General features: G+C 35.2%; 5 protein-coding genes across 7 annotated transcripts in view; 4 read left to right on the plus strand and 1 right to left on the minus strand.

The window, feature by feature from the left end:
* Positions 1–294, plus strand: part of LOC108988811 (ADP-ribosylation factor GTPase-activating protein AGD12-like) — an 8,253-nt gene extending 7,959 nt beyond the window's left edge. For both annotated transcript variants that reach the window (XM_018962179.2, XM_018962178.2), the window contains exon 9: positions 1–294. This exon is cut by the window's left edge and continues 99 nt beyond it. In XM_018962179.2, coding sequence (XP_018817724.1) covers positions 1–183 — 183 coding nt within the window. In that variant the 3' untranslated portion in view covers positions 184–294.
* Positions 295–2,394: 2,100 nt separating this feature from the next.
* Positions 2,395–3,151, minus strand: LOC109013441. The gene has a single exon (XM_018995526.2). The coding sequence runs from the start codon at positions 2,999–3,001 to the stop codon at positions 2,522–2,524; it is 480 nt and encodes a 159-aa protein (XP_018851071.1). The 5' UTR covers positions 3,002–3,151; the 3' UTR covers positions 2,395–2,521.
* A 14,263-nt stretch (positions 3,152–17,414) lies between these two features.
* LOC109013440 (2-succinylbenzoate--CoA ligase, chloroplastic/peroxisomal-like) lies at positions 17,415–26,271 on the plus strand. The gene is made up of 10 exons (XM_035688143.1): positions 17,415–17,944; positions 18,112–18,184; positions 21,030–21,210; positions 21,598–21,702; positions 23,376–23,473; positions 23,757–23,950; positions 24,481–24,608; positions 24,819–25,225; positions 25,343–25,557; positions 25,802–26,271. Exons 1-10 carry the CDS (start codon positions 17,745–17,747, stop codon positions 25,932–25,934), a joined length of 1,734 nt encoding a protein of 577 aa, XP_035544036.1. The 5' UTR covers positions 17,415–17,744; the 3' UTR covers positions 25,935–26,271.
* A 10,631-nt stretch (positions 26,272–36,902) lies between these two features.
* LOC109013438 (WPP domain-associated protein) lies at positions 36,903–43,300 on the plus strand. 2 transcript variants are annotated; one of them, XM_018995522.2, is made up of 6 exons: positions 36,903–37,136; positions 37,611–39,862; positions 41,194–41,320; positions 41,801–41,902; positions 42,562–42,640; positions 42,772–43,300. In XM_018995522.2, exons 2-5 carry the CDS (start codon positions 37,656–37,658, stop codon positions 42,622–42,624), a joined length of 2,499 nt encoding a protein of 832 aa, XP_018851067.2. In that variant the 5' UTR covers positions 36,903–37,136; positions 37,611–37,655; the 3' UTR covers positions 42,625–42,640; positions 42,772–43,300. The 2 variants fall into 2 exon arrangements, with proteins under 2 accessions (XP_018851067.2, XP_035544037.1); XM_035688144.1 differs by having other exon boundaries at positions 36,903–37,037.
* Positions 43,301–55,196: 11,896 nt separating this feature from the next.
* Positions 55,197–58,631, plus strand: LOC109013437 (probable receptor-like protein kinase At1g30570). The gene has a single exon (XM_018995521.2). The coding sequence runs from the start codon at positions 55,779–55,781 to the stop codon at positions 58,293–58,295; it is 2,517 nt and encodes an 838-aa protein (XP_018851066.1). The 5' UTR covers positions 55,197–55,778; the 3' UTR covers positions 58,296–58,631.
* The last annotated feature ends 7,816 nt before the right edge of the window (positions 58,632–66,447 follow it).

A 66,447-nucleotide genomic window follows, 5' to 3' on the forward strand; every position in this document is an offset into this window, starting at 1 on the left:
GCAGGGATGTTTGGGAATATGCAGATTGGTAAATGGCTGAAATCACATGACAATGCCCTGGTAAATGATAGCACCGTTAACATTGTTGATGGTAAGGTGAAACAGGAGGTATCCCTCAAACTACAGAATGTGGAATCTGGAGAACTAGAGCTAGAACTAGAGTGGATGCCACTTGACCAATAGGTACATATTTATTTATTTATTTATTTATTTTTCTTCCCATTGCTTCTAATAAAATCCTGTAATTCTTATGTACTCGTTCAAAACAATTCAGTACACGTCTTCTTTCAAATGTATATGTTAATTTTTGGTTTCTTTTGTCATCACTATCAAAATTGAGTGAATTATGTTGGCCTTGTCCCACATCGGTTGGTTATGGAAGGAGCTGGTAGTCAGTTTATAAGTGTGAGGGAAAGTTTCAACTCTTAAGCTAGCTTTTGAGGTTGAGAGAGGCCCAAGACCACCCAACACTGATATCAGAGCCTAGGTTCATCAACAGTCAAGCCCAATAGTCCTGCAGGAGAAACGGGTTTTTGCTGCCTCCAACCTAGGCCCAATGTGTGAGGATGAGATTGTTGGGTTGTCCCACATTGGTTGTAGAATGGGCTGGTGGTCAGTTTATAAGTGTGAGGGAAAACCTCACCTCTTGAGTTAGTTTTTGAGGTTGAGAAATGCCCAACACCACCCAACAAATTACAGAAATCAATACCAACTTGTTATACACTGCTTTAGATTTTGACCAGTGTTACACACACTGCTGTAGATTTCATTAAGAGTGAATGTTAAGTTCATGCCGGATGGTACATTCACAACCGGGCCCCCCCCCCCCTCTTGCTTTTTTGTTTGGATGGGGGAGTAACTCAAATTCCCCCATCCAAATTCTCTGTATTTTTTTTTTTTTTTTTAATCCTTTGGTTCTTTTCTTTTCTTTTCTTTTTGACTCGTTTGATATAACTTTGTTCGACACAGATGTACAACAATTTGGAAAAGAACCTCTGAAAGCTGTCTAAAACACATTCACAAATGCTAAAAATCTTGTAATAAAATTCAAGTGATGCTGGGAGATTGATTCGGTTTTCTAGGATATATTGGGCCCAAAAAATCTAAATAATGGAAGAATGGAGGGTGTAGTACTTGTTATCATGAGCTCTCCATATCTCCACTAATGAAATGGAAACGTCTTTATGATAATGATAGCTACAACTGCATACGTAAACCATGTGTTATCTGCTTGTCCAGAAAGGTACAAGATTTACCTTACATGGCTCCTGCTTGCATTGTTGCCAGCTGTTTCAGAGCTTTCGGCTCTTACATCTTGCATTCTAAAGTTGTGAAAATGACCCTCAAGTGAAAACCAACAGAGATATGTCTCTTATGAATAATTCTACAATGTCGCTCTATCATTTTGACCGTTTATATATTTAATTTAATTTTTATATATTTTTTTCTTTTACTTACTAATTAAGTAAGTGACTATTAGTATATTGCAATTTTTTTATATTTTTAAAAAATAATGTTAAGTTGATCCTAATCATTCAAATAAACTAAAAGTGGTGAAATTTAGTAATTTTTTAGAAGGGTAGATTTCTAATTACATCTCGAAGATTACAATGTCTTTAATCGGATTAAACTTCGTATCCACGTAAAACATCGACTTTTTACTGGTAGAGCGAGCATGGCTCCTTAAAAATTGTTTGTACCAAAAATTTGAATCTTAGATCTGGAGGGAGCATACCACTAGGATATAGTTCTTGCCACCCAAGCCAAGCCCTGATCCCCACTTTTAAACATTAATTCATATATTATGCATATACAGTTTTATTATATATCCAAGTCAAGCAATTGAGCTGGATCAAACCACAGCAACCGACAATGTGTACTGTTATCTGCATGAAAATTTCTTGGTGGGAAGGAGATACCGAGCCTAACCGAAAATTAAGGGTGTTAGATTGGAACATGATATGATATGATGTTTTGCTGAATTACAAAAAGTATTACCCATTATGGACGGACCATTAATTTAGTATTATCATTATCTTCTGTCATCTTTTGACTATTTGGCAAAAGATTCTCAAATCCTACTGTCTATCCACATGTTCAAATAAATACCCCATCCTTGTTGCTACCTGTCTAGCTATTAGGTAATTAAGCGTATTGTACGTTTTGATATTGAGTAGATCTCAGATTATTTATAAATAATAATAAATAATTTACGAATAATAATAAGATTACTTCACTTATTAAATACAGTTTAAATTTTATTATTTATAATTATATTAATAAATAAATATGATAAAAATACAATGTGTGATGATATAATAGTTAAAATCTTGTGGATTGTAATATTAGGAGAAAAAAATAAAAATTAATAAGTAAAAGAGGGAAAATAAAGAAGAGGCTAATAAAAATATATTCTTGTATGGTAGACAACGTGGAACGTACAACAAAACCTAACATGCAATGCAAAAGAAAAAGAAAGCAATAGTCTTTTTTGTGATCAAAAAACAATTAAAATAAAAGGTCATGCACGAACCACTATTTGCAGCTTGTTTTCATCATCATTACATGATAATGCAGGCGACAACGGTTGTGGGACCGCCGGTGATCTTTGTCGTCGGAACTTAAAGATATAAAGTAGAGCGGAGGCCACAAACAAGGCGACACCTGTTACCCCACAGGCTACGCTCGCCACCAGCAACACCTGCCTCACGTGATCACCTCCATGACTACCGCGGCCAGACCACCAGGACGTGTCGTTGTCGGTTGAGTTGGAATCCATGGCGTTCGGCATCGCCACGTTGGAAGAGGTAGACGTGGGCGAAGATCCGCCAAAGAACGACCTCATTTCCTGCGCCGACTTTTCTCCCGCCGCCGAGCTCTGGTAGTCCAGTCCGTGATACGACGGGCGCAGTTCGTGGGACTGGGATTCTCCGGTGAGGGCGATGGAGATCAACGTCGCGTAGATGGCGATCGCCGTAGCTATTCCTCTAAACGACACCATTTTTACTCTCTCTCTGTCTCTCTCTCGTTTTTGCGTTCTTCAGAAAAGAACCAGGGAGAATGCCATTATATACGAGAGTAAAAGAAGAACCAAACGATGTCGTATTGATATAGTTACAGGGAGCGAGTGGATAAATGGATACGAAAACAGAGTGTGTCGGAGAGTCTCTCGTTGGGTAGGTAAAGAACCCAAAAAAGAGTCCAAATGCTCGCCGTTTGTTGCTTTGTCTTTTACCGCTTTAATAAAATAAAACCCCATCGTACATTTTATTTTTCTTTGTCGGGAATTTCATCAAATGATTAAAATTTCCACTTCCACATAAGTTAAGTTTTACTTAAATATAAAGGTAATTTTACATATAATCATAAAAAATATTATATAATTATTTTAAAAAATAATGAAATTTATTATTAAAAAATTAATTTATTTTATATGAATCTTATATTTTATTTATTTTTTTAAAAATAATTACACGATTGTTGCACAATTCACAATTATAAATATCTTTTTTCTAAATATAATTACCATCTTAACATGATTAATCCACTTTACACAAAACGGTGGCATTTCATATCATATGATACGCAATAATATAATCATCATTAATATCTTTTAAAAAATCATCTTCATTTCAAGAAATTTAAATGATGCATGCTTCGATGCGACTCTAAGGAGAATGTGTTTCTTTTCTATCAAGCAACACTACTCCTTTTGAACTATATATTTATGTGTGGAGTGATTGGATATTGTAATTACCGGCCATGCAGTTGCTTAAATGTTAATATTTTTCAAGTTGCTTAGCTGTTAAGTTTATTTTTGAGAGGGTGGCCACACAACATCTAGTCCACCTAGATCAGTGAATAGTAAAATAAAGCCTACAACTCTAATTAAAAGGGTTGGAGGCATGCATATATTGATGGAATTAAACAACTCGCGAGAGTGACCTGACCGGAGCTGAAACTGAGGGTCCACATGCACAGATCCGGCTAACCATGCCATCACTCCGACTAACATCATGCCCATCATGTACATTAATATGCCATCTATCATATGCATTGTCTCTAATATACATTCACTCATGCCCCTACGAACAACTAACAATAGGACCATTAGAAACAGTCTAAACAAGCAAAGTTACTCAGCTTGCAATTGGACCTTGACTGGCTTAGGTTATTATTAGGAAGTAATTAGTTCACAGACATAAAAGTAAGGTCAACTGTAAAATGATACAAACTCGTTTAAACCTTGCTTAACTTTGTATTGTTTTTAAACTTACTCATTAGAACTTAGTTCATTTGTATATCTTAATAAATATATTTTATCACTAATGCTTATATATGCAGGTACCACTACAAGAAATCCGATTTTCAGGAACAAAATAATTTAGGGACGAATTAAATTTCATCCTTTAAAGTAGTTATTTGAGACAAAATTAAAATTTCGTCCCAAAATACGGAAGCGATTTTTTACGCGTTTGAGCAAGCAAATATTTATTCGAACAAGAGTTTCTGGGACAAAATATACATCCCAAAAGAGAAAACCATTTGAACGTCTTGTAATCATTCCAAACGGTATGACATTTCTATTCAAATGTAGAGGTAGTTATTCGAACGACTCTTTTTGTGGAGCCCTCGACTCTCACGTGTTATTTTTTGTAGAATTCGTGACACCAGGATGATAACTACACGGATCACGCACCCCAACGACCAGTATTCAAAGTGTGTACAACATATAATAAGTATACAATATAATATTCACAGCAGATAAATAAAAAGGTATTTCTTTATTAAGTATCATAATTGTTCAAAAACAGTAAAATATATTTATAAGATTTATACAGTCATTCGACAGATAATTTAAAGAAAAGAAATAATATAAGGGAAACAAGTCTCATAATGCTAATCAACATATCAGCAAGTCATGCCTCAGGCGGAGCCGGTCCCTTAGGCTCTACATCAGACTCTATGGTACCATAAGACAAAACCGTAGGGTAAAACACCACAATTAAATTATGGCATCTCAGCAAGTAATTAAGCAAAACAACACATCTAAGAGATTTAAAACACATTCATACAACCAACACATCCATATACGGTCAAATATGAAGGAAACAAACCCACGTTTCCTTTTTCCCAAAATTACATTTTTAATCACTCACGCCAAAAGTCCCATTTGGCCCAATCATAACCATTATTCTAATATGCATGCACCACGGTCTCCTCTATAGACCATTCGCACACCCTAGCTCTCATCGTCACAACATGGTTAACGTTCGTGCATGAAACTTCGTAACGAGCGATGCCCAGTTCTGCGCCCAACGCGTACATGGTCAAGCATCCTCTAACCCCGCCAGCCAAAAGGTCATGAAATTAGTACGAGAGCGTTACAGTCTCGTCTATTCCCGTCATAGCCCTGCAACAACTCAGTCTGTTACTCTCCCTAGTGACTAGAAGAGCTCTACCAAGATAATGCCCCATCTTGACTTGAGGTTGTGATATGCACACACCAATAGTCCCAATTTCCAAACATACAGCGCAACTTCATAGCACAATTTATTAAAAACGATAAATATGCATACCAACAAATATTGGATGACATATTAACTTGCTCATTTATAATTCACAACAATTACAATTACACAATTTACAACCAACTACTCGCATAATCCCTTTCTCCAATCCAGCCCAAGGCTCAACACCAACATCAACTGCAATTAATTTCCCAACACTTTAATGGCCCAAGGCCCAATTCCCACAAATCAACAATTTATAATAAAACACCAATTATAATAACACTATTTTAAAACTCATGGGTTGGGTTGGAAAATTACATACAAAAATATGAAAATTTTCTGGAAGATAGCGCGAAAGGAGGTGTTGCCAAAGGTGGCGGCACACGGTGGTTCAAGAATAAAAAAAATGGCTTTTTGGTGAGTTTCTCTCAAGGAAAAATTTGATCTAAGAAAAATGGATGGAAAACTCAACTCACAGCAAGCCAATAATTAGGAGTGGCAATATGTGACACGATCCGTTAACCCAATACGAACACGACACGATAAAGCGGATTAGGGTTTAGCCTTAACGGGTTCGGATCAAAACGGGTTGACCCGTTAAGACACGATTGCTTAACGGGTCACTAACGGGTCAACCCATTAAGAAAATTAAATTTACCTTTATATCCTTAGACCTAAAGGATAAGGAGGACGCTCCACTTCCTTCTTCAAGTTCTAAATTTGTTTAAATCTGTATTTTTAATTTTTTATTATATTTGGGATTGTAACATTAATATATTTACATTGTATGTTTTGTTTATTATATTTGAAATGTAATTTTAATAATGAATATTATTATAAATTGTGTGGATCATAATTTTTTGGATTGTAATTTTAGACTTGTAGTTAATTTTTTATAGATATTATTTATATTTAAATATTTATATAAAATCAATTAAGTCAAACGGGTCGTGTCGTGTCGTATCGTGTATGTTCAACCCATTAACGTAAACAGGTTGGAAAGGAACGGGTCGCGTCGTGTCATGTCGTGTCAATTTATTTCTTATTCATTAACGAGTCATAAAGGGTCGTGTTGTGTCAACCCGTTATCTTACCGTGTCCTGTTCGGGTTTGAAATTTTGACACGAAATCCTTAACGGGTCGTGTTCGTGTTGACCCATTAAGTGTAATGTACATACCTTGACACGACACGAACACAACCCGTTAACACGATTTGACACCCCTACCAATAATTCACCAAGAAACCGAGAAAATTCGCAACTTTAGAACAAAACAGAGCACGGCAAAACTTCTCAAGCTCTCGGATTAACAACTAAAATTCTTAAAACAACACATTAAACACTTAGAGATGTAAAAGACTTATAAGAGAGAGAGAGAGAGAGAGAGAGAGAGAGGAACTAAGAGGATTTAATTGAGAAACCTATGGCCTATTTATAGGTTGAGCATGGCGGTTTGTGAGACTGCGTGTCTCACGGGTAGAAGAAGTGAAAACCTGCAGGGTAAGCCGTGGAGGAGATGCGCGGCAGTATGGGTTGTGTGGTGAAGTGGTGGGTTGACAGCAATAGAGGGAGGGCGTTGCCGAACGACACGGAGGCAAGCAAGGGAGCTTGAGGTGAAAAGTGGTCGCCGCATGGAGCTGCAGTTGGATAGCAACCTTTCGGAGCCACTACCGAACGACACGATGCTGCCATGAGGTGGAGGAAAGGAGGTGGTGGCAACGGCAGCAGGTGGAACAAGTAGAAGCTGGAAAATGGAAGAAGAAAAAAGAAGAAAAGAAGAAGAAGTCGCACGGCGCAAAGGAGAAAATGGCAAAACCATAAGGGATTCACACCAAAACAGCGCCGTTTAGACCATTAAGGGGCTGGGTTCATACAAAACAAACGGGCTGGGCCCTTTGCACATAGGTTGAGCCAATTCAAAACACATGGGCTGTGTTATAACAAAACACACACACGGCCCAAACAAAATAAAAACACTACAAATCAAAAGCCCAAACCGAAAATACACCAAAATAAATTAACATAACATAAATAAAATAAAATAACACATTTAAATAAAATATAATAGGAATTAAAACACATGAAATATAGGGATCTCACACTTTTCGTGAAAAGTTATATATAAATCTAGCGAGTGTGTTTGCTATCTTGTTCGAATGGTAATTTTTTGTTCGAAAGGATTTATAGACCATTTGAATGCTCAAAAGATTGGTTCAAACAGTGATGTACAAAATCGAAATAAGTTTAGTTATAAAGATTATTTTAAAAATAATCACTACTCGAGTCTTTTAATTTTCATTTTTAAAATATGAAAAATATATCTATACAGATCTATTAATTATGGTAAATTAAAATGTATCATATATGTTGTCCTAGAAAATTAATATAATTAATTGAGAATTTAATTAATAGTTTTTTTTATGGTAAATAACAATTTGAAAATACAAAAAGTTTTTCTCTTAGGAAAACTCTTTTTTTTTTTTTTTTATAGAAAAATGATGAATGTAATCGACTGGGGGAATCGGCAGGTAACCGCCACTCAGATCAATACGTATGTTTTATTAAAGATCAAAACACACCTTCTTCATCCTGGCATCTCCCCTTCGTGTGTCCCCTTCTCAGCTCTCCCTTCTCTTTCTTCTACTCTTTCCTTCCCCTTCTCAGATCAATTTTTTCGTACGTGATGAATTGAACCTTGAGGTTAATGATAAAGCACAAGTACTCAAGCTTTTCAATTTTTCAATACGATGCAATTTTTGTAAAAAGAAAAAAATAAAACCCAAAATGAAAAAAATTAGAACTCAATTCTTGCATGAATGCAAAACTAAGGAAATGGAAAAAATAAAACCCAGACGAAACGCTCCAGCCAAATGCTTTAGTTCCAGTCAAAATGCTGGTCAGATGGTTTCAAAATGGGTTTATCTCTTCTTAGATCTCTCTTCTCCCACTCATATCTCCTCTTCAACATTTTCTTGTTCAATACAATGCAATTTTTGCAAAAAGAAAAAAATAAAACCCAGAATGAAAAAAATAAAATAAAATAGAACTCTAATCTCGCATGGATGCAAAACTAAGGGAATGGAAAATTAAAACCTAGGTGAAACGCTCTAGCTGAATGCTCCAGTTCCAGTCGAAATGCTGGTCAGATGGTTTCGAAATGGGTTTGTCTCTTCTCAGATCTCCTCTTCTACATTTTCTTATTCAATACGATGCATTTTTTTGCAAAAATAAAACCCAAAATGAAAACAAATTAGAACTATGTTCTCGCATGGATGCAAAACTAAGGAAATGGAAAAAATAAAACCCAGACGAAATACTCCACTTCCAGTCGAAATGCTAGTCAGATGGTTTCGAAATGGGTTTGTCTCTTCTTAGATCTCTCTTCTCCCACTCAGATATCCTCTTCTACATTTTCTACAGTTTAATTCATCTTCTGCCTTTTCTACATTTTCTATACTTTAATTCATTTTTTGCGAAAATAAAACCCAGACGAAATGCTCCAGTTCCAATCGAAATGCTAGTCAGATGGTTTCGAAATGGGTTTGTCTCTTATTAGATCTCTCTTCTCCCACTCAAATCTCCTCTTCTACATTTTCTTTAATTCATCTTCTACCTTTTCTACATTTTCTAGAGTTTTCTTCTTCTTCTTTTTCTTCTTCTTCCTATCAGGTGATAACATGCCACATCAGCCGGTTACGTGGCAATTACGCATCCCTAGTTGTATATAGTAGAGCTATTTTTTACATTGCAAAATGGTAAGAAAATAAAAGAAACTAATTTTTTTTATAACAAACAAGCTTGCTATATATAAAAATTAAAAACCATCGAAATTAAAGTGACAATGTTCGATACAAAACAAAAGGATCGATACAAAATACAACTATTATGTAAGATTATTGAGGGTCTTCTACATCGCAATAATGCGTCCCTCAATCTCTCGTAGTCGAACCATAATGGGAGTTGTGATCATTCCCACGATCCTCTCCATGTCCTGGATCAAAAGTGTGTGATGCTCCTCGATTTGGGCGTAAGAGTTGGATCACGTTTAGTGTCATCGCAACATTAATGTGAGTCTTCCACAAGTGGCCATCGCTCTTACTTAAAGTTATCCTGTTAAGGAGCCCAATCTGTGGTTGCCTCTACTCTGTCAATAGCACATTCACTTTCGAATTAACTAGGAGGTTGGAGATCATCAAATCATACAGTAGACTACCTCCAGTCAAATACCATGACTCAGATCGGATGCTTATGAGGAAATATAGAGGTAGATCAGTCGGCTCTCCTTGTGCTATCTGTAACATTAGTCAAGCTCGTTTTATGCTGAAATCTGTCTTGTGCTTTCTTAGTTTGATATTGTTTGAAAAATCAAATTTAGCATGCGAAGAAGGCTCAACAATCAACATGTTTGATGACCTTGCTATCATCATATGGAGGAGTCGAATCCTCATGCATCATGCAAAGAATCTCATCATGTGTTGGACCATCATCTACGGGAGCTTCATCCTCAATATCATCACCATTGTATGTCCCTAAGCTGGTGGTTGTGCAAAGTATGCACCTACCTCAATGGGGATACCCAGAAACTCAACGATACTATCTGCTGAGATAGTAATACTAACTCTCCAAATTTCAAACGTAGATGAGTCATCATCAACCCCCATCTCTGACATACCCTAATAAACTTCATCGACCATATCTAGATTAAGCCACCCTCTTCTGCACACAAATCGAACCCCATCCCTTTCGCTGATTATGGATGATAGGCTTTTTCCCCCCAAACGAAATTGTGAAAGTCTTCTATTACGATCTCTCGCTCAACCAATTTCGGCCTCCTCGACTCACTAGCTTAGCTTCTAGGTTGCCCCTCCCTTCCACATTTTCTTCCAATGTATCTCATGAATCTACTATTCATTAAACAAAGACAATAGATAAGAGTTTGATGCTTTTGGGAGACAGACTTGGTAGAGACTACAACGAATATGCAAAGGGGGTAAAGTTATTTATAAAATTTGCACGGGGAAGTGCTGACAGTCGGGATTTTATAAGATGTCCATGCAATAAGTGCAAAACTTTGAGTCATCACAATTTGATACTGGTGGAGGAGCATCTATATGCCAATGAAATCGATCCTAAATACTCATTGTGGGTCTCACACATCGAACCATTTCGTCAAGGAATCAAATTTGTCACATAGGTCTAGGAAATGGGGAAAGACAATGACATAAATGTGGATGTATCTAATGATACTAATGAATATGGTGAGGATATGGCAAAGATGTTAGGTGATCTTGATGCTGGAATGTTTGGGGCGATGGATGCAAAAGGAACATCTAGTTAGTCATATGCGGGCAATGAGAATTTTGCAAGATTGTAGAAGGACATATAATGACAGTTGTATGAGGGGTACACTCATCATAGCAAGTTGTCATTCACAGTAAGGTTACTTTATATTAAGTTTATATGTCGCATTTTTACGAAGGTCGTTGACCTATTGCTCGATCTATTTAGGAGGATCTCCCATTGGATAATGTCTTGTCCCATCATTTTTATGAAGCGAAGCAATTGAAATGAGGGTTAGAATTCTTTAAATAACTTAAAGCTCGTAAGATAATATAACTTATATGGATTAAGCAATATTTCAACATGTGTAGCGAAGACATTCGTCTACTTCGAAGGGATGGTATAACTAATGTAGAAAACAAACACAAAGAAGAGCTCGCTGCTTGGTTTGAACAGATGGTATTATTAAACAGTATCTTTCTCTCAACGAGTTTCATACCACTAAAATAGATTTTTTTTTCCTATTTAACGTTAATTGAATTGAAACAAGTTTGTTAATGTAGGTCGTATCGAGATATGGTGATAATTCAGAATATATTTCAAGTGAACCATATGCTTTGACGTATGGTTCATCCATGCGGGTCATTCACTACTCAACATGTATAGTGCATGGATATAGATTTCACATAGCTGATAAAGAACGATATAGAAAAACTCAAAATTATGGAATCATTGTCGAAGGAAGCCACGAGGAGGAGAATATTGATTTTTATGGAGTCATCGAATCTATCATTGGATTAAAGTACTTAGGAGAACATATAGTTCGGTTGTTTAAGTGTAATTGATGGGATGTCTTAAATCCTATATTAGGAGTGCATAATGATGAATATTTTGTAAATGTTAATACATCTCGCACATGTTATGAGGATGATACTTTCGTTCTCATTTGCCAAGCAAATCAAATTTTTTACTTAGATGATCCGGAGTATGAAAATCTAGGGTGAGTGATACAGAAATTTATACCAATAAATGTATATAATTACATTCCAAAAGCGGAGGGACAATCGAAAGAATTTGATGATCCAACAAGTGAAGAAGCATAACTAGAAAACGAATCAGGCATCAATATATTTGTTAATCTCAGCTAATTTGACATGGTTTTACTGTGTAGATAAGATATTAAACCAGAAGTATTTGAGGTAGGCTTGTTAGAAGAAGATGAGTCAACTGAAGTGTCTAATGAGGATGAGGGTAAGTGGTCGAGCAAAAACAATAGTGAATGAGAGTTGTTTATATATAAGTATCGTTATTATAGTAAAAACATTTTTGTGAATAATAATTTATTACAGTTTTAAACAGCTATGCCTCCCAAATGCAAAGCAACTCATTTGTCATCTACATTTATTACTGACTCTCCAGTTAGTTCACATGTCATGCATGGTGGGCCAATATCTCTAGACCCAAAGCATGATATGTTAGATAGAAACTTGAGTTTATGTAATGAATTACGTAATAGTGTTTTAAAAATAAAATAAAATTTTGATATTATATTATTTAATTATTGTATAGCTGTTATAAGCTATCACTGGGGTCGAGCTATTACTAGAAGTGTCTGCATAGAGAAAATGCAAAAAGTGAAAAAATTAAAGTTGATATTTCTGATGATCACAACGGTGGATCTAGAGATCATGTAGCTTCGCTTACTTCCTATGTTAACATATGCACTCATGGGCTCATGGCTACATCCTCCTGGGCCAAGGTTCTCCAAGATGTGAAAGACTAAATCAAAACTCATTGCCTGATAATAAGCTACTTAGAAAATAGTTTTATTCAATTATTACTTAATTTATAAGTAGTTTGTTTTTGTTCTTATCATTCCTAATTCTTTCAATGATGAGTTTGAACTTGATTTTGGCTGGCAAGAGGATCGAGTACTGGTTGATGAGTTGATGAATAATGCATTACGGAGGTATAAAGGTAGATGTTATGTACACTACCAAAAGTTTAATAGTGCAATAGAGGCACATCAGAATCTATTCCAAACCATGCGCCTAGAAGAATGTGAGAAGTTTTATGATATGTTTGAAGATCTAGCATATCAAGTAATTTCGATGTTATCTTTCATTATGCTATATGTTAGATGCATGAAACAAATATAGTAATAATGTTGTTTATTTTCTTGTAGCAATTGGGTATTATAAACGAAGCAAATAGAGCAAATTTAACAATACACCATCATGCGAGTTCTATATATTTTCATCGACTACTAAAGAAATTAGTAACGTTATACTAGTCTCCGATAAATACTAACATATCAACATTTGTAATTGAAATTGTAACACATATTTTCCTTTTGCAGGAACAAGATAGTCCTACTGACTATAATAATCAAACACAATCGTATGTTAAATCGCATACAAATTGCGATGGCGTTTGGACCAGTCCTGAAGCATAAACAAATTATGCTAATTTAATTTTTTTTGTATTTTTTGGGTACATCCAAATCTCTTTCGGTCTCATTTCGAACAAACCCATCATCATTCAAATGGACAATAAACCATTCGAACAAAGTTCATCAAACTAAATGTTCAAACACAAATTTTCATTCGAACATTTTCTAGTACGTCGATCGGATTTTTTTATGTCCAAACACAAACCGACGAGTTCAAACAAACAACAAGAAATCATTCGAACACTATCTTCATTCAAACGGGAGCAAATAAATTCGTGTCGTTCGAATTAAATTATCAACCCGTCCGAATAGTAACCCAATAATTCGAACCAAATTTTATCAGTCCGAGCAGTATTTTGGAAAAAAACTATTTTGTCCCTAAAAAAATATCGTTCAAATTCCTTCAAACGGGTTGGTCACATTTCATCCTTTAAATTTTTTATTGGGACAAAAAAAAATGGTCTCGAAACAAAACTTTATTGGAACGAAAAAATGCCATCTCTTGTATTGTACACGGTTTTTAAAAAAAAAAAAAAAAGAAAAAAAAGTGCACACATATATGGTAGTTTTCAAGAATGGCGTGCTTGCATGGCTATATATAAGACGGCAATACAAAGTACCTAAAAAAGTTAATAACTATAATTAGCTCCATATATATAGCTCTTTTTCTTTCCCTTATATCTACCAACTTAAAACATGCATCCTAACTCCCCACACTAGCAATCTCATAAATCTTCAACACCCTGTTCATCCATTGTCGTCATGCGAAAGAATGCTATTATAAATATTAAAAAAAAAACTCCCTCTAATACTTGTTCGAGCTTAAAACGACATTATTCTGAATTCCTCACACATGATGGGCCTTAGCTAAGTCGATCAAAGGATACTAGAGTGTCGGTCGTCCACAACATTGTTCGAAAGACCACAAAAGTGTCTTCAAAAATCCTATTACAGGGCCAATGCCCCCACCAACAGCTTGTCGCATTAGAGAGCCCAAATGCTGAGCCTCGACAACTTCACGAAATATGGATGGACGGGCTTAAAGTGGGAATTTTGGGTACAAAATATAATTACCACCAATATGATTATATATTCTAAACAAAAACAAATATCTAGCCTTATCTATCTCATATACGTGAGAGTTAGTGCATGCGTGTGTAGAATATTAAATTAAATTGTTCTTTATTTTATTTTTTAGGCTAGGAAATAAAATAATTTTCAATGTCAAGATATAATAATTGAAACTACAAGAAAAAAAAATAAATATTTATGACGAGTTATTTTCGACGAGAATGACTATTTGTGACGAGAATATAATCATTTTGATAAGAAATAACTGATCACAAATAAATAATTTTATTGTAATGCGCACATGGTAGTCAGAAATTAATAAACACGACTCATTTGGAACCATTACGTCTAATTTGTGATTGGGTGTGTAATTTATATAAATATTTTTTCGATGTAAAAACTATATATTTTTTTTAAGTTGCTTAGTAAGTGCTTTATATTCATCCACTCTACGCACTAAAAGTGCAATTTAATTATCCTAGTGACATAATGGAGTTTACTAAATATTTATTGATTACATAATTTGTCTTTCCATATTGCAAGATACTGTGAATATTAACAAATATATAACAGATCTATATATATATATATATATATACATGACTAAGGATTGAGACAACTATGCATTTTTAAAATCCTATTTTAAATTGAGAATATTTTTATAAAATAACTTGTAAAATAATTATAAGAGTATCATTATTTTACAAAAATACCATCCATTTAAAACAAGATTGTAAATAAGATTTTGCCCATCATTTTCGTATATACATATAAAATAGTGAAGGAATCTCTCTCTCTCTCTCTCTCTAATAACTTACTTTTGCAAAGCAACTAGAAAGTTAAAAATTCTACTTTTCATGAGTTCCACCTTCCTTGCACTTATTTTATCACATAATAGCATACACTCTTTATTATTATTAATTAAACATTCTCATGATCTGTATATTAGAGATATTCTTAATTTTATTGTATATAAATTATAATGATTATAATAATTTATGTACCAAACTATATATCCCTTATATATTACAGAAAAAATCTACACAACCTTCTACCATTCACACAACTTCCACACACTATACTTTTTTTTAATTTTTATTATTTTTTTCTTTTATCAAATATTTAATATATGAATAATGAATAGAAAAATTGAATTAGTTTAAAAAGAATAAACTCAAAAAAGAAAATTTAAAAAAATATTAAAAAATATGGTATGTGGATGTTGGAAAGGTTGTGTAGCATTACTCTGTATTAAAAGCATCTATAGCATATGAACAAGAATGAATAGTACTTTTTGTTTGACACTTTATGTTCCATTTATGCCCCTGAGTGGTTGGCTGTTGTTACGGTTTTGTTCCTCACTCTTGTATTTTACTTTTCGGTTGTGCCCTTCTGTGAGCAACTATTGTTTGTTTGGTTCTATTGGTCATTCATGCTAATTCTTTTGGTCATTCATGCTGTTTTGATGGAGATTCTATTTAATTTGTGATTTATATCATATCTATTTATTTATTGTAAAGCTTATAGAATTTAAAAAACATGGTTGGAGGAGACCTTTTCTTTATTGAATAGAATCAACTCCACTCATAGCTTTCTAAGAGTAAGTTGCCTTAGAATTAGACCAATTAGATCATGACACATGTCCTCCAATAAACACAAAAGACATATATTTGTTATTCATTGAGTATACTTTTTCTTCAAAGTACATTGAAATGCATCGAGTTGAGAAAGTTAGATGACAATTGCCGATACCAGTTTTATTATTTCATTCGCTATTGTGTATTGCAGATTTATATATGGACGTTGGGGATCATTTGAGAATTTATATATATATGGTTGTGGTTGGTAATTATGGATATGTTTATATATATATATATATATATATATGTATGTATAGATTTTTGTTTCTATTTCACCTACGTACTTACATGACATCATGCATGACCAATTAAGTTCATAATCCTATCAAGTCACGGGCAACTCTTCACTACCTCCACATGATAATTAACCCATGAGACCCTACACGTACATGAATAATATTCTTTTAACACCAGTACAAATTGAGTATATATATATATATATATATAAAGGAATTGAACTATTTAATTCAGTCAGACATTAATTAGACATATATATAACATGCATTAATCTATATATGTCGCGCGTTTTCAAGAATCAAATTAAACATTATTCAAAGCAGAATATCCGGCGCCAGGTACGTAGTACTAGTACTATATACTAATGTAAAAGGACTTCATGATCTAGCTAGGCCACATGCATTCTGTCTTTCTACGATGTAAACGAAACCAGCTTATATATATCTTTAAATTACCTTACTTGCATGAAATTAATAATATGATTAATTAATTAGGGTAAACAATATTGTACGTACATAAATTAGTTAATCAATTGAAGTAATTACCTCTATCCAGATCATCATGATCATCTTCATGATCATTGGACACTAATTATATAACTAGCTAGCTAACCGATGCTTTCTTTATACAAAATATATTGATAGAAAAATGAATCACGTTTTCATAAAATAATATCTACTCCAAGATTAGGTTTTGGGACACAAGTCCTACTAGATATATTTAATATGTTGTAGATATTGATATATCTATAGCTAGCAATATTAGTAGATCACAGCTAGGCTAGCTCATGATGTTTAAAAGGAATAATATTAGAGAGAGAGAGAGAGCGACTGATCTCAGATCTCACGGTTCAGTCACTCCTAACACACTGAACAAAGAGTCACACCTACCACTGGCACGCTCACAGCTACCAGTACTACTACTGCATGCACCGTCGTGGTAACCTAGCTACCACCCTCACCCTCTCACAACTACCTCTCATATATATTTCTTCATCGCTAATATTGTACGTTGCTTCCATGGTTGAAGCGTAGGCAGCTAGACCATGTCTAATCTCTCTCCCTTGCTTTATTTTTTTTTTTTCTCTTTTGTCCTTTTCTTTTGATTTTTTTTTTGTACTAGCTCTAAAATATTATTGCTTGCAGGAATATCAATCATTATTTAGTTCATTCAATGAGAAGACAAACGGAGAGGTAGGTAATTACTTACATTGGCGCACTTTCCACTGCACATCATGTGTATTCACATACTTCGTCTATAATATGAACGCAGTCGGGATATAAAATGATGCAATCCCGGCCCGAACCACCGAGAATATATACACACGTTCCTCACTACACAAGTTTTTGGTGTATCTGCCCTTCGAGCTATTGATATATAAGTACTCAAAGCAGTAGTAGTACTACCAAAGAGCAGAAGTAGTGCAGCTAGAGCTAGCTCTAGCTCTCTCGATCTTGATATTTGGATAGCTTCGCAGACAAGGAGAAGAAGAAGAAGAAGAAGATAGACTTTCCAAATCTCCCTGCTGCTTCCACAAAACAAAAAAAATATAATGGCCAACTTCTCAGAGGGCCACATTTGCCATTGCCTGAGACACCTAGCAACCGCGCGGCGCAATGCTGTGATCACCATCAGCGGCAACAGGCAAAAGACTGGCAAGCAGTTTGTGGAGGACGTGTTGAGTCTGGCTCGTGGGCTGTTGGAACTTGGCCTCGGAGCCGGTGACGTCGTCGCCATCTCTGCTTTCAACAGGTTCTCTCTCCAACCTTATATTTAACTTAATCTAAACTTATATTTAGCATTAATCTTATCTGTTATGAACAAGGATCCAATATTGTTGTGTGGGGATGCTAAAGTAATATAATAAGATCATGAGTGCAACCTATGAATGGCAATGATCATGAATAACTTTGTTGCAGTGATATGTACTTGGAGTGGTTACTAGCCATTGCGTTTGTTGGAGGAATAGCTGCTCCACTGAATTACCGTTGGGTGAGCAATACCATACTTCTTCTTCTGAGTTTTCTTTACTATTCTGAGAAAAAAAAAAAAAGGTAATAATATCAAGGTTTAAAAATCCCGAAGTGGCCTCATGGAGAAGTGATAAACGAGCGTGATTAAGCGAGGAGTATTAATAAGCATGCATGCATGATCGAGATATATATCTATGATCAACTTGGAGATTGACCTTAATTAATTGTTTAAGTTTAGGGTAATCATGCTCGTGATATCAAGCAAGTAATAAAAGCCCAGATGCAGTGGAACCTGAACCTGTCACGTACAGATCAGCTTATTATTCGCTTGAAATCAATTAGAATATGATCAACCCACGGGCGTCCTCGTGTAACATTGATTTACTTTGCAACTTGCCAACTAGGAGACCTCCTGGTCTACGATCATCATGAGGATATATATATATATATATATATATATATATATATATTTATATTTATATATATATATATATATATCGCTTAGTCCATCAATTTTAAGCCTTTATATCTTAGAATATATATATATATATATATATATAATACGAGATAAATTTAATTATTTATATTATATTTTGAACTATATATAATATGTATATCGAGAACAAATTAAGGATATGATCAATGGTACGTTGCTCGAATCCTGAATACGAGGGATATGATACACGTTCTTAGGTAGATGGAGGTAGGAAAAAAAAGGGCATTTTTTTTTTTTGAAAATAAACCTCCTTGTATTCAATTCAAATTGTAACTGTATTACAATACATTTTGTCTATCTTTAATTGATTCGTAATATACCCAGGACCCTCCTCAATCCAATACAAATCACTCACCCCATGTGTAGCCCCTTTTGCAAGTTGATGAGCCACCTCGTTTCCCTCTCTATGAGTAAAGCCAATTTTCCACTCTGGATAGTGCCTCAGCTTCTGTTGCAGGACTTCCACCAGCTGACCCAGACTTGAGTCATTCCTCTCTCCCATCTTCACGGCATCAATCACACTCTTTGCATCCCCTTCGATTATGACCTTTCTCACTCCCAACTCTTCACATAGAACCATAGCCTCCCACATGGCAGAACACTCAGCCCCAAAAGGGCATTAAGATCCCATAAAAGCGTCCTTATCCCTTTGTACGTACTACATATATAATATATATAGTGGGTTTTTTGAGATCTATTTGTTTTTTCATATCCCATATTTCCAGTTATGGAAAGTTTAATTTGTGGGATGGACCGGAAGCCCCCTCATGATCTGGTTTCAGCCCTTGCACAGGGCGCATGATCTGCATGCATGCATGAGATTCTGCACATGGTGGAGGACGCTGGCTGATCCGATCATGCATGCATGCGTGGCCAATATCCCTCGCAGAGTGGAACGGCGGGCATCAGGGGATCTCGATCCTATATCCTCTATATATGCACGCAGGCATGCATGCATGCCTTTTTCTGTTCTTGATCAGGGAATTGCATGTTCAAATGTAATTTCATTTGCTGATCATGAAAAACTATCAAAATAATTCTAAGATCAAGATTTCCAAGTTCACGAGGTCGGGATCTCGATCAGATGCGCTCTTTTTGTTTTTGGAGGGAAACAAAAGAAAGAAAAAACTTGCGTCTCAAAACACAAACATATCAAACCACAGGGTAGAAATATAAATATATATATATATATTATTTAAAAAAAAAACAATATATATAAAATAATTTTCAAGTTCCTTTTTTTTACTAATTATTAGGCATTAATCATATATAACTCTTCGAAAGAAAACGCAATGAGACTGATTATAAGATCATATATAAGGTTATTATAAATAATAAACTGATGATCAACAAATCATTAATTATTAATTGTCTTGGACTAAGATTTTTTCAGAAGTACTTTTGTTCAAATTCTAGAAATTAACTAGAATTAATTGAGGAGGCATATATATATTATCATATTATTTATTGTTAATCACGTAAATTAATAGTATTAAATATTGTAAAAAATTTACTTTATATTATTCAAATCCAATTATTTAATTAAGGAAAATACTTTAGTCCGATAGGAATTATATAAAAATAAATTCACAAATTGATATAACTTGTCATGATATATCATATTATTAAATTATTTTTATTATAAAATAAATCTTATAATAAATTCTATAAAATTATAGTAATTTATCGTTTTACGTACTTTATGTAATTTGCCCGCGTATGTAACAATTCTAATTAATTAAACCATTTCCCCGACCCTCGGGTCCCGTTTTCTGACAATAAAACGGCAGTAAGAAGCAAACTACAGGGCTTTACCATGATCTCTTTCAGCTTTGGAAGACTACTTCCTACGTACTTACGTACGTAGTAGCAGAAAGACTTGTTCCTTGCCATGCATCCATTTGCCCCCACATCCATCAATCTCATGAAACACTAAAAAATATCCGATCGATATGCCATGCAACATGCATGGTGCATGCATGATCGATGACCTTCAATCGCTCTTACGGCACTATATATGGAGGGACCAGCCTAGCTTCCTTCGATTAATCTATGCAGACTGCACGTACCTTTTCTGATCCAGAAGGATTACGTACGTACGTAGCTAGCTAACTTCAAAAATTTTCAATATATATTTTTAGAATAATGATATATAAATAATACATTACACAACATATTATATAATAATATTATAAAATAAAATATTTTTATAAAATAATATTATTTTTATAAGATATTTTATAAAAATATTCTTCATTTAAAATATAGTTATATAAAATATCGTAAAAAATATTATATGTAAATTATTTTTCATTTTTTTAATATTTTTCAACATATTTAATTAATTAATTATTAATTGGTACTGCAGAGCTTTGAAGAAGCAAGATCTGCAATGCAGCTTGTGCGGCCAGTTATGTTGATTACGGATGAGAGCTGTCAAGGTGGCTGGTACTCAAATCTTCGAAGCAATCACATACCTTCCCTGAGGTGGCATGTTTCTTTGAGTTCTTCAGCTCCGGCCTCCTCCGATTTCATCAACACATGGAGTGGTAAATAAATCATGCTCTACCACCTTTGTAATATATATATATAAGATAAATACTCTAATTACAAAGCGATTATTTAAAAATAATGTCACATAAAATTGATATAGGTTGATGTAGTTTATCAAATTGTAAAATTAATTTTATTGTAAAGCAAATCTGATGGATCACATGAAGCCCCGTCAGTTTCTCAGATTATTTTTGTATAATCTATTTGTGGCTATAATACTCTTTTATATATAATATATACCTTAATTAAGTAGTATACTATTGATTAGTGATATATAATACCTTAATCAATACTGTTTTACGATATTAATTAATTAATTTTAGTTGCCTTGGTAGCTGGCTAGCTTCCTTAATTAATTAATTCGTTTTTTCTTTAATTTGTAGTTTTAACTACTGAAATGCTGAGGAAGCAATCTTCTGGAAAGTCTGATCTGCCGTTGAATTACCGGTGGGCACGTGAGGGTGCTTTTATGATTTGCTTCACTTCAGGTATGGTCGACGGTCGTACTTATTTGAATTTATTATTATTTTTCTTCCTCCTTATAAATTAATGTTCTTTTGTAGAGAGCATGTCAATTTGATCGGTGATTCGGTATATATATATCAATTCTCGAGGCGAACAGACTTTCCTTAGAAAATCTCTTACATAATATTAATTAAATAAGACCATATCATGAAATAGTATGTACGCACGCATGCTGCATGCAGGAATCGAAAAATGAAACAACAATTATTTCAAAACTACATATATTTTTATATAAATTTTTTTAGTTATTTAATATATATTTATTTAATTTATATTATTTTATTTTTAAAAATATTTTTAGATTTTCTGAATTTAATAGGATATTATTTTGTCTCTTTTTTTTTTCAAAACTTTTAAGGATAATTCTGTATTTTTAAAGGGTGATCAAGGGACACAATATTGCACTTTCTGCGTAATTTGGAGATGTTATATTGTTGATGATCTACAGATGTTGGATTTTGGATATGAAGGCCGTTGAATTATTAGGTAATATTAATAGTAGTAGTAATAATAAAATCAACAGAGGGTGGTAGATACGGGAAAAGAGAAAGCAAGGAGTGGTAGGTTGAGAGGGATTCAGATACAGAATATCAGATGAGAAAGAAAATGGGAAAATATCGTCGGAGAAATGATATTTATAGTCTTAAAGTGTGTAAATTATATGGACTTCATTTAAAGAAAGTGGATAAATCTAGAGATCTGCACGAAAAAATTATTTTCTTAATAATAAAATTATTTTTCTTAAAATAAATATACGAGATTTATATATTCTAAGACTATATTTAATATTAATATTCTACAAGAAAACCTAGCTACCTACCTACCTACACCAGAGAAGGAGAAGTACGTGTATTTCTTACCTGATCTACAAACTAAAGAGCGTCTTCGTGCGGGAGGGTGGAGGAAGTACTGGATGGCGAGTTTCTTTGTGAGGGGAAGAAAGAAGAGGACAGAGACTGTAGATCAGTCTGATCTCTCTCTGCAAACTGGAGAGTAAGGGTATCATGACGTTTGAGTAATGAAATCAATAATAGTTATATGGATAGTAGTGAAATGATTTGAGTTAAGATATTTTATTGAATTTTAAAAAATGAGAGAAAAAATATTAAATAAAAATATTATAAAATTAAAAATTTGTTTGAATATATTTTTTTAATATAACTTTTTTTTGTAAAGTTAGGTATAAATTTCAAATAGACAAGTCTCATGCAAATTATTTTAAAAAAAAAATGGATCCCATTAATAAAAAAAATTAATTTTTTGTACACTTTTTTTTAGGTATGGTTCATTTTTTTAACAAAAGCTTGCTCAGAAATTACCTATTTGAAACCTATAAAAATCATTTCTCAATGTTAAAATACATTTTAGCCAATGGTAGGCGCTAACTAATTTAATGAAACGCAAAACAGTACTTTTGTTTATCCATTGATCCTACATGCAGAGTACTGATTGTCACCATTTTATTCAAAAATCACTTCAATAATATTATTATTATTACCTCATAAAGTTGTCTAAACATATGAATGATGCATCGATCGTGTACGATCTAAAAATATGAGTAAAATTAATAATATAAGATTATATATGGTATTTAGACGTTGCTAGTTGTTTTGATTGTTTTGTCATCTACATGCAGGAACCTCTGGAAGACCAAAGGGAGTTACCCTAACCCATGCTGCTTTGATTGTACAATCCCTAGCAAAGCTCGCCACTGTTGGTTTCAGTGAGAATGATGTACGTACGCTTTTACTCAAGATATATCATTACCCTAGCTGCTATGGTTGCAGCAAATAATTTAATAGAAGTGATGCAGTTACAAACAGATTTCATTTATAAAAATAAACATATAAACTACTATATGATACATTATATCTGTTTATGGTAAAAATAGTTTTAAAATCTAATGTACGGTACGTAACACGCACGTTAAGCTACTAAAATTTCTCATAATTTAACAGGCAAGATGAATGACTTTCAAATTAATTAATTATGTTGTTGTACGTGTTGGGTTTTGCAGATTTATTTGCATACTGCGCCATTGTGCCATATTGGTGGTATCTCATCAGCCATGGCGATGCTAATGGCCGGAGGTTGCCATGTCATAATGCCCAAGTTTGAGTCTAAATCAGCCCTAGCAGCCATAGAGCAATACAGAGTGACTGCTCTAATCACTGTCCCTGCAATCATGGCTGATCTAATTTCTTTAATCAGGTAAACCAACATCCTATTCATGAATATATTTTGGGAGAAAAATCTGAGGACGTTTCTCCTGTACTGGATGTAATTAGATCTATATATCTTATATGAATAATGATATATCCATTAATGTGTTGGTATAAAATTTCAATTAGTTGCTACATTGGTTTATGAGTTATAAGATAATAAACATTAATTGTACGTGCTTCGATTACTTTCATAAAACAACGTTGTAACTATTTGCAAACAACAATTAATTATATATATAAACCATTTTTTACCATATAGTTAGTATATTGTCTTCATATATAGCCATGTCTCGTTTAAACCATGCATTTATATATGTAATCCCCTAGCTTGTTCAGTTTTAATGAAGTACTTGACTCATGAGGAATGTTTAATACTCTAACCCATCATCACAATGTCTTCGATCCTTTCTATTCGATGTGCATGCATGCATGATACGGGTCAATGCTGGTAAATTGAAATCATGATGTGTGACAGTTTTCTGATCAATCATGTTTGATCGATCATGGCTTTGTTAGGCGAAAGGAAACTTGGAAAGGGAAGGAGACTGTGAACAAGATATTAAATGGAGGTGGGGGACTTTCAGTTGAGCTATTGAAGGATGCCATCTTGTTCTTCCCAAGAGCTAAGCTTCTCACTGCTTATGGTGGGTGTCTCTTATACCCCTAGCTTCAGTCCCTCCATCGTTATTTAATATAATTGTGTTACGTATAGTCACTTTTTTATACTCTTTGTACATTCTACTATATAATTAGTCAAAACAGTTATTGTTCTACTTCTTACCGTAAAAATTCTTTTTCTGCAATGTATATATATAATAATTTTCCTTTTTCTTTTTGTTGTTGTACTTTTGAAGGGATGACAGAGACATGCTCTTCAATGACCTTCATGACGCTTCATGACCCAAGAATGGAAACCTCCGGCCAACACCTCAACACTGTTTCTGATAAGAAACATAGTACTACTACGGCTCACCAAACCGGCCTAGGTGTCTGCGTAGGAAAGGCTGCACCACATGTAGAATTAAAGATATCTACAGATGGCTCTTCTCAGGTTGGAAGCATTTTGACCAGAGGCCCGCATGCAATGCTCAGGTACTGGGGTACCCAAACTCCAACCAAAGCATCTCATCATGACTCCGGTGATGAAAATTGGCTTGACACTGGGGATGTTGGGTCCATCGATGAGTATGGTAATTTATGGCTTGTTGGACGACTAAATGGTAAAATTAAAAGTGGAGGGGAGAACATTTACCCCGAAGAGGTATCATGATTTAAACTAACCTTTATATAATAATTCACTAAGTTTTACATTTCTTCAACAGTTTTCTATCTTTAATATTCTATAGACATTTTAATAATTGGTTGTGATCATGACTAGGTGGAGGCAATCCTCTTACAACATCCAGGAATTATGAGCATTGCCATTGTTGGAATTCCGGATGCTCGCCTCACAGAAATGGCTGTTGCATGTATTCAGTTGAGAAAGAACTGGGTTTGGTCGAATGCAAGCTCTAAACACTCAGCTAAAAATGAAGAGCTGGTCTTATCTAGTGAAATTCTTCGACAATATTGCAGAGAAAAGAATATAACAGGGTATGTATGTATATATATATATATATATATATATATTTTGTTTCATGATCAATGGTCTTTCTCAAATGGAATAGAACTCCGGCCCAATTCCACAACCTCTTTCTTCTATATATCTAAATTTGTTATTGACATGCTAAATCATGACCAACTCTCACAAAATCTTAACTGTGACTAGATCAATATGAAATATTATTAGCATGCAGTGATGGATTTCTCTGTGTTTGCTTTTGTTCTTCCGAATTAGGTTCAAGATCCCAAAGGCATTCATTGTATGGGAGAAATCGTTTCCAGTGACAACAACTGGGAAAATAAAAAGAGACCAAGTTCGGAGAGAGGTTATATCTTATCTGCAACCGGCTTTACAGAGCAGTCTATGATTGTCTCCTTTGATTAATGTACGTTTAGAGCAGCAGAACATGACCCAGATGCTTGGGTCATGATCAGCAATCCGCCCATGTCTTTTTGAGCAGAAGCCAGAACATATGATACCTGGGATTTATCGGTTCTTATGTAATAATTAGTGGCAAATCTCATGTAACATAGCCACATTTTTTTTTATTTCATGATCTTCGTCCCAGTTATCATTTTTTTTATTTTTTATGTTTCTTGTTTTATGTTATCTGGGTCTGAATAAAAGTGATCTACTGACTTTGTTTAGAGTTGTAAGGCCGATTAATAAAATAATAATAATAATATCATATTTGGAAGTTTTAATTATGCAATATTTATCGTTCTTGGAGGAGTGACAAATATCATGACCTCCTTCATGTTTCCAAAATTTGCGAGACTTCACCAATTTGATTTTGGGGTATCAATTCAAGTTCGCTGACTTTTTTTTTTTTTTTTTGAGTAAACAGGTGTCAACCTTCATTAAGAGAGGACTTACAAAGTTGATTTGAAAAACAAATCAATTACAATCGTTAATGACTCCCCAGTACACTTTCGTGACTGACATGGTCTAGTCCAGACAGTAAATCTCTAAAGACCTAAATCTTTAGAGAAAATATCCTATCTGTCCACGACAGAGATTACAAAGCCCCATACCCTGACTAAGCAGGGTAGGGTATCCCAAACCCCAACAACTCCGTCAACGCGGAGGGGGGACTAATACTCCATTCGGACCAAAGTCCGAAGGTACTAATTTTTTTGAATTTTTATTTAACCTAGAGACTACATTACACAAAGAAAACTACAAAGAAAAAACACTGCAACAAAACAGAACACAGGAGCTGCTGTGGCGCGTGCAGCACACAGTTTTCAGTACACATGCATTGAAAAAATATATAGTCGAAGTCTTCAACTAACAAAATTGGGAAAATGTATGTCATAAAAACTAACTAATTAATAAGCTTGGAACTAAATCTTATCAGTTTGATCCATCTAAGTCTGGCCGAACTGCTTATAATCATCATCATTCTCACATGGGTGTAGGTGTAAATCGGTCTGGTCCGATCCGGGGGCTGATGGACAAAAGTTTTCAGTCCATCATTTTCCTCGGACTGGACCAGTAGCTAACGGTCCAGTCTGGTTGGTCCGTCCCAATTATTTTGTTATTTTTTTCATCTTTTTCTTTAAAAAATAAATTAATAAAAAAATTATTTATATTACTAAATTAAAATTAAGTGAATTATTAATATGGATAATGTAACTAACTCATTAAAAAAATATTTAACTATAATTATATTCATGATGTTAATAGTTACTACTTACTAACTTAGACTTTATTTTTTAGTGTACATAATTATTAATAATGTCATACATTTTATATATGGTTAATGAATATCAAATAATTTTATTGTATATAGATTATTTATACTTGCTTGCAACTTAGGTATTTAAGAAAAAATTACCTAATTATTTTAATTAAGTGTAAATAGTAGAGTATGTATGATGTATTAACTATTTACATAAAATGACATAAATTATTACATAATTTATTATTTATTATTAATTGATAATATATATTATTTTATATTTTATATGGTCAATGATAATAAATTAGATGGAACTTACATCATTAACTTATAAAATTATTATATAAAAACAATATATTAAATTATTAAAAATATTTTAGAAAAATATATATAGGGTTTCGGTCCGGTCCAAAATTTATAGACCCTGGGACCAAACCAAACTTCTTCCGTCCACAATTTTTGGGATCGAGACTAGCCCCTCCAGTATTCGGTCTGACGGATTTTTGGGTCCAACGGATTTTTCCATTCCGGACCAAATTTTATACACCCCTACCTAGGTGCTTAAAAACATGAAATAAAATTAAAATGAGTCAAAAACTCAGTAAGAAACCTATCACAACATAAATATAACAAATGTAAGATTTTTCAATAAATATTTCATGCTAGAGAGAATTTAAATCATGACTGTTAATACATATGCTTATGGCATGCATAACTTGTTTTGAATTATATGACTAATCTGACTGGACAACACATTTAACGATGTGTGTAAGGGGAACCACTGATAGTATTTTGGCATACTATGGTGGACCACACTTGAGTCTATAGCTTGCATATCCACCCGTGAATCGCATTGGTACCATACATCTGAATGGTCGTCTTATTAAGCTAATCTTTATCTTACATTTGATCTTATGAAAACTTACGTATCTTATATAATATTGAATTACATAATACATACATAATTCTATTATGTTGAATTATACATGATCATAAATTATGATGAATGATGTACTTGAAGATATCATGACATATGTGTTACATAAACATTAGCTTCCAAAAATTTGGTTTTAATAATAATAATATATCCAACTAGCTAACGCCTGTCATGATTTTATGATCAAACTACTTACCTCGTAATTCTGCTTCTGAAATCTCACTTCGTAGTTGGGTTAGCTATACGAAATATTATGCGTCACTAAACTTTCTAGAAAAATGTGTCATAATGTTTTATTTAATTAAATATATACTAAGGAAAATAACTTTAATAATTTTTTAGTTTTATCCAAATTTAATAAATACTAATATAATTTAAATTCTAATAACATATCTACACTTTCAAATACAAAATCTATCAAAGCAAACAGTGGGAAATCATTTCATAAAATAGACTTAAACAATTTAAAGTGTTCAATAAAATTAACATTTTACTATTTACCACTGAAATTAGTTGTCAAAATTAATACTTAGTAATATAATTTATAATCCCAAAGTATTTCCTGCGAGCGTAAATTTTTTAACTAGATATCATCCATTTAAAAAGATCTCAAATAACGCAAGCCGAATGTAAAACAAGCTTAAAGTGCGAGCTCACATATTTACAAATTAAGGGCATGAATGTAATAATACTTAAAGTTTACTCTACTGTACTAGTAATAAGCTCACGGAAAGGTAATGACCAATATATCAATTTGAAAAGAATACTTGAGAAATAAAGGGCATTAATGTAATTGAGCTATTTCAACATGTTTCATTAGAGACAGAAATTTTAACATTTAACTACATTTATCCTAATAATAATAATAATAATAATAATGATAACCTGAATTAAAATTTACACAACTTATTAATGGAATAAAATTTAAAAGTATCACAATAGTAACAATAATAGAATGTTCCTCTAATATTTTAAAATATTGATAAATAAATAAATACCCATTATAGCCAAATTTTAGGATCTATATGTTACATGTCATTTGGACTAACTAATACCCCTTTCACCTTCCAAAAGCATATCAGATCCTGAGTATACCTTTGGGCAGAGGGTTATCTGAAGATAAAGTTGTTTGGGGGCCTTCAAAGAAAGGAAATTTTACTGTTAGGAGTGCATACCACCTACAACTTGAAATGAGAAGTAGGTGCAAAGGGGAGCCTTCTATGGAGGACAGTAGGTGGAAGAGCATTTGAAAGTTAGATGTTCCAAATATGGTTAAGTTCTTCTTATGGAGGGCAGCAAATGATTTACTTCCTACAAAGAGGAACCTGTTTTTAAAAAAAATTGTTGATAATCCCTTATGCCCAATCTGTTCTAAAGAAGAGGAATCTGTTATACATGTGCTCTGGGATTGTTTAGCAGCAAATGATGTGTGGGCATCTGGCCTGAGTGGTGTTCAGAAATGGAAAAGGGGAGAAGGTGACTTCTTGAGGTTATGGGAGAAGATGTTGGAAGCTTTTGAGAAAGCCAAACTAGAGAAGATAGTTGTCATGTTCATAAAAGTTTGGTTGAGAAGAAACACCTACGTTTTTTAGAGAAGACTAACATGCCCGAGAATTTTGGTAGCTTCAGCAATTGAGACACTGGAGGAGTATAAGCAGGCAAGCAGTAAGGAAAATATTGAAGTTCAGCAGGAAGCAATACCAGTTAATAAGACAAGATGGGTTCGTCCTGAAGCAGACTTTGTGAAGATTAATTGGGATGCCTCCTTGGACATGAAGTTGAGAAGATTGGGAATGGGAATGATTATTAGAGATGAGGATGGTGAAGCTCTACTTGCTACATGTGACAGTAGGAGGAATGTGAGGACACTAGAAGTGGCAAAATGTCAAGCTTTATGGAAGGCATTGCAGGTTTGCAGTGAACTTAACCTACAGAAAGTGATTTTCGAAGGTGATGCTAAGGCAGTCATCATGGTTGTGAAGTGTGGAGAAGATGATTTGTCTGTTGTTGGTTCTTTAATTGATGATATTAGAAAGGTTTTTAAGGTTAGGAAGGACTGGTTTCTACAGTTCGATTATAGGGAAAAAAAATTATATTGCTCATACATTGGCAAAAGCTGCATTAGTTTTAATTAAGGAAAAAGTTTGGATAGAAGAAATCCCAGACTTCATTGTTAATAGTCTGGAAAACGATAGAAGTTGTAATCATGAAGTTTATATATGAAAAACAGAGGTTTTTCTCAAAAAAAAAAAAAAAGTTAAGTCTAATTTGGTTCTACAAACCTTTCAAACTATCTCATCCTATCTCATTTCATCTTAACATCCTAACAAAATTCAAATACAAATATTTTTCAATTTCAGATTTTCAACCTTTTTATCTAATCATTTTCTATCATTAATATTTTCTCAAACTTCTAAACAAAACACAAAAAATAATTCAACTGTTTCAAATTTCAAAACAAAAATTATATTAAAAAATTATATTCTAACCCTATTTTAATTTTATAATTTTTTATTCAACTTTTTTGCTCTTCTTTCTGAAAACCCCATAAAAATATTAACTCAAATCATTTCACTATTCACAAGTTATCTCACTACTATTCAATTATTTCTTGTCTCATCTTATCTGTATAACCAAATGAGGCTTTAATGAATGAGGTATTTCAACCCTATTTTAGAATATTTATCTTGATATATTTTGACGATATTCTAGTGTACAGTTTAAGTGAACAAGAGCATGAGAAGTATCTAAAAGTAACCTTGGAGACCCTAATCCAACACCAACTATATACCAAAAAAAAATCAAGTGCAGATTTTGATGCAGTGAAAGTGCCTTCCTCGGCCATTTAATTTCAGCCCAAGAGTAAGGTCCAACCCATTTAAGTTGTTAGCTATGAGAGAGTGACCCATTTCTAATTCATTGAAAGCTCTACAAGGTTTCTTGGAGTTCACAGGATATTATAGGAGGTTCATTGAGGGATATGGGACAATTGTTACCTCACTCACAGAGATGCTTAAGAAGAATCAATTCCTATGAACAGAAGAATCTAAGGTTGTCTTCCATCACTTGAAGAAGGCTATTATGCAACCCTTAGTGTTGTCCTTCCTCAACTTCTCTACTCCTTTTACTATTGAGTGTGATGCCTAAAAAATAGTTGTGGGAGTCGTATTGATGCAGCAAGGAAGACCTTTGACCTTTTACAGTCAAACCCTGAAAGGAAGGATTAAGGAGATGTCTATCTATGATAAAGAATTTTCTGCTATGGTTTCAGCAGTGCTCAAGTGGAGGCCTTACTTACTTGGACAACCCTTTATGATCAAGACTGACCAGCAAAGTTTAAAGTACCTGCTGGACTAGAAGATGGACACCCCTGTCCAGCAAAAGTGGATTACGAAATTTCTGGATTATGATTTTATAGTGGAATATAAGGGAAGGTCTGAAAACAGGATAACTGATGTCCTGTCTAGAATGGTAAATGAAGAGGAGAATTCCTTATCATTGATCTCCTTCCTTACCAAAAGTTGGATGAATGATTTAAGGGCTACTTATGCTAATGATGAAAATTTACAAAAACTCATAACCCAATTTCGAGATAATAAGTAGCCTCCTGTGTACTCTATGAGGGGGGAATTACTCTTATACAAGAATATATTTTATATCCCTGCACATGAAACTTTTAAGACCAAGCTGCTAAAGCAGATGCACAACAGCCCATGGGGTGACACTCAAGATAGGATAAAACCATTCACAAGGTAAGAAGAGAGTTCTATTGCCTAACCTTAAATGGGATGTTAAACAAGTCATCAAGGGTTGTGATTCGTGTCAGAGAGTTAAGATGGATAACACCCCTACCAAGTCGGTTATTACAACCACTCCTTGTGCCCCATCAGCCATGGACTCACATAACTATGAACTTCATTGAGAGCCTCCTCAACTCTAAAGGTTTCAACAGCTTGTGGGTTGTGATGTATAGACTTACTATGTATGGCAATTTCACTCCTCTCAAACACCCTTACACAACCCAGACAGTGGTTGAGCTCTTTCTCAAGAATGTGTTCAAACTCCACAACCTCCCCATCTCAATTGTATTAGACAGAGACAACACTTTCACCAGTTGACTTTGACAAGAGCTTTTCACTCTCCAAGGTGGTTCAGATGGACATAAGCACAATCAATCACCTCCAAACTAATGGACAATCAAAAGTAGTCAATAAGGCTATGGAAAACTACTTAAGGTGCTTCACGGGTGATCAACCAAAATATTGGTTTGTTTGGGTCTCCCTAGCCAAGTGGTGGTACAACTCCACCCAACACAACTCAACAAAACTCACCCTTTTTGGAGCCCTATATGGATACCCCCACTAAGGCTCCTCAATTACGTCCCAGGTATGGCTCACTTGGAAGTTGTTGAAGCTAGCCTCCGAACTAGAGACCAAATGCTCCAGATTCAAATCCTACACCATAACTTTCATAAAGCCCGCATGAGAAAGAGAAAATATGCAAATTTAAGGAGAAAAGAACAAGAACACCAGGTTGAAGAGTGGGTATACATGTGCCTTCAACCTTATCAATAGATCTCGGTCTCCCACTGTCGAAATCTTAAGATAGCATCGCAGTACTTTGGGCCCTTCTAGATCATACAAAAAAGTTGGCTCTGTCGCGTACAGACACAATCTACCATCCATGGCCCGAATACACTTAACATTCCATGTATCGCAACTCAAACGAAAGTTGGGGGCTAAGTTTACAATAGTGTTGATGCTTCCATCAGTGGATTCCATGAGAGTCTTGAAGTTAGAACTAGAGGAGATTCTGATTCGCCGCATGACTAAAGCTCATAATCAAGCACAAGTGGAGCTTCTCATTCTGTGGCATGGACAATGACTAGATGAGGCTACTTGGGAACCTTTTTTCTAGCTCAAGATTCATATCATCATCTTGTGGGTAAGGTGTTATGAAGAGGGAAGGTTTGTCACAGTGATATTCGGCAGAAGAGGGAGAGAGAGATGTAGAAACATTTGGAATTGAAATGAAGAGAAGTACAATATTGCGTTCAAGTTGACATCGACCATAGAGCCAATGGGCTACTCAATGTTTATTTCATTATTTTTATCACATGTTGGGTTTTTGTTGTTTTAATTGGACTTTAGTTGTAACAGGTTAATGGGCTTAGGCCCTTAGAACACTTTTTCCTTACAATATGTTATTTTAATAATTTTTTTAGTTCGGACCCATGTGAGAGATAACTCGTTTAGAACATTATACTATATATACTAAGCCATGGAGGCTCTACAATCCAGAAAGTAATAGAAGTTTCTTTTCCTTCCTCGTTTGTTTGTTTTTTTGGAAGTTCTTACCGTTGAAGTGAGCTATTGTTACATTCTAAGGGGATTGTTTACAGGTCCAGAAAGTCAACACTTTCTCGAAGGATGGAATTATAGGATCTTTAAACTATGGAGTATCCCATACTTCAATGGATGGAATTAATGAACCACTATTTGCTTTGGTATGGATATTGACTCAGCCTGCTTGGCAACTCCCTCTTTATTTATTTTCAATCGAATTTCCTAGCAACAACATTGCCACCATGTCTATGCCTGACTCTTTCTAGCCTGTTGTGCCCAATTGAGACGTGAAAACCATTAAATGGTTGAGAAATTTTGGATGTGTTTCTAAGTTTAAAGGAGTTTAATTTGCAGGGAGTGTTGTATAAAAAATGTGCAATTAGATATTATTTATATTTGACCCAATTATTAATGAGAGTCCAATCCATGTGTAAGAGGAAATATTAAACTAAAACTTAGCAGTTTTCTACAATATTTTTTTTTTTATCAACGTTTAATTTCATAAAATTTTGTGATTGGCAATTCACCCCAAGAATACCCCATTAATAGAGTAAGAAAACCAATAGAGACAAAAGGATCACACAAACTGACGTGGGACTGTATCACATCAATTAATTTTTTTTCTTTCATCATTTCCCACATCACCCCTAGTCTCCTCCCCCTCCATTTCCCAACTCAAGCCCATGTCAGCATTGCCAACATCACCGCTAGTTTATGGTGGAGTTGCAAGGCTTGAAGATTGTTGAGAGCAAGGACCCACCTAGAATATTGCATTTCAATCCGAGGTTGAAGAGGGATTGGAGTGGATAGCCCCTGATTGAGCTCAATACTTGCTATAGGACGCATGCAGTGGGGCTCGACGTTAAGGTGCGAGAGGTGGAAGTAGGCTCATTTGGATGTTGAGTTGAGTTGAGATGAGTTGAGTTTTTCATAAATAGTAGTGAGTTGAAATGATGGATTAAGTTTTGTGGGACCCAGCTAAGATGAATTTAGATGTGTTTGGATGTTAAGATGAATTTAGAAGTATTTATGGGAAGTTGAAAAAGGTTGTGGCTCCCTCGTGTAAAGATGTGTTGAGTTGCAAAATATTGTAAGTCCCACATGTAAAGATGTTTTGAGTTGAGATGAGTTTAGTAATTTGAGAGTTGGGTGTTTGAATGTTAAACTCAGTTTAAAATTAGACATGTCCAAGTTCCAAACGAGAAAAATTGCGAAGGGTGGATGTTAAGGTGCGAGGGGTGGACGTTTAGGTGCGAGGGGTGCGGCCTCATTTATTTTTGCTGATGAGATGAGATAAGTTGATATTAAAGTTAAAAGTTGAATAAAATATTATTAGAATATATTTTTTAATATTATTTTTATTTTGAGACTTGAAAAAGTTGAATTATTTATTTTATTTTATATGAGAATTTGAAAAATTGTAATGATTAGATAAGATGAAATGAAATGAATTGAGAAGAATTGTAAAAATAAATGAGAATTGAAAAAGAAACTAGTGAGTGATTAGAACTATTTTTTGACACAATAGATTGAAATTCTCCGATTGGGAAAGGGAGGGGGGAGGGGGCGATTAAGGGAACGAAAGAAAGAAATAATTGACGTCATAGTGCCACATCAGCTTGTGCGATTTCTTTTATAGAATCATTTTATTCCTCTTAACTCTCTAGCAATCCTAGTATATTAAACTTAGCTTACACAAATGGTCATAAACTGATTGAATTAACTTATTTCCTTCTTACTTAAGCAACAAAACGACGAGAATACTTTCAATAGCTTTGAACAATATTCCAATATCATAAATTTCTATCTTCTCTAGACCTTGTCATGTCAATGTTGAGCCATATGCTTTTGAATTGAAAAAAAGGAAAAAGAAAAAGAAAAAGGGTTGTCTTGCTGGTCATGACCAATGATATTCACTAATATATATTATTGGTTCTTTTATTTTATGGGCTCCAATATTGGGTCCTCACTATATACCTAATCATAATCTTTTGAACAAATAAAAAAGGGGAAAGATAAGAGAGAGGAGAATCTTAGCATGCATGCATCCATGGCATTCTTTACTCTTCCTCTTCGTTAGAAAACTTAGGATCCTGGAAAACAAAGTAAAAAAAAGAAGAAAGAAACAAAGGTTGGTGCTTTTGAAAAAAGTCATGTTAAAAGGTTTAAGACCGTATGTACTGGTCCTAAGCTTCCCTACATACTAAGTCATCAAAAACATACAAAGAAAGTATGTAAAAATAAATCTTGACGTGATTTCATGTGATCTGTTAGATTTATTTTATAATAAAAGTAATTTTATAATCTGACGTACTACATCAAGCCAAATCAATTTTTTAATTTATTTTTTATATTATCTTTTTGTAACTAAAATATTTATAAAATTGTACTGTGCTTGACCAACTACCTTTAACAATAATAATAATGATTCTAATTGTTTTAAAGTTATCTCCTTTACATATTCTATAATGAGAGACAACCACCACCCCAAAAACATACCCAATCATTATGAAATGGCCAGTCTATCCATATTTCATTTGTTTGCATTTGAACTTAATTTATTTAGTGAGATCCCAGTACTTATGCCTAATCAGGCCATTTTACTTTAGTCTATGAATTGTCAGTGCCCTTTTCATTGAACACAACCAGTCAAGTGAAAACTGAGATAGGAGTTGCATTAAAATATATATGCTTTTCCTAATCTTATTGATTATACGTTAATTTGAAATTTATACATTAATTATTCATCAAACCAAAACAAAAACAGAGAAATATTTTTTCTTTTTCTTTTTAATAAAAAATAGAAACAATCTATAATCTTTGTTAGGTTTTATAAAAAAAAAATTATTTATTCGATTTTTAAGTGTGCGAGGTAATATATATATATATATATATATATATGTTGAATAATAAGAATCTCTTCAACTACCAGTATCCTAATACAAACAAACATGTTGAAATGTTGAACGAGCCATGCTACAGCTACTCACGGCTTCATCGAGGATGCTTACTGAGAAGGCAATTTTTCATTTTTTTTTTTAATTTTTTTTCAAACATTTTTTTAGACCGTTCAAATATTTAAAAAATAAAAAATAAAAATAACAAAATTATTTAAAAGCATTTACTTAATTATTAATTAAAAATAAATTTAAAAACAAAAAGCAAATCCTAGATATCCTCGAAACATTATATACTGAAAAATCGTCTCCATCAAAAGATCTGTCCTTTTGTTTTATTTTGTATTTTTTTATTTACATTTATTCTGGGATAGGATATGATGTCCAGAAACAAAAAGACAATGGCAACTTCCGTAAATAAGCTGTTGCCGAGGGTTGATTTATGTCCTTTACGCTCCCGCTCACCAAACCCCAAGCGGTGCTCACCCCTGACTTTTCTCCTCCTCCAAAGCCCTAAAGACCAAGACTGAAGAATTAACAGTTGGACACCGGAAAGGCATTCAGAGCTTTTGTGAAGCAAATCGCATACAGTTCAACGGTCGTCTCGGTATTTTCCAACTCTTTCTGACCGTTAATTTTCTGGGAAAACGCTTTCTCATAGAAAAGCTAATCCTACAGTGTGTTCTGGGATTCGTCTTCTTCACTAGTAAGTCTTATTGTTGTCAAATTCTCTTTGTTTCTCCCTTTATCTCTCTCTTTACCTGTTTTTTCAAGGTTAAAGTATGCTGGTAAAGGGTATGAGCTAAATTTTTAGTTCATTTTGGCGTCCGAGCTTCTGGGTGGGAAATATGTGGGGAAAAGAACAGTTGGTAAAGACTAAAGACTTTTTTTAACTCAAATTATACCCAAAAAAAATTAATTACTGCGGTTACTAAAGTTCGGAAATTTTCACTTCTGTGTTTGTAGAAATGGAGACGATCGAACTTATAAGATTCAAGACTCTGTATTGATTTTATTTCCCTCGAATTTCTGGTTAACTAAAGAGACCAACTTATGAGATTTCGCTCATTTTTACAAGAAACTTAGGCACCAGGTTGAAGTGTAGAATAAGAAAATGTGATATATTTCTATTTCTGGATAATTTCATAATATTTTTCTTATTGTTTTACAATTTTGGCAGTTTTGTTGGTCTTATAAGTGATTGAGCCGTAATTCTTTATATATTATGGAGAATTTAAGCGTTACGGATGCTAGATTGGAGAATTTACAAGAAAGTGATAAATTGGAGGATAAACTCCTTGAGGGTTTGGAATCTTATTTACAAGATATTAATGATCGGTTGACTATTTCGAGGATGGTGAGCGACTCTATCATAAAGGGCATCGTTTCTGCAGTTAAACAAGAGGCAGATGAGAAAATTGCTCAGAAAGAATTGGAGGTTGCTGGATTGAAGGGTATGCTACATCTTTACCATGTGGACGTGGATGAAAAGGAATTCTTGGGATCTCCTTTGACATGCCACAAGTCAAAAAGCTCATGCCACCCCAGGACGTATTATAAATTTTCAGACAATTTTGTAGAGAATGATAGACTGAGAGAGTCTATGGGAAGCCTTAGAAATGTGGCTAAATTTCAGATCAAGATGCTCAAGAAAGAGATTGACCGAATGAGAGGGTTTAGTTCCATAAGAAGGATTGGTTCGGGCTCTGAACAGCTGGGATTGGGTGGTATTCTTCAAGATAAGGTATCTGAAAGAGGGACTGATGTCGATGTAATTCTTGAAGGTCTAAGAGCTACAATAGACAATGTCTACATACAGGTGGAAGATATGTTTCAGTTGTCTAAGGTATCACGCTGTGCATGGGAGCAAGAGCAAGAGTTTCAGGCAGAAATAGAAGGTATGGTAATTAAGAATTGCATTTGGAGTCTTCAAGAGGAGTTTGAAGAAAGATTTTGGGATCAAAATGCTCGATTTTGTCGTAATGAAAGTGTAAATTGGCTTGAAAAGATCCAAGAGATTTCAAGTTTGAGGCAGGAATTGGATGAAATTTCTAAATCACTGTCTGTTCATGAGATTGGGCAGCTAACTTCCCTTATGTCCTTGGAGACTGGTGAGGAATATAATAATAACAAAAGGTCTGACCACTCCCACTGCAAAGTTTTAAGCAATCATGGTTCTGATACAAAAAATAATACCCCAGAAAGTTCTGATCCTGCCCAATTAAAGCTCATGTCAAAGGATGATTTGGTTTTTGAAATGACCAAAATGAGGAGAAATCATGAGTCTAAAGTGCAAGAGATGACTGAAAAGTACTTTCTTCTCAAGCGGGAATTATTTAGGCTCAGGGATGGGGGATCATCTTTGCCATTGAAGAAGGATAAGGAGTTTGACATGTTAAAGACAAAAATTCCCCATTTCATTTCTAGGTTGGATGGCATTCTTGTGGAGAATGAGGCACTAAATGCATTGGGTGAAAATGCTGACAATATTGGCTGTTTGAAGGACAGACTTGAATCCCTTGTTTCAGAAAATCGCCGCCTTAGAGATTCACTTTCCAATAAGAACAAGGAAGTCATGTGCCTCACATCACAAGTTTCTGATGCTGAAGATAAAATGTCATACCGCCATCTTGTCGAGGCAAATTTGTTAGATGCACATATTAAACATTCAATTAGCGAAGATGTCTATAAATGTGCTCTTAGGGAGTTAATGTGCCAAATTAAATGGGTCACTGAAGAGTCAGATTTACAGTGTAACATCCTGCAGGATATTTATAAAAAAATTTTCAATGAAGCGATTCGTGGTGATGAACTTTCAAGTAAGTATGAAATTGAAGACTCGGATGTGGAGTCAATTATCACACAGGCATTGTGTGGAATTATATACATAGAAGCATTGAAGGATGCTGAAGAGAAAGTCAGTTGCCTGAACACAAAATATGTTAACGAGAATAAAAAGATACACTCTCTAGCAGCATCACTAGAAGAGAAGTCGGAGTTATTGCAGGAAACAATGGCTGCATTGGCAAAAGAGAAGGAGCAATTTGAGTTAGCTTCTCAAGAGCTTGATAAATTAAGGGATCTGACACATCGACAGCAGATGTTGTTTTTGGAGACAAGTAAAGAGTCCAATGTCATGAAGGGTAATCTGGCCGAGGCATTAGAGAAGATCACACAATATAAGGCGAAGATGTGTGAGTTAAATCAGAAGCTTGAACGAGCAATGGAAGAATTGAGGGGAGCTGATGAAGAGAGAAAGATGCTCAATGCCATCAACCAAGAGAAGGAGAAGGCTTTATCATTGGTCGAAGTCAAAGAAAGGGAGAATCAGATGCAAATGGAATCAATAATTGTTCTAGTCCAGGGATTGTTGACAGCAGTTCTTGGTTTTGAATGTAGAGTTACAGAAAATATATCAAATATCAGTCTGAGGTACTCTTCATTCTTAACTTTAGATTGATAGTAACAGAGCTAGCAGTCACTTGTGTGTATATGTTGATTTTCTTTTCTCTGGCTTGATTATTGAGATTGTGGATAGCTGATTAAATTTGTATGATACGTGTCCATCTTTGAAAACCATGTGTACGTACTGATAAAAAAACCATATGTGAATGTATACGTGATCTGTTAAATGATTCTTTTAAAAGTATTTTAGGATTTTAGAAAGAGGTAGGTCTAATGAGCACAATGTTATGTATATACAAGCATCTTCTTCACTTAGGTAACCAACTTTCACTCACCTATAAATTGGGCTTTAAAGAAATGATTCCCCATTGTATGGAAGATCATGATTCATTTAGAATATTCCTTCCGATTTTGGATGACATTACGTGTGTTTTGTAACACCCTGATCACAAATTGGGAATATGAATAGTCAGCATGGTGGGTAGGTTATAAAGTTAGTCATGGTTTTATAATTATTTCTAGGGAAGCTTCAAATTGATATTCTTTCTGGGTATGACGCAGATGTAGTTAGTGATTTCCCTGGATCATTACATATGGAATCAGTTCTAGCTTCTAACTTGTAACTAGGTGTTTACTTTTGTATAATCCTTGTACCTATAAAAAAAAAAAAAACTTTTGTATAATCCTTGTGTACTTGGGGAACACCGGTTTACTTTGATTCTGTAAAATTTTGTATTTTAGTTATTATATATATATATATATATATATATATGGAATCAAAGCCCTCTAGTAGGGCCAACCATGTGATGTTGGAGCACCGCATGCAATGCTGCTAACAAGGATGTAAGGGATTCAAGAAGAGTTTATAAGACTCTAATCCCACATTGGAAATATGAGTAATTGACTTACAGTGAGTAGGGTATAAAGGTAGTCATGGGTATTAATTTTTTTTAATAAGTAAATTTATTAATATCAATAGGCGTAACCAAGTACACTAGGTGTATACAAGAGAGAACACCTAGCCCATAATAGTCATGGGTATTAAATTCTCATTGGCTACTTGTGAAACTAGGTTTTATGAGTGATTCTAGGAAAGTTTGAAATAGACTAGTCCTTTTGGAGTTCTAGTGCAGCCATGGTTGGTGCCTTCACTAAGTCATTACATGTTTATTGGGTTGATTCATTTCAGTCTGTTTCTTTTTTTCTCTGTTCTTCTTTTTTCATTTTCTTTTTATTTTTATTGTCTGCTAGATTTCAAGTGAGATTTAGATTTAGGTTATTGACTTTTTTACTTATAAAAAAAAAAAAATAGGTTATTGACTTACAAGTCTCTTTATACAATGTATCTTTGTGTTCAGATTGGAAAATTTGATTTCTGAGTCGCATTTGCTTATCCCGAAGGCTAATTTACTCCAAAGAACAGGGTTGTTGTACAAGCAGCGGCTTGAGAGGAGATGTTCTGACCTTGAAAAGGCCGAAGTTGAGGTATGCGCATCACAGAGTTTACACTACTTCTATGTGATGTGTATTGCTCTATTGCAACTTGATGTTATAGTGTCATAATCTACCCCATGCTTGTTAATAGAACTTATGTGCAAATGGTTTTGAAAATTTTTAACAGAAGTATTGGTCAATGAACTAAATATTCTGATATACGCAAATGCATTCTGTTTTCTACTACATAGGGGATGTTATGAGATGGTTCCCTAATGCTACACTATATGATGTTTAGTCAACATGTGACTTATGATGATGTACACTCACTCAGCCCTTGACATATTATTCTAAGAAGCAAGAAGCTTATCAGTTGTGGAATGTTGGTATTCTGTAGTCACTTATAAAACAATGTTGGCATTCTATAGTCATAAACAACAGAGTTGGTATTCTATATGAATTCAATATTTGACTTTTGCTTTTTTATGTATGTTGCAATTTGATTGGATTTTTTTTTTTTTCAAATTTCAGGTTGATCTTTTGGGTGATGAAGTTGATGCTCTTTCAAGCCTTCTAGAAAAAATATACATTGGACTTGATCATTATTCACCAATTTTGCAGCATTATCCTGGAGTAAGATGGTTCTCTTCCTATGATTACATTGCCTTTATGTTTTTGGCAGTCTTCTTCCAGCTGATATATCATGCGGAATCAATCTAGTTTCTGAATCCTATTAGTGTTTCTGAGCAATTATTTATGGTAAACTTTAATGTTCTAATTTTATCATTGTTCATTAATCAATTTTGTTTTCCGAACCACTATTTACTTGGATTTGATCTCTTGGAACTGAGAGCAAATACCATAACCCTTTTTAGTGTACTGGCTTGATGACTAGCAGGAGGATTTAATTTTTGATTCCAGGACGTGGCTTTAATCATCTAGCCAATTAACTTGATTTAAGTTTTTTGCCATTGCTTCCTGCTTCCCCAATTTAAGTTGTGGCAACAAAAGTCTGGACCATCTTGACTAGTTATGAGTTAATGTGTTGTAACGGGCAATTGCAAATATATACAAGAAATCCTGTAGCAGATTGCAAACCATTAGTTTAAAAGTTTCTTATATTAATATATAATTATATTTTATAGCATTTAGAATAGTTTCTGAAGTTCTTGTATGTATTGGGATTCAAGAGGCAAACATTGAGTCAGAATGCTTCTCTCAGACTCTCCTCGAGTTGAATTTTCTGGGATTTTAAGCTAGTGTAATTATCCAGATTTCCTGTATTCGTGCAGATTATTGAGATCCTGAAGCTGGTAAAAAGACAACTGAGTGGAGAATCTGCTAAATCAGTTTGATTTGTTCTTTCACTAGGTAATGATAGTTGATTTAGTGGTCGCATCCCTCTCAACCTATTTTGTATAAAATTATTGCCTCGGTTTTCTTTTTTGATTTTGCTTAGTAAGGATGCATCTTAATGACTTGTGTTCTGTTTTGCTGAACAGATGCAAGGCCGCATTATTCATTTTGATCCTTGCTGCTGCATCTGTAGATACTGCAGGATTTTGTTGGGAGTCATTGGCAAACATCAATTACTGCTATTACAACAGCTAAACGATACGGCTAAAATTTAAGCCGAAAAGATCTATACCTAGTTGGGGATGTCCAGTGAGTACTTTTACAGGATATTGGGGAAGATACGTAGAAGAGATGCCACATAGTTTTTTTCTTTTTGGGTGGAGATGGAGGATAAGTAACATAGCACATAATTGCAGTAGTATTGGCAGGGAAACTTGGAGAAGAACTTGAGTTTCGTTATAGACTTGTCAAAATATTCTTTTTGGCCTTGGAGCAGCATATATAGAATGTTGCCTGATATCAGGTTACTAGATTTAGGTCGTTTTGTTTATAGTAACTGTTCTTTTGTTCCACTTTGGCCCATATTTTATACAGGCTCTTCCTCCTGGTTTTGTTTATATAAAGTAATGTGTATGAATCTTCTTTTATCTAGAGGATAAACTCTGTTTTGAGAAACTCTACAAATGAGGATAATTCCCTTTTTCCCCCCTTTTTGGATTAATGCTACTCACTTAAGCTTTGGTCCTAACTACAGTTACTAATTGATTGAACTCAGATACTTAAAGAAGCCCCTTCTGTAAGACAAAGAAGTTCTTGGAATCTGCCGAGTCTAATCAGTTCTTGAACTTACCTTTAGCCCTCACCCTTTGGACTCAAAATCCCGTAGTTGTAATGCTAAAAAAGCACAGATAAAACCCAGATTGGTAAATGGGGTGCATTTTATTGTTACATTACATTTTTAGAAAGGCATTTGCAATTGTTTGTGAGCATTTAAGTGCTCTCTTTTACAATGTTTTAAATCTTGTTTTGGTGATAGTTCTGACTTAAGTACTGGAACGAAATATTTTGATATTGGTGCGTTTCAGTGTATCGCACCACTTCCCAACCATTAGGAGAACATTAATGATGGATACCACCACCTCATCACATTATAGATGTGACCTTTTTTTAAGACCCAGTAGTTCTATTTTTAATGTTTTGAGTAGGTTTAATATATACATGCATCACTTATTGTGTGACTTATTATAATATTCGAAAAAAAAGTATTAAAATATTAGTCTTTTTTAATGATGTGATTGTAAATAGATTTATTTTCTACATTTTGGTGCTCTGTTTCTAAAATATTCTCTCTCATGAGTCTTTCCTCATGGGGCCATCTCTATGTTACATCTATTATCCCAAAACCTAAATAGGCCTTGGTCTTCTATTCCACCATGTTCGACGTTTCCTCCTTATAAATTTCTTTAGGCATGAACTGATCTTTCCAAGCAAATATGTACAAAAGAAATGCTAAAAATAAGATGGAATGGAGAGAATACTACCAATCGATCACATCCCCATCCATTCCTGCACATGACAAGGGCCAAGATGAAATCAATCAATCCCTATTCTCGTCCCCATAGAGCAATGCAACATGGACCTCTTCGAAATTAATCACTATCACATGGTTATCCTTAGCTAGAAATAATAATAATGGAGGTTGTTGGTTCATCAAATCAAACCCAACTTTATGCAATTATTCTTTTCATGGTTGAATATATAATCTGAATCATAACTTTGGATTGAATTGTTCAAACCAACTTTGTTTTCTAGCTACTACATTGAACAAGTCTGCCTATGTCACATCATCCCTCCCTACAAATGAAACGCCACATTGTTTTCTAAATACAAGTTTGAAGTATTTAGAAACATATCTATGTATGAGTATAATCTACAATCATTTCCTCTCAAGTTTTTTAAGAAACCAAACTATACTTGATCTTTCTCTCTCATATCAGATTTAGGGTCTGTTTAGATAGTGAGATGAGATGTGATGAGATGAGTTGAATTGAAACGGTTTATAAATAATAGTGAGATTGTTAGTTAAAATTAGATGAGATACCCTCTGTATATATCCAAAATATCCAAACCGGCCTTAAACAAACCAAAGCGGTACCCACAAACCGGCCTAATAGAGAATAGTTCGTGTATATTCCACAAAACTCAAAACAAATCAACCTTTCTCTATCATTCTCTCACCTCAACTGACAAGATATTGGATTTTAAATAATTTAGAGATTCCTGTTTTTCAAAACCTCAGCCTCCTCCATGTTCAAGCTATATCAGTACCATCAACGATGGAAAACGGTAGGTGGTGGGGTTCATGGAGGGCATCAATGCATGGGTGTTGATGATGGAGCTGGAAGATGCTTAGACGGTGGGTGACATTCATGTTAGCATTATCAACTCCTTTGACGGCAGGGCGAGATGGCAAAAAATCAATCCATATATTAAATAAAAAGGATGCCAACAAACATCATGTCTTAGATAAATACATCAACAAAATAATTTTATCTATTAAATGGAATTATAAATATTTGGATCTCTCCCCCACGATCTTATATCAAGGAATCATGCATGAGATCAAGTCAACATTTTGGCATCATTTTTTTATTTATTTGGAAAGTTCATATATAGCGTTTTCCCTCTTCACAATTTATATCTTAATTAATCTATAAATAAAATAACCAACAAGTGTTGGCAGACTTCGTTGCTGAATTTACTGGTTTCTAGGCGGAGAGCGATCATGCACCTCCTGTGAAGTCCTAACAAGTCTTCGTGGACGACTTATCTGGCCGGGCTGGAGGAGGAGTGAGGGTGCATATCATTACATCCAAAGGAGAGGAGTACAATTATGTCATCAAATTGGCATTCAAAACCATGAATAAAGAGGCAAAGTATGAAACGTTGCTTTCAGGGCTAGTGGTAGCCAAGTCTTTGGGTGCCGCCGAGATTGAGGTACGAGCTGACTTCCAGATGGTGGTCAATCAAGTACAAGGGAAGTTCATTGTAAAGAGCGAAAAATTGAAAAAACACTTGGCACTAGTAGTAGAAGCCGAGCACCCCCATTTCAAGTACTTCCAAATTCAGCAGGTGTTGAGAGAGGAAAACCAAAAAGCGGACAAGCTAGCACGCGCGGCATCAGGACAAGAAGACTCCCCCCTGCCAGAGCAGACGGTGATCCGAACCTTTGAAGTACCCGCCATAGGGATTAAGGTAATGGAGATACAACAAGGAGCCCCAGCTTGTGCGGGGGACATACTCAAATATTTGGACGCCAATGAGGTGCCCGAGGACATGCAAGAGGCCAGAAAGATTAGAAACCGAGCGGCATTCTACACTCTAATTGAGGGAGTTTTGTACCATAGGGGCCACTCAACACCTCTCTTGAGGTGCATCTCCCCTGAAGAAACGCAATACGTGTTGGTAGAAATACATGAAAGGATCTACGGTAGTCACTCGGAAGGAAAGGTGCTAGTTGGAAAGGTATTGAGGGCGAGGTATTACTGGCCTCGTGCCCTCCGAGATGCTAAGGAGTATGTGCGGAAATGCCGGAAGTGCCAAGAGTACGCCAAAGTGCCCCACTACCTATTGGAAGAATTGACGTCGATCACCTTATCGTGGCCCTTCGCCCAATGGGAATTGACCTAGTCGCTCCACTCTCCCTAGCAAGGGAGGAGTAAAGTTCGTGGTAGTAGCTGTGGATTACTTCACCAAGTGGGTCGAGGCCGAGGCCCTAGCAATCATCACGGCGAATAACATCATGCGATTCTTATGGAAGACGGTGGTTTGCAGGTTTGGCATCCCGTGCACCATCATATTGAACAATGGGAGACAATTTGATTCCAATCACTACCGTAACTGGTGCCGGGAGTTGGGGATTGAGTTCCTGTACTCGTCCCTAGGCCACCCCCAGTCTAACGGGCAGGTGGAGGCAACCAACAAGATATTGATGTGAATGCTCAAGAAGCGACTCGATAACAAAAAGTGGACATGGGCAGAAGAACTTCCTGATGTCCTGTGGGTCCACTAGGTCACAGTGAAGACACCGACAGGGGAAACTCCCTTCACCCTCACTTATGGCAACGAGGCAATGCCGCCAATAGAGATCGAGATCCCCACCTACCGAGTTCAACACTTCAAGTAAGAATCCAATGATAGGCGGCTAGAGGAACAATTTGATTTGTTAGAAGAAGTCAGACTCGAGGCAAAGATAAGAACCGCCGCCAATAAAAGGAGGGTCGAGCGATACTTCAACAAGCGAGTGCACCCGAGAGCATTCAAGATCGGAGCTCTCATGCTTAAAGGGACATGAACAACAATGCGAAACGAGGGAAATCTAGCCCCCCGATGGCCCCTACGTGGTCACCGCCACCAATCGTCCGGGCTCCCTACCGGCTCCGAGACTCCCAAGGAAATGAGCTGCCACACCCCTAGAATGCCGAACATCTACGAAACTTTTATTGCTAAGCTGGCTTGATTATTGTAAATTCATATTAATAAAAGACGTGTCGTATTTTAATGTCAAATTTTAGGGACACAACGAAATCTCCATCAACAAAATCTTCATCGACATAATCTTCATCGACATAATCTTCATCGACAAAATTTTCATCAATTGCTTACCTCCCCGCGGGATACAAAAGGGACGAGTCACGCCAGAGGCTGCTCTATCCCTCCCGCGGAGAAGTGCGAGTTAGTCCTCGGACACCCGAAGATAAAAACTTACCTTCCTCATAAGCGTCAATAGGTGGGAGCGGTTCCAGTTACAGACTGCCCGAACAACATACCTCTTGCGGGGCCAAAAGGGCGGGGTGAGCCAAAGGCCACTTTGTCCTTCCCACAACGGAGAGCAGGTCCAGCCCCAAGGCTGCCCGAAAACTTATCCCAACCTCCGCCACGACGAAGTGTGGGATTAGCGCCAGCCTGACCCGAACTTACCATTTCCTGCGATGTCAACGAGTGAGAGCAGGTCCAATCCCAAACTAGCCGAACAACCTACCTTCCCACAAAGGATGATAGGTGAACAAGAGGCTCAACTTGCTCTTCCGGGAGAGCTGGACCACCACCACCCCCTCCCGACGGCCCGAACAACTTGCATCAACCCCATCGCAGTGAAGGAGCTAACCAGCCACATCGCTGTCCAAATTACCTCCCTCGCGGGGTACCAAAGGGATGGGTGTAATGCCTAAGACTACTCTATCCCTCCAGTAGCGGAGTGTGGGTCAATCCTCAATTACTCGAAGACAAAAACTTACATTCCTCGTAAGTAATGATAGGGGGAGCAGGTCCAAATACAGACTCCCCGAACGACCTACCTCCTCCCCGCAGACCAAGGAGACGGGTCGAGACAGAGGCAGCATTGTCTCCCCTCGGAGGAGAGCTGGACCAGCCCCACGGCTACCTGAATTAAGTTACACCGACTTCCACTACTAGGAAGTGTGGGATCAGTGCCAGCTTGACCCAAACTTACCCTTTATTGCTGTGTCAACGGGCGAGAGTGAGTCTAGTAGATGACTGCTCGAACAATTTACCTCCTGCAGGGAACAATGGGACGGATTAAGCCAAAGGCCTCCTTGTCCCTCCCCCGAAGGAGAGTGGGTCCAGTCCCGAGGCTACCCATATACTTACCCTGACCCCCATTGCAATGAAGGAACAGACCAGCCACATCGCTGTCTGGATTACCTCCTCGAGGGACAAAGAAGTGGTTTGGCGTAAGGCATTCCAACATCTCCTTGACGGAGTGCGGGCCCAGTCCATCAATCGTCTGAATACTGCACCAAAGAATGCGAACATCAACAGCCCAACAAAAGTGACAAGCAAATCGCATCATAGGCCAGGTTTGCAAAGCCTAACTCCTACAAAGCTAAGGATAAAATTATGATGAAATATTTATCTTTCAATCAGGGATTAAATGCACAACGCCAACGAACGGGAGCGAATCCAGTTTCAAATTACCCAGACAGCCTACCTCCCTACAGACCAAGGAAACGGGTCGAGCCAAAGGTCGCCTGTCGACGTCAAAGGCTAACGAACACGGACAACACTTATCTTCCTTTCTTTTAGTTACATGCCAAAATAAAGCACAACAACATAAAATGGAAGAACTAAAAGACTAGGCAGGATAAAGCGCATTCAGGAGACAAACCGAAAAAAGAAGAAATCGATGTAAGGAAAAAGCGGAGAGACATTGGCCTCATCAAAAAAAGTAACTAAAGGCCTCAAGAAAACGACTACCTAACAAAGGCGAACGAAAATAGTATGAGCAGGAGAGTTGTCGGCCTGCGAGGTCGTCCGGAATAGGTTGGGCACAAGTGGGGTGGACTATAAATCTCTGGATGACGGCCTTCCTCCCCCGCCTAACGCCAAGCCCATAATTTCCTACGACAGAACCCCCCAGACCGACCAAAAAAGAAAGGAAAAAAAGAAAAGAAATAAGAAGAAGGAAACAACATAGAAAAATATGTAAAGACAAGCAGCCGGGCACAACGAAATGTAAGATAGCTTCATTAATGATCACAAGTTACAGCATGAAGTCGCAGAGGTACAAGGAACAAGTTACAACATGAAACTACAGAGTTACAAAGAGTCATTTGCAACGTAAAGCGGCAAATTACAATGACCTACAACATAAGTCAACTAAATACGATGGAAAGTTGTGGAGGCGCCACAAACCAAAGCCTGATCATATCATATTCCAGTAGAAGTGGCAGACAGAGATCTCCATCACTATGGCATGCCAAGGATAAGCAACCATCAACGGGCGGGATTGTTCCCGACAGAGTTATCCCTAAGGGCGCTCGGGATTAAATCTCTCTCGAGGAGAGCAGCCCACTCCACGAATGCTTCATGTAGGGAAGCTCTCTTACACCTAGAACTCGCAGATCACATTGGGGATTCTGGAGGATATGGGTCTTCATTCGTTCCAAGCCATCATTGTAACCAAGGTACCAGAATTCATCGCGAATACCACAGACATATGACAGCTCCTCCGGCAGACCCCAGATGGTAGCATCACGAGCCTCCAAAGCATGTTTTGTCTCGATCTGATTAGTCTCCAAATCCTTCCTCCGCTTCATTTCCTCCTTCAGGGCTTTTCTGTTGTCCGTCAGGGACTGGGAAGTCTCCTCGAACCGCTAAATCATCCACTTGTATGACCAACTATCAGAGTCTTGCCACTTGAGCACCTCCCTATTTTCGGCCTGCAGCTGCTCAAGCTCCTGCTGACAATCGTCGAGAGACTTCTGTAGCCCCTCCCTTACCTTAGAGGCAAGTGCTACCTCAAGAAGAAGAGCACCAACCTCATCCTGGGACCTCGATAAGTCAACAAAGGACTCCTCAACCTCTTCTCTCTTTTCTAGCTCCTCCACTACACAGCGTAAAGCCAACTATGCAAGCGAACATAGTGCTCTGTTCTCGCTCTCCATCTCCTCTCGGTCGTCCACGATGAACACTCCAGATGCTCCAAGCCATGCCACAAAAGTCCGGGTCAAAATCAAAAAAGGAAACGAACAAGAAGTGCGGAGAGTTTGCAAGCAAATACCTTACCCCAACAAAGAGCCTTTTGAGCCAACTATCCATCTTACTGATGCGATTGGCACAGCTTGCCACAGCCGTCAGCCTAAAGTCTGCCTGGACCTCGTCAACAGTCTCCCCGGCCCAAGCAACGACTCCTGCCACTCCATTGCTAGCCAAAGCGACCACGACCTCGAGAGAATGTAGTAGAGGGGACTCCAGGATGGAAACCCGCTCAGGGGACCCTCATCCTCAGCAAAATGCTCCATGGGCAAGGGCGAAGGAGCCCGCTCGAGAGCTATGCCAAGGGGCAAGGTGTCTACTAAAGGCCCCCTCGCCACCAAAGGGCCTGGTGGGGTCGTAAGGAAGGTTTCAATAGCATAACCGGGGACCAACAGGTCAGGTTAAACATATGCGACAACTCCTCGAGCCAGAAGCACGACACGCAAAAAGTTCGCGATCATCATCATCTTCTTGGGTGACGATGGCTCAGGCCAAATAACGAGCACCTCCAAGAGGAACTGGAAGGCCGTCGGAGTCAAATTTGATGGGGAAGATCCTTCAGGCCTTTTTTTTCCTTTCCCTCCACTGGCGGGCTGGGAGAGCAGCTGTAGACCCTGGATGTGACCTCCTTTAGCGGGAAGCTTATGTCAGAGAGTAAATTGGCCCCTCGGGGTCACGAAGGTTGTGCTCGGCAGAGTCTTCGAACAAATGTCGTCTAGATGGGCTTGCACGCAAGCACGAATGACCTCGATCCTGAGCACCTCATCCGGGGTCGCGGTGGGACGACAACCCTTGTCACCACCCACGGCCCCCTATAAAATGTGAACAGGGAATAAGTGCCAATTGGCCTGGTCGATAGGGAATTCTCATCCCTCGCCATACAGAAAGAAGAATTGACGATCCCCCCCCCTCACAACAGTATACTGCGGCTCCAGTCGATGGCCTCGCCTCATAATCTTGTGGGTAAGGAAAAACTCGCACGCCGTAAGATCTGGGTAGTCAGCCCTGACCTACTTTAATGCGCGGCACCAGATAACGCAGCATGACACAAGAATCCTCCACGCACTAGGAGGGAGTTGAGTAGGCACCAACTCGAAGAAACTCAGCACTTCTCGCACTGGACGACAAAAAGGCAGCCTAAGGCCGCAAGAGAACATGACGGGATACACTGCAACTTTGGAGGCGTAACCCTTAGAATCTAGCACCCATTCGGTAGGAGGTCGAACCACGAGTTCCACCGTCCGAGGAACCCTATGGGTCTCTTTCAACAACTCCAGTTCAGCGGAAGTCACTTCCGAACGCCACAAGAAACCAGCAAACTCCTCCAGAAAGATGTTGCCCTGACCGTCGACAGCACGGGCAGTGTCGGAAGGTCTAGCCAATCCAGAAGGACACGAGAATTTCTTGAGAGCCATTGGCAATCAGAGGGAAAGAATAGAAACCGAAGTGAATGATACAAAGAGAATTGTTTGGAAGTGGAAAAGGAACACAATATATCTAGCAAAAAAGAGAATGGACAAAGTAACCCGTTGCTAAAGAAGGAATGGGGCCTTATATAGGCAAGCTCGATGGTTGATATCCCAAGGCAGTAGGAACTCACGCGCCCCACTAAGCACTAGAATCCCACGATCGCCAAGATTCCAATAGAGCATATCCAATGATGAGACATGGGAAATAAATAACCGCTTAACGGGGCACCATTTAATGCGAAGGGACTGAAGGGGCACCATTTAATGCGGAACAAAACCGTCAAAATACAACCCTGCAAGTTGGAGACGAACGTTGCCAGATATAGCATAAGGACAAAAAACACCACTCGGATACAGTTGGGGAGCAGGAGTTCAACAAATGAGTGGCAAGAAATCTGCAACCCCGTCCCAGGAAAGAAAAGGCCACGTAGTCATAAGTGCAAAAAGTTGATTAAGCAAGGGAGGAAAGGTAGAATTCCCCTCGAACCCGTAGAATTAACAGGGTAACTGTAAGGGATTCTCCCCATTTCACAGACCCACTAGGCTTCAACCCGATACCCGGCCCCAAGGTCCAAGCTTACCCATGAAGCAAGGCGTCCACAAGAAAAAGTAAACAATAATGGATGATGGGACGGACATGTCTTACATCGCTCGGCCACTCTCCACTCCTAAGAACTTATACAGGGCAGAACGACAAAGACGGAGAACCCTTGATCCTCTGCCACAAGACATTGACGAACCACAGAAGATAAAATAAATCAGGAAACCACGCCGCATTAAAAGACTTTGACAAAAGGAATAGTGCAAAGGACATGGACTCTATGGGGGCAGACACAATCTGTCCCCCCTCCATAGACTCCAGGTATAAATAGCAACTCTCATGTACAAAAAACTCTCTATGATCCCTAAACTCTCTCACTTACTTACAAACTACTAAGAGACTTTACTGACTTTGGTATCGAAGACTCCTCGGTCCCAAAGCCGCCCTCTCCAAGTTGTTTTCTTCTCTATTTTCACAAGTCTAATTCTAAATACCTAAATTACTGAAACCTGTCTTAAACGCGTACGAAACATGAGTCGTACCCACAAACCCTAAAAGAGAATAGTTCGTGTACATCCCACAAAACTCAAACAAATCAACCTCTCTCTATCATTCTCTCACCTCAACTGACAAGATATTGGATTTTAAATAATTTAGAGATTCCTTTTTTTCCAAACCTCAGCCTCCTCCAAGTTCAAGCTATATCAGTACCGTCTACGATGGAAAACGGATGTGGGGTTGATGGAGGGAATTAATGCATGGGTGTTGATGATGGAGCTGGAGGATGCTTAGACGGTGGGTGACATTCATGTTAGCATTAATCAACTCCTTTGACGACAGGGCGAGATAGATTATTGAGATTTAAAAGGACCATAATGACAAAAAATCAATCCATATATTAAATAAAAAGGATGCCAACAAACATGTCTTAATTAGACAATACATCAACAAAATAATTTATCTATTAAATGGTATTATAAATATTTGCATATCTCCCCCACGATCTTATATCAAGGAATCATGCATGAGATCAAGTCAACATGATGGGAAGTTCATATATATATAGCGTTTTCCCTCTTCACAATTTTATATCTTAATTAATCTATAAATAAAATAACTAATTTTCCCAAAAGAAAAATAATGTTGCCAAAAATAAATGAGAAGTTTTGCATAGATATTTTATCTAATTAATCTAACCATTTTTTAAACAACAATTTAACCTAAGTTTTACACCCATTTGGATACATAAACGGTCTCGTCTCATCTCATCTTATCATTACAATTTTATCAAATCTCAAAACAATAATAATATTAAAAAATAATATTCTAATAATATTTTATTCAACTTTCATTTAAAACCATCTCAACTTTCATCTAAGCCAATTCAAACCTCCAATGCATGACTAGGATGAATCCCTTTATGCATTGAGCTTCTACCCTTCGATCTCCTAATAATATTTATTTGAAATACAAAATCTGCCTTGATAAGAAGTGGATTAAGAATAGAATTGCAATTTGTCTAAAAAAAACTAATAACAAACTTTATTACATCAAAATAAGATAAAAATAATATGGGTTAATGGAAATGATGAATATAAAAATAAGGAAAATGATAGAGCCACCGCTGAGCACTGCTGGCTCTATATATGTTTTTTAATGTGTTTTTTTTACAATTATTTTTAAATAGATTTTTTTAAAATTTTTAAATATTTAAAAAAAATTAAAAATATATATAATATTATTAAAAAATACTTCCTTAATCATGAAGTAAAAAAAATTATTTTTTTATTTTACTTCGTAATTAAGAAAATATTTTTTAATAATTTTTTTTACTTCATAATTAAAGAAGTATTTTTTAATAATATTATAATTTTATTTTATTTTTTTAAAATATTAAAAAATATTAAAAAAATTTCTATAAAAAATAACCGTAAAAAACCACGTCAAAACATACATGCTAGAGCCGGCTGGAGCCACCAGCGGTGGCTCTAGCATTACTCTAAAAATAATTGGGTAATCTTGGTACGGTAGGGTACAGAAGAAGGTACAGATAGCTTTTCTAATAATTGAAAAACCAGGGGTAGCTTCGGGATGTCACTATAATAATTGCACTGTTTATCATCTTCCGGAGTCCGGACATTGGCATCTGACCCACCTCCCAATTTCTCAAATTATGGAAGCAAAATGTTAATTAGTCCTTTCATTTTATTCACTCATTTTAACTTTTTGTGTATTTAATTTTTTTTTATAAATTTTTTTTATTTAATAATTAGGAAAATAATTTTTAATATTTTGGTGTATTTTTTATTTTTTAAAAATATTTAAATATGTTAAAAAAATATGAAAAAAAATAAGAAAAAAATAAAAATACACATTTGACCTAGCGGTCAAATTGAACGGGCTACTCTGATCGGCAGAGTACCCGACTAATTATGGAAACACCCCTCTCTCTCTCTCTCTTAAGGTTGAGTTTGAATAGACTGTTCAAATGAAATGAGATGAGATGTTTTGGATAATATTTGAATAAAATATTGTTATATATAATTTTTTAATATTATTTTTTATTTTGTGATTTGAAAAAATTGAATTATTTATTATATTTTTGTATAAAAATTTAGAAAAGTTGTAATGATGAAATGAGATAAGAAAATTTGTTTATCCAAATCCAATCAATCTATTCATTTTCTCATTTTTATCATTCTATAGTGATATTAGATGATAAATTTATAAATAAAATATAATAAATTATTTTTAATTATTTAATATTACATTATAAGATAATAAAATTAAAATTAAAATAATAAATAGCTTTACTCCTCCCTATCACATTCATAAAATATAACAGTAATAAAAAAAAAAACCAAAACTTTGAATTGATTTTTATAAAGAATGCCAACTGCTACAACAGTTACATTTAGAATTTAATAAAAGTACAAACTTTCTGCCAGCTTCTTGACTCTTTTGTCGAAGCACAGGACATAAGTAAAGATGAAATGAACTTTTCCAATCTGTTTCCAATAAACAACCGGACTGTTTTCGTTTCTCTAGGTTTCTCTTGTCAGAGATAACCACATCTCACAAGCATCTTCTTTTACAGGATACGTTTCCTGGGTTTTAATCAATCTCACTAGTGAGTTAAATTTGTTGTCTTTGAATCGATTGCATTCCATTGCTACCTTTGTTCTGCCCTGCGAGTCCTGTTCTTTTACTGGTCAGATCTGCATGTTAGTAAGATATGTTCTGGAGATTGTTTGATTCAATAAAGACTTGGACATGGGTTTTCTAAATCATTCTTTGTTCAGAGTTCCCACGGTAATGAACGAGGAAATGCAAATACCCAGATGGGTTTGATGAAGGTAACTTGATTTTCTGCTGCACTCTCGAGACACCTAGTTGTTCTATGCATTTTCTTATGCATCCTAGTTAGATTTCAAGGATATGAAGTAGTTATTGTGATTTGGGAACCGCAGTTCTGTGCTCTTTGTGTAGATTGTATGTCCTTGAACCTCGGGTGATTGTAGTTACTCCATTAAAATCTTTCCCTCTACCCTTGAAAAGAGTATAATATTTTTTAGGAAGAACGGTAATGGAGGTCCGAGTCTTGGGTCTAATGTCTCTGGTAATAATCTGTGTCTTTTTTGAGACTGGAGAAGCTCAATCCAAGTCTGTCCTGATAAATTGTGGCACGAATTCTAGCGTTAATGTGGATGGCAGGAGATGGGTTGGTGATTTGGTCCCTGATAGCAACCTCACCCTCAGTTCTCCAGGCATTCCTGCATCCACCGGCAGTTCAACTTTTGGACCACTGTACAGAACTGCTCGGTTTTTCACTGATGGTTTAAATTATACATTTGAAGGAATTCGGGGCAACTATTTTGTTAGGCTCCATTTCTGTCCCTTCTCCTCTGAGACTTATAATGTGAATGAGTCTTCGTTCAGTATCGTGGCAAATGGATTGAAATTGGTGTCAGAATTCAATGTTCCTGGGGAGATATCACACAAGAATTCGTACTTGCAGAGTTCTGGAAGTAATTCAAGTTCGTTCTTTTTTATTAAAGAGTACATTTTACCTATCAATATGGATGTTCTCGTAATAGAGTTCGTTCCAACCAATGGATCATTCGGGTTCATAAATGCCATTGAGATTGTCCCTGTGGTGAATAAGCTTTTTTCAGACCCAGTCAGTAAAGTGGGTGGAAATGGTGCTAGTCTGAATTTGACTGGAAGGGGCATCCAAACTATGTATAGGTTGAATGTTGGAGGCCCTGAGATTAAATCCAATCAAGATTCAGATCTTTGGAGAACATGGGAAGTGGATTCCAGCTACATGATTACAGCAGATGCTGGTTCAGAGATAGAAAACAGTTCAAGTATCACCTATGCTTCACGGAATGATTCCTCAGTGGCTCCTTTTCTTGTTTATGAAACAGCAAGAATAATGTCCAACACTGAAGTCTTGGAGAAAAGGTTCAATATGTCATGGAAATTTGAAGTCGATCCCGATTTCGATTATTTGATCAGACTACATTTCTGTGAGCTGATTTATGATTCAGCAAACCAGCGGATGTTCAGAATCTACATAAATAACAGGACTGCGGCAGACAATTTCGATGTTTTTGTGCGAGCAGGAGGGAAGAATAGAGCATATCATCATGATTACATTGATGCTGTGTCATCCAAAACTTGTACACTTTGGATTCAACTCGGTCCTGACACAGCAGCTAGTGCTACAGGAACTGATGCTCTCTTGAACGGGCTGGAGATTTTCAAGCTGAGCCGAAATGCAAATCTTGCCTATGTAGAGTCGTATGATTCTGCTGGGAAGTCAGTGCACAATTCAAAAAATAGAATTCTTTGGGTGGGAATCGGAGCAGGTGGAGCTTCTGTTGTTATTCCTGCGGTGTTAATTGCTTTTGTCTATTATTTCTGCAGAAGCCAGAGAAACAAAATGGCCGATACCAAAAGCAACTCTCCTGGTTGGCGGCCACTTCACTTGTCTATTTTAAACAGCATTGCTAATGGCAGGGGTTCAGCTGGAAGCCAAAACCCATACGGGTCAATGGCGCCTACTAGGGTTGGCAAGAGGTTTACATTAGCAGAGATTCGTGCAGCTACAGATAACTTCGATGAAAATTTAGTAATTGGAGTTGGAGGATTTGGTAAGGTGTACAAAGGAGAGATTGAAAATGGCACCCTTGCAGCAATTAAGCGAGCAAACCCACAATCTGAGCAAGGGCTTGCTGAATTCGAAACGGAGATTGAGATGCTTTCAAAGCTCAGGCATAGGCATTTAGTCTCCATGATTGGGTTTTGTGAAGAACAAAATGAGATGATTTTGGTTTACGAGTATATGTCGAATGGGACACTCAGAAGTCACCTCTTTGGGAATGACCTCCCAACACTGAGTTGGAAGCAGCGATTAGAAGCATGCATCGGTGCTGCACGGGGACTTCATTACCTTCATACAGGAGCAGAGCGTGGAATAATCCACAGGGATGTTAAGACAACCAACATACTTTTAGATGAAAACTTTATAGCAAAAATGTCAGATTTTGGGCTGTCAAAAAATGGTCCTGCTTTGGACCACACCCATGTTAGTACTGCAGTCAAAGGAAGCTTTGGATATTTGGACCCTGAGTACTTCAGACGACAGCATTTGACTGAGAAATCTGATGTTTACTCATTTGGAGTAGTATTGTTTGAAGTTGTTTGTGCCCGGGCTGTTATAAATCCAAGCTTGCCTAAAGATCAGATCAATCTCGCTGAGTGGGCAATGAGGTGGCAACGACAGAGATCACTAGAAACCATTATTGACCCACAACTGAATGGAAATTATTGTCCAGATTCCATGAAGAAGCTTGGGGAGATAGCAGAAAAATGTCTTGCCGATGAGGGAAAGAACCGGCCAACAATGGGGGAAGTTTTATGGCACTTGGAGTATGTCTTGCAACTCCACCAAGCTTGGTTGTCCACCAATAGTGGAGAAAATTCCAGTTCCTTTTCAACTGGTCAGGCTTTGGGGGGTTTAGAAGATGGAGAAGCAGAAAAGAGGCAAGAACCACCCAGCTCAGATGAAGAAATTGATCTAGACCGCAAAAGGTGAACAAGGAAAAATCTGCAACAAGAGCAATTCTTCCACGACTGGATGTCATAGGGTCCTTACAGCCTAAATGATCAGTGAGGACTACATATTTTATTCAATTACATGCTTCATAAATTCGTTCATATCTGTTCCCTTAAATTCAATATGATCTTTATTTCTTCCTGTTATTCATATGCTAGCCTACTAGTGAGGGAGTAAATAAGGAGGGGATCTTCAGTGTTTCAAAAATTGTACACATTTATGCTGCTATGTTGGATTCGGTTTTTTGGGTCATATTTTTGGTATCCTAATTACTTACTTACCCCATAAGCAAAACGCTCACTAACATCCTCAGTTGTATTCTCTCAAATCTCAATGATGTTTGTGTTGTGTGCAATTGCTTTGAAAAGATACCTTTGATGGTTGTTCTGTTTTTTTATTATTCTCCTAATCATCTGGCTAAGTTGGCTGGTTTCATTGTTTACCCAAAATCATGATTGCATTTATCATGGCAGACTGCATCTCAGATCAGAAAAATTGAGGTGAACATCATCGTTCATTCTACAACAGAATACTCCAAAATCCAAAATGGCTCTCCCCAACTTGTAGAAAGAAAGTATGCATCAGCATTATCATTATGCTATACACATAGTTGTGGCACCAAGCTTGTTTAAAAATCATGCAGTCAGTCACAATTAATCCTCGTATAGCTGCACCAAGTTTGTAAATTTACTTTTGTAAGATTTCTTTGTAGACCGAACAATCTTAAGATTTCGTAGAGATTTTCTTCCCCAAGATTTAGGGTGTAGAGCGGGAGAAAATTAGGTACATCGATTAAGTTTTATAGTATTTATTATTATTATTTGCGTGAATTTTTCGCATAATATTACATACTTAAAAAAATGTTGTTACCACTTTATGTCCTCTATCTTCTATTCCAAAATAAAAAAATTCGAACATAAACTCAAGAGTATTGGCATTGGATTGGCTATTCCATTAGTTAGTGGCGGAACCAACAATTGTTTTGAGGGGAGGCCAACTTTTCTATCATGTGATACATTTATGTAAAATAAAAAAGAGATTAAAAATTCAAAAAACATAACTATATATAAAATTAGATCTAGATAATTAGCTACATACGCGTAAAAATAAAATTCTAAAAACACAACTTAATATACGTTTCAGGTTTATGATTATAAGATTTTATGGAATAATATTCATCCATTATTATTTTTGTAATGAAAGTTTTTTCATAAAATCTATCAAGCTATCTTTTAGAAGGCAATCTTTCATTCTAGTGTGTAGTCTAGTTTATATTAAGTTTAATCTAGATACTTTTGTGTCACATTAAATATATAATAATATAATTGAGACCTTAAATAATTTCTTTCATGCTCAATAAAGTTTAGAGGATAAAACTTTCCAACTATTTTTCATATAAATCATCAACCTTAAATGATTTTTCTTGTATTTTCACTTTGGATTCTATATTAATAAGCCTAATATTGTATAACAAAAAACTTTGGGATTCTATTAATAAATTTATTATTTTTCCTAAACTTAGTTTCAATTAATCTTAGTGAGGCCACATTCTTGAAAATAGATAATATATAGAAATTATACAAAATTTTAGGACTATAGGAAAAAATTGGAGAAAGGCATTACTAGGAATATTGAAATTTTAGAAAATTCTAGAGAGCATATGGGGATTATAAATTTTTTGGGGGATATTCTCTATATTTATAGAATTATAAATGAAATGTAGGGGAATTTTGAAATTTTAAACCAAGAACAATTAATAGAATGATTGATTGCATATAGTAGTGAAAATGCCACTTGTGTATTCATTAACAATATGCACATAACAATTCATAACGAGTATTTCAAATAACAACGATTATGGTAGCACTCAAATGATGAGATGAAAGTTGAAAGTTATAATATTATTTTTATTTTGAAATTTAAAAAAATTGAATTGTTTATTATATTTTGTGCGAGAGATTAAAAAAATTATAATAATGAAATGAAATGAGATAAGATGATTTATGTAACCAAATGAGGTATAATAAAAGAATTTCATTACACCTTTACCATTACTGTTCAAAAGGGCCTCCTTTAAGTCCGGAATCCATAGATTCACTTCTTCCACACCCGTCATTCACAATTTTTCATCAGTTTTGGATTTACTCAGTCAATGAACATATTTAAGTGTTATTTGGATATGAGTTGAGATCAAAGTAGAAAGTTGAATAATATATTATTATAATATTATTATTATTTTAAGATTTGAAAATGTTGAATTGTTTATTATATTTTGTGTGAAAATTTGAAAAAGTTGTAATGATGAGATGAAATACTTCTTATATCCAAACCAGGCCTAATGAAAGTAACATTTTGGCCAAAAAAAAAAAAATAGCCCTAATGTTAATCTTACAGACGGAAGCATCATGTTGCAAACTCTCTCATGATACTATAGTTCCACATGTTAGGTAAATTTGTATTTATTATAAAACGTGCAGGTTTGACTGTATTTATGTGTATTTTTAAAGCCACTAAAATCTTATCACAGCCATATTTTCACGGTCACAATTCACAATATAATCACAAATTATAAACCACAATATAACCACAAATAAAACATGTCTATAACTCATTCTAGCACAAACAACACAATATTCTAGCAATTGATCAACTATATTCCAATCCTAGCACGATACAATACAACCTATAACATATTCTAGCACAAACATCTTCCAGCATTTTAAAAAAGAGAAGTATTATAACCACAAAGAGATACTACAAAAATAAACTCACAAACTGACATGACTCCATATGATACGTTAAATTTATTTATAGTAAAAGTAACTTTACAATCTAACGTACCACATTAAACCATGCAAATTTGTGAGTTTATTTTTATAAAATCTCTTTTGGGTAAAGTATTTCTCTTTCAAAGAGCATATCAACAAACATGTTAGTTTCACAAAACACAATATTCCAATATTTGAAAAACCATATTCCAACCCATAACATATTCCAGCACAATATAATATAGCCCATAACAGATTTAAACACAATACAACATCTCTCACAGTCTCAAAAAAATAAAAGTATTGTTTAACAGCCCACACATCAATTTAGGCCCAACTTTATAGCCCAAAAAAGTAAAAAACCACAACATAAGGTGAGCAATAGTTGTTGCCCAACCCAAAATATGTCACAGTACAACCCAATATTTTTGTCACATACTTGCTGCCTAACCATATGTATTTCCAGTGGTTGGGCAACTACTAAAATAAAATTATTAAAAAAAAAATCTACATTAATTTTAATAACAACAATCTAAAAAAGTGTTATCAAATAACTATACACCTCTAAAAGATTGAGATAAAGATGTAGATGTAGATGTAGATGAAGACATTTTCTTTGAAGTCTTGAAAATTTCCTTCTAACGATTTTGGAAATACTCTTGTTGTATTGCATTCATGCCAACCAAGTCTAATTTCATAATCTCCATATCGATCTTATTCTTCTTAAGTGCAAGTAATTCACTTTTATCGTTCTCCGTCTTGCTATATGCTTGTCTTCTCTCCATTATGCATATGGTTCTGTCACCGGTCATGCGAGTTAAGGCGTCATTAAATTCAATTTCTAAAGTTTCATCTTTCCTCTTTTTCTCCTTTTCTTTCTCAACCTTCTTGCTTAAATGTCTCTCAATAATGACATCGACATTGTCATCCATATCGTTGTCTCCTAGTAGATTTGAGTCCCCAATAGCTTAACATTTCTTAGGTGGCTTTCTCCTCGTTTACTACATCAATATATGTTGCTGCCATTTTGATTAATATCTTAATAAACACTAATAATGCTTCATGGTGTAGTTGGCCTTCTCGATCTCTTTGTACATGATTTTGGCCTTTTCAATCTAAAAAAGCCAAGTGAGAATGTAAGTATATAAATGATCAACCCAAACAATTAAAAAATTAAAGAACAAACTAAATTTATACATTGCCTTGCTCCATAGCACCACTTGGATGCAATGAGTCTACTCGGGCTACAGAAGTACAAAACTTATTATTATATTATTATATTTATTATATTATTAAAAAAATTCTCACACATTTGTATGGATTTTTGGTCAGTCTCTCGTATAACATCAATTCTAATGTTGACTCAAACCTATAAAAGGAGATTGTCCACATTTAAGGTGAAAGACACACCTCGTCGAAATTTCTTAGTGGGTGACCTTTTTCACCTTTGAGCTCTTATGCCTGGAGTACAACATTATCATATATGCTATCAATTGAAGTTTTGTTAATACCTTGTCCACCACTTTTTAAAAAAGTAGTAAAGAATAGATTTTTATTAAATGGTGTGTCTATCCTTGAAGAAAGTATAACTTTAAGGAATCAAACAACTTGATACCAACCTAACATTACAGCAAAATAGCCATGCAACTTGACAAACAACTTAAATGTACAAACAATCAATTAAATGTACAAACAACCAATTAGCATGTACAAACAGCCATAACCACAAAGCATTCATATGCATATGTTAAAAAATCCAGTTACAATACCAACCCGAACTGTCTAACAAGGTATAAAACTTCAAAGACTCAAGGATTCTAGATCAGTATGAAACCATATTATGTTTGAGAAATTGTGACAGAATATAATATTTTGTTATTATTTTTTTATATTCTATTGGTTGGTATAGTTGAAGTAGCTATAGAAGTTTGCATTCTTATTTTGACTCTTTGCCTCCTTTTTTTTTCATTTGTAATGTTTCGATTTATGTTTCTAATAAAAGGTATCAAGCATTGTCACCTTCAACTCTTCGAAAAAATCATGAACTCATTTGATTTTTAAAGACATTTGGAAGGGATTGTGCATATTTGCATGTCCTTATTTTTCTAACCTTGTATAAATTAAGAGGGGGGGATTGAAGGTCAAATGTCTTCAATAGGTACTCTTAGAGACTTGTAAAGACATATTAATTTGAAACATCCTAAATTTCTACACTTGCAATCGGGTTTTCTTCCATGCAACCCAATCATTTACATAAAAATACCAAATAAACAATCTCTCATTGAGCATAAGAGTCAGATTGTTTATGCATTTTTCCAGAATGCCATAAATTAGTATATCATAACTTAAAGAACCCAATAACTGGAGGATTAGTAAAATCACAATTATATCACTGAGACGTAAATAATAATGCCTAAAACTGTATTTATCTACCCAAAGATGCAGGAGATCAATGATAGGAAAACAAAATAGACAAAAACTCAAAAATTGGTAGTCACTTCTTTCACGCATTTTTTGAACATTTGGACAAGTATAAAAAATTTTAGGATATGGCTTTTCAGTAGGATAGCCGCTAAAATAAAAAGGAAAAGCCGATCAATTTAATTTCTGCTATTATATAAAAATCTTTCATTGAACCCACTATCCTTGCGCATAAATGATTTTTTTGACATCATTTATTTATTGCCACAGTTAAATAATCATGATTTTTATAAACAATCCAGTCAAAAGTTTAAACTATAACCTTATCTTTTCATACAAGTTTAATGAAAAAGCACACAAAGGCATGGAAAGTCATGACTGGATATTAGCAAGTTAAAGATGCAAAAGTAAAGAAAATTACACAAAGGCAATGCCTACTAGGTAATGTAATATTTTGTAACCATTGATAACAAAATGTCATAAAACAAAGAAAAACTATATAATATGTTAAAACATATTTGCATCATATAACCATAGATACAAAATTAAAGAAAATAATATAAAAGATTTTAATATTTCGAAAGTATTTAAGAAGGAAGCAATGCTTTGTTCTGAACAAACAAATCTAACAACATACGATCTTGGGAACATCGAGTATAAAAAAAATAAAAACCTTGAGATTCAGCAAAACAAAACTTCCAACCATGTTAGACAAAAAGAACAACTTAGATTCAGAACACCAGTGAATGAAACTTAAATATATATTCAAACACAAAAATCATTTCAATATTAAACCAAAAACTAAAAAATAAAATACATAAAAATTAGGAATAACTACAAAATATACATTTAAAATGAAAACATAATATCCACGGTACGATCTTAAGTATATTCAAATCAAAACATCTAAATCAAAAAGACCAACGTCAACATAACAACATCTAATCTGTTTAAATATCAAACCAAAATTAAGTTCAATTAAAGAAACATCTAATATAACACAAACCTTAAATGAACAGACCACGAAAACAATACTTCAATCTTGCCTGCAGCAAAGATAAACCAATTAGAACAATTAAAAGCATATAAGAAATGAAGCAAAATTTCAGAACCAAGCCAGCACGAGCCAAAAACGACAACACAAAGATGCCAAACAACAAAAACGTATAGAAAAACATTCATAAAGATCTTCAACCATAAAAAAAGACAATAAATGTTGAAATATGTTACAAATCTGAATGGTACAACATAACTAAACGTTTAAAACATGAAAAAAATAATTCAAATGCAAAAATGTAAGAAATGAAAAACATAACAAAACCACCATGTGGTCTCAGAGAGAAGATATATTACAAAAAAAGAGATAAACCATGGCCTAACATACAAATAATGAAATGCTAAAAAAAACTGAATAAAACTTAAATTTTCAAAACTGTAAGTATTTAGAAATGAACACTGCACAATAAACAAACAACAAAAAATATTGAGGAACTTTAACAATAGAAAACACACACAACACAAACAACTGTTTCCTATCATGAGTAGATAACAAAAGAGAATAATTTTGAATAAATCTCTAAATTTTAGACTAATTACTTAACTGTCACAAACTCCCCGACCTTGATAACTCTCAAAGTCGGAGAGACTTTGAAAGTCAAGCAATTTGACAGATATTTTTTCAAGATAATTCTCTCATATTATCTACAAGATAGAAAGTTTCAAACATTGTTTGACAAAAGAAGACATAAAAAGTCGCCTTAGATTTAAATAAACAAATGTTAAAAAAAAAAATCAATAAAACTTCGTTTTTCAAAACTGCAAGCATTTAGAAACGAACTCTCCACAACAGACAAACAACAAAAAATATTAAGGAACTTTAACAACAGAAGGTACAAACACATAACACAAATAACCAGAATAACAAATCTGAACAGAACAACATAACCAAACATTAAACCAAGAAAAAAATATTTAAATGCAAAAATATAATAAATGAAAAACACAACAAAAATAACTCGTGATCTCAGACAGAAGCTATATCACAAAAGAAAATAGATAAATCGTGATCTTAGACAAAAAATGGAATGTAAATAAAATGAATAAGACTTCGTTTTTGAAAATTGTAAGTATTTATAAATGGACTCTACACAACAACAACAAAAAAAAACTGAATAAAACTTTATTTTCCAAAACTGCAAGTATTTATAAATCAACTCTGCACAACACACAAACGACAAAAATTTGAGGAACTCTAACAACAGAAGGTACAAACACACAACACAAATAACAAAAGTTACAAATCTAAACAGAACAACATAACCAAACATTAAACCACCAAACAAGTATTCAAAATGCAAAAATATAATAAATGAAAAACACTACAAAAATAACTCGTGGTCTCAAACAAAAGCTATATCGCAAAAGAAAAGAGATAAATCGTGATCTCAGCAAACAATAGAATGGGAAAAAAAAGGATAAAACTTCGTTTTTCAAAATTATAAGTATTTAGAAACGAACTCTACACAACAAAGAAATGTAAAAAAAAATTGAGCAACTTTAACGACAGAAGAAGCAAACACACAACACAAATCACCAGTGGTCTCAGAAAAAAAGCAACACAAAAAAAGAACACAGATAAACAGTGGTCTCAGATATAAAAAATGGAAACTAAAAAAGAATAGATGAATAAAATTTGCTTCTTAAAACTGCAAGTATTTACAAATGAACTCTATATAACAGATACATCACAACAAAATGGAGGTACATTTAACAACCGAAGGTATCGCAAAAATGAATGCCAAAATAATTCCGCGAAAAAAATACATCAATATCACTGAAAGGCAATTTCATATACAGTTTTTCAAGAAAAGTGAGTGCATCATCGACCTCACAATCAAACTGAAAATATCAAACGGTAATAAATACAACCCCTAATGCATAGA

This window comes from Juglans regia, chromosome 3, assembly GCF_001411555.2.
Source record: "Juglans regia cultivar Chandler chromosome 3, Walnut 2.0, whole genome shotgun sequence".
In the NCBI taxonomy this organism is placed as follows: Eukaryota; Viridiplantae; Streptophyta; class Magnoliopsida; order Fagales; family Juglandaceae; genus Juglans; species Juglans regia.

Bases quoted from the DNA above. Each gene is read 5' to 3' on its own strand.
- LOC109013438 (XM_018995522.2), top strand. From the start codon at position 37,656: ATGGAGAATTTAAGCGTTACGGATGCTAGATTGGAGAATTTACAAGAA. The intron at 39,863-41,193 runs GTACTCTTCATT...CTTTGTGTTCAG, and splicing joins ATATCAAATATCAGTCTGAG to ATTGGAAAATTTGATTTCTG. The intron at 41,321-41,800 runs GTATGCGCATCA...TTCAAATTTCAG, and splicing joins TTGAAAAGGCCGAAGTTGAG to GTTGATCTTTTGGGTGATGA.
- LOC109013437 (XM_018995521.2), top strand. From the start codon at position 55,779: ATGGAGGTCCGAGTCTTGGGTCTAATGTCTCTGGTAATAATCTGTGTC.
- LOC109013441 (XM_018995526.2), bottom strand. From the start codon at position 3,001: ATGGTGTCGTTTAGAGGAATAGCTACGGCGATCGCCATCTACGCGACG.
- LOC109013440 (XM_035688143.1), top strand. From the start codon at position 17,745: ATGGCCAACTTCTCAGAGGGCCACATTTGCCATTGCCTGAGACACCTA. The intron at 21,211-21,597 runs GTAAATAAATCA...TTTAATTTGTAG, and splicing joins TTTCATCAACACATGGAGTG to TTTTAACTACTGAAATGCTG. The intron at 25,558-25,801 runs GTATGTATGTAT...CTTCCGAATTAG, and splicing joins AGAGAAAAGAATATAACAGG to GTTCAAGATCCCAAAGGCAT.